Consider the following 72,089-nt stretch of genomic DNA (forward strand, 5'->3'; position numbering starts at 1 on the left):
GATGGCTGCTGGCCATCTCTACAAGAACTACAGTGGGTCTGTATCTTTGATGACCCACCAATACCATTATTTCTGGAAGGACTACAGTGGGTCTATACCTTTGCTGACTCACCAGTACCATTATTTCTATAAGAAATGCAGTGGGTCTGCACCTCTGGTGGCCCACCAATACCACAATCTCTACCAGGACTACAGTGGGTCTGCTCTGTGATGGCCTACCTACCAATAGTCTTCAAAACTTTGAATGACTCTGTTGTGGGTTTGCTCTGTTGTGGCCCATTACCTGTCTGCATGTCGAGAGTCAGCACTGTCTTTCCGTTGGAAGGACAACACTACTTCTTCAAGACTGCATGGAAATCCACTACTTCCGTGTGTATTTTCTTTTACTGCTCAGACTTTGAGAAAAACACTGCAATTTTACTGTGATGAATGATCAGGACTGTCTTTATGGACTGTGAGAAAATTTTAGCTTTTGACCAACATTGTATCAATAAGTGTGTGCATTTGATTTCTTTGTTATTGTAGTTACGAAAATTTTTTTCGAATCTGTCCAGTGCCCAAAATAATTTGCAAAATTTTTTGTGTGGAGCATGGGGGCTATGTAAGTAGGCTGTTTAGGTTTTTATATTGGTAACGCCACGTAGCGCTCTGATGAAAATCACTGGCTGTGCTGTGTGCAGTCAGTGGCTGGTTGGCATTGTAATACTCGCCATTGTAGTGTTGGGCAGCTGAATGTGAACAGCACGTAGCGTTGCGCAGTTGAAGGTGAGCCGCCAGCAGTGGTGGATGTGGGGAAAGAAATGGCGGAGTTTTTAAATTTGTAAGACTGGATGTCATGAACTGCTACATATATTATGACTTTTGATGATATTAAGGTAAATACATTGTTTGTTCTCTATTAAAATCTTTCATTTGCTAATTATCCCTATCAGTAGTTAGTGCCTTCCGTAGTTTGAATCTTTTATTTAACTGGCAGTAGTGGCGCTCGCTGTATTGCAGTAGTTCGACTAACCAAGATTTTTGTGAGGTAAGCGATTTGTGAAACGTATAGGTTAATGTTAGTCAGGGCCATTTTTTTGTAGGGATTTTTGAAAGTCAGATTGCGTTGCGCTAAAAAATATTGTGTGTCAGTTTAAGTACAGTCATGTATAATTTTTCTAAGGGGACGTTTCAAGTGAAACAAAAATTAATTTTTTACCAAACAGTTTCTATAAAATCCTTTTTTTTCACACTTCAATCTAGACACTATCACGAATGATGATGATGATGGAATGATGAGGACAACCAAATACTCAGTCCCCAGGCAGAGAAAATCCCCAACCCGACTGAGAATCGAACCCAGTACCCCATGATTCAGAGGTAGCAACGCTAGCCACATTATATATATATATATATCATTTTGTTCTATACTGTTCATTGAATTTGTTCGTGGTGGACGTCCGATGACACTCGTTCAGGTTGTTCGTTGATCCATTCACTCAGTTTTTTTATTACAGAGGGTAGCTAAACCCTCTGACCGAACACGCTGAGCTACCATGCCGGTCCATTAGATCACGAGCTTCAGACAAAATCGTTTGAGAAAAATAGCAGGGCGTGCACCTCGATTCTGTCATCGCCGACCGGCCGAAAGATGGCGAACACTTGTCGGCTTCCCCTTCCCAACAAACGATTGGACGATAATTGGTCACTGCGCATCGACTACCGTATGCTGCACAGACTTCGCAGTAAACCGTTTTGATTCCGGAAAAAATGACGATAGGTACAAACGGCTCTGAGCACTATGGGACTTAACATCTGAGGTCCTCAACCCCTAGAACTTAGAACTACTTAAACCTAACTAACCTAAGGACATCACACACATTCATGCCCGAGGCAGGATTCGAACCTGCGACCGTAGCGGTCGCGCGGTTCCAGACTAGCGCCTAGAACCGCTCGGCCATTTCAATAGGTGTTTCTCCTTCTGCTGGCAGGAACTGAATTACAGCTAGTGGCTCGCTCTTGGAGGGATTTCTCACCGACGTCTTTCCTGTATGGAGACTACCATATGAATTTACGTTGTACTGTGTTTTTGCGATGCTCACACCCTTTGTGGTTATCTATACATCCTTATCCTCTCAAGTGACGTCAAAATGACGCGTGCAAGTCATTTGTGCGCAAGTGTCGACTGCAGTTGAATTTTGTGGTCGAATCAAATAACCCGTGTGTGTCACAGGACGTTTTTGAAATGAGTGTCTCAATGTGAATGTAGTGAGAAGAAAATGCGGTTCGTTGTATCTAGTGTACGGCTGCACACACACTGTAGCAAAGAAATGGAAATGTGTTTATAGATTGCGAACCAGGGAATAAGTCAAGTGGTGTCTCATGTTATTGCGCTTTACCTGTTTCTTGACCCGTTTTGATTAGTCTGTTTATCCCTTTGAGGACATTTTATGTAGCATAACATACACTTTACGAACACAGAATTATACGTACTTTGTACACCTAAATAATAAATGCAGTACTACCTTTCAGAAACCATTATACGGAAACGTAAAAAAGTGTAAATATTGTCACAGCCAATGAAAAATTACAATTTGTGGTCCACTACACAGCCCATATACGGAAAGAAATACACTTAACTTTTATGAATAAGGCTGTTCTTCTTGCTTGCTGGGGAACATACGATTTCAGTGTGGTGGTAAGTAGATAATATTGCCTTTGTAAGAGCTGATGCTTGTGTCAACATGTAGATATGTTTTATAGTTTATACCTGAGAGGATACTTTTTGCAATTTTCTCATTTCATTACGAAACTACTTTTTCTGAATCTTTTGTTATACATTTCAGTGATTGTTGTTTGGTTGCATGCAGGACCCCTTTTCATTTTGTATATCGATGATTTCTGTATTGTACAGATGAATTTCAGTCATGCAAAAATGGGTTTTAAAGACATGAAAAAAAAAAAACTCTCGAGGGCACCATAAAGTCCCTTAAAAACTGTTTTCTTTCTGAGTTCATTCTACTACAGTCAAATCAGTGAGAATTCTTGCCTGTTACACCTGAATAATCAAACACAATGTCCCCACACAAACAACACATGCAGCAGGCATAAAAAGAATGGGTAAATAATTTGACAGAATGAGCAACACGGAAATTTGCAAATGTACAGAGAGCTCTTTCTCAGCAAGAAAATAAATGGTGAATGAAAAAAACTTGTACCTATGTAAACTCCACAGTTGAATAAAGTATTTCATTTTGTGTATGAATCTAGTTCATGTGAACTTTCTTCTCATATGGCTGTAACTGTTTAGTCCTTGAAAATTGTAAATTTTTAGCAAAAAAACAGAACACTATGCAGCTGTTCTTGTTATACTCTTAAGTTCTTTAAGTAATTGTTGTAACCTTTCTGAACTTTCTCTTCACCCTTTATTACCACGACATAGTCCGCCTGCTTAGCTGGGTGGTAATGTGTTTGCCCACCATGCAACGGACCAGGTTCGATTCTCAGCTGTGTTGGAGATTTTTCTCCGCTGCTGGACTTGGTGTTGTCCCCTCCTCATCATGCTCTCATCATCACCACCAATGTGCAAGTCGCTAAATGTGGTGTCACCCGGTGGCCAAACTTCCCCAGATGGGGTTTCCCAGCCAACAATGACTCACGATCATTTCATTTCATTTATCGCGACATACTTGTAAAATTTGCACTACATAATGCTGATGGCCCAAACACACTGAATCTATAGACTAATTATTGTGTCAGGAGTGTTGATGAAGAGCAGTCCATTTTCTCCAGGAAAACACTTGTTTTTCTCCTTCTAGATGTACTGGGTGATCAAAATGGCAGTATAAATTTGAAAACTTATTAAACCACGGAATAATGTAGATAGAGAGGTAAAAATGGACACACAAGCTTGGAATGACATGGGGTTTTATTAGGAAAAAAAACAAAGTATTGCTAGACGCGTGAAAGATCTCTTGCGCGCGTCGTTTGGTGATGATCGTGTGCTCAGTCGCCACTTTCGTCATGCTTGGTCTTTCAGGTCCCCAGACTGGTGCGATTGTTGGCTTTGGGGTTACCTGAAGTCGCAAGTGTATCGTGATCGACCGACATTTCTAGGGATGCTGAAAGACAACATCTGACGCCAATGCCTCACCATAACTCCGGACGTGCTTTACAGAGATGTTCACAACATTATTCCTCGACTACAGCTATTGTTGAGGAATGATGGACATATTGAGCATTTTCTGCAAAGAACACCATCTTTGCTTTGTCTTACTTTGTTATGCTAATTATTGGTTTAAATGGCTCTGAGCACTATGCGACTTAACTTCTGAGGTCGTCAGTCGCCTAGAACTTAGAACTAATTAAACCTAACTAAGGACATCACACACATCCATACCCGAGGCAGAATTCGAACCTGCGACCGTAGCGGTCACGCGATTCCAGACTGAAGCGCCTAGAACCGCACGACCACACCGGCCGGTAATTATTGCTATTCTGATCAGATGAAGCGCCATCTGTCGGACGTTTTTTGAACGTTTGTATTTTTTGGTTCTAATAAAAAAAAACCATGTCATTCCAAGCGTGTGTGTCAATTTGTACCTCTCTATCTACATTATTCCTTGATTTATTCAGTTTTCAAATTTATACTGACTGTTTGATCACCCAGTATATGTAATATTACTGCTAACATATGTGATATTCTGTAAATAATGATAAAATAAGATATGCTACTGTGTGACAGAAGATGACCAAATGTAAACAGCTACAGACTCTGACCTGTTTTTTTATTAATTGTGATTAGGGAGCCTCACTAGTGTTTACCTTACACATGATGGTGGAAGCAAATTGCTTGTTCTGCTATCATCTGAAGGGCTTATTTCAATAGTGGTACAAGTCCAGAGTCCTGAAGTTAAGTGAGCGCTGAAAAATCTGCAGTTGATATACCAGAAATATTCAAGTATATATACATTTAACTTTAGGACTCTGTGTCTCAGAATGAACGAAAATGGACTTGTACCACGATTGAAATAAGCCCTTCATCTGTAAGATAAGGGCAGTCTTTCTCATTGATGAGATAAACTGTGTGTAATTTAACTGTTTTCGTTGACGCCATAATAGATAAATATTCTGTTTTGAAAATTCCAGTAATGCTAAACAATAAAATCCATCAGAGGATGCTAAACGTTACCTCAGCTAACAGTGTGGATGTGTGGACATTTCAGTTGCTGAGACAAGTGCTTAAAGAGAACATAGTGGGTGTATAATGTAGATTTTATCAGTGTATCACTAAAATTTATATGTAAAATATTGTCAGGCTAGAATAACTCATATGCAATTGCTTAATGAATGCTGCTTTTGTATGAGGTCTTTCAGTTCACTATTTAATCTTCAAATTTTGTCTAACAAACTGTCTTGTCTTACAGACAAATGTCATAATACACGCCAAAGCAATTTATATACTGTTGAAGCAGCTGCACTTGATGAAGGTGATATTGATTGAATTTGTATACCGACATTTTTATATTGCCATCCCTTTGCAAGATCAGTTATAGAAACCAGAGGAAGGACTTTTAATAATTATATCCTGTGTAAGAAAAAGACTATATGTGGAACAACTTTCCTTGGAACCAGCATACTGTATCAAAGCATTCGTTTCCCCTCTACAATCCCTCCCTCCCTCTGTTTCACTCCCTTCTAGGGTACTGCATTCCTTTCACATTCTTACACATAACTGCATTTCATTTGTGTGCAAATTTTAGACAACATTTTAGTCTGCATTTTGTACTTCCTACATTCAGAAGTGCCTATCCACTAATGCTATAAATGTATGTTTGTCTTCCTTTAACCCATATTCTAAGGTAAGTCTTATCGTCAGTACTGCCTCACATGTTTCTACATTTTTCTAAATCCCAAAGTGAGTTTTTCTGAGTTCAATCAGCCTCTACAATTTTTCCATTCTTCTGTATTTAATTCATGTCAGTATTTTGCAACTACCAATTGTCAAATTGATATTTCTGTATTATTGACAACTTTCAGTTTCTGATTATTTTATAATAGGAATTAATACATGATTCTTTAAGAATGATGGTATTTCACCTGCTGGGACTTGGGCAATGCGACACCCCACACGTTCAGAATTTCTGCAGAGTGGCTTCATTCTTATGAGTTTAACCACTTCCGCTGGCCACCAAACTGCCCAGACTTGAAAGTTATTGAGCATATCTGCGATGCCTTGCAATGTGCTGTTCAGAAGAGATCTCCGCCCCCTCATACTCTTATGGATTTATGAACATCCCTGCAGGAGTCATGGTGTCAGTTCCCTCCAATTCTACTTCACACATTAGTGGAGTCCATGCCACGCCGTGTAGGGGCATGTCTGCGTGTCTCGGGGGTCCTACACGATATTAGGCAACTGTGCCAATTTCTTTGGCTCTTCAGTGTACGTCTACTAAACTGTAATAGTTGTAACCTCTTCATACATAGGGTCTGTAGTATTACATGTGGTGATAAAAGATGGAGAGAAGTTCCCCCACAACGGAAAGGTTTAGGCGCAAATAGAAAGGTTGGTTAACCGCGAGTTACTGCGCCAAGTCTTGGTGTGACAGATCACTGTGGCCAGTCGTTGAAGCGTGAACATCTAAAGTGCTCAGTGAGTCTAAAACTGCTGGAAGGGTTAAAAATACCTCAGATGAAAATGATTACCAGCAACATCGTCAGGGCATTTACTGGTTTGCACTAAAATGTATAAAAACGACGCCAAGAAGGCATCAACAGCCACGTCTGCATCGTGCTGCATCGCTTCATTACACCACAGAACACCATCTCCACATTCGCATTCCGGTAAAGTAAGTTTTGTACTTTTATACATGAGACAGTATTTGCTGGAATTTCCCTATTATACGTGTTAAAGTGCTATTGTGTGCCTCAAACTTCGATTAATCCTAAGTCACAAACCTTGTTGGGCCTCTATTCCAAATCGATGAATACTCCAAGCTTGAAAACAAAGTGAAAGTGTTGAGATGAATAACTGGGACCATATAGAGGACTGTTAAAAATCTCTGAGCAAGTGGTTTTGGATTTTAGAGTGGGATTTTGTTTAAAGTGCGCCATGTAGTAGTTAGAGATTACTGTTTCACTAAGCATTAACAGAATACATGCTTAAAAGTCTATATAAAAAGATAAATTTAAAGAATGATTAAAATCATTTCTTTAAATATAAAAGTTTTGAGTAGTGAGAGTGAGTACTAAATTGAATACAGGTCATAACAACTTAAAGGCCTACATTAAGTGTATATGTGTTGTTCTTGCTTCTGTTTGTCAAAGAAAATGATTAAACAGATCAGTTTAAGGGTCCCTATATGCTACAATCTGGGTATCATTAAACTATCAGTGGATGTTTATTAAATGTCTGAGTATTTTTGTCTGCAGTTAAAAGGTTGCTCTGAAAATACCTGTTCTGTATCATAACAGATTCAGGTCCCCACGTGCAATGCAGAGACTCATCAATACGCAGTGAGTATAACTAGCAGTTAAAATAGATGTTTGATAATTATTTCAAAAGTACTCTTTAACATAAGTAGTTTCAGCCGGTCGGCGATGACAGAATCGAGGTGCACGCCCAGCAATCTTTCTCAAAAGATTTTACAGAAACTATTCTGTAAAAAATAATCATTTTTGCTTAATATAGCTTTATATGTCAGGTACATGATGATGTACCCATCATTTAGTTGAGGGCAATAATTATTGTGATATTTACCTGGGAAAATTCGAAAAAGTTTTCAAAGAAAAATAGGAGTCCTTATGATTCTGTGCTGATGCACGTTCCATAATATGCTGCTGCCAATGAAATTTAGCTAACCTATTGAATTTTTATTTAGACTTGGGTAGAGGTCTCTCTCTGTTACCAATATGGAGAAAATTGATCTGATGTATGAAACTCTTTTGTGGCCGAGGCACGCCAGTGATAAAGACAGAGTGGAATATCCACAACATTCCTCATATTTCAGAAACAGTCTGAGATATCGGAATGAGATTTTGGCAAATGACACCAGGAGAGTGTTTTGCCATATCGTTATTATGCAAAACTTCATTATCTATCGTTTTATTCCACCAACTTCAAACTTTTTCAATGAAAGAATATAACTTTTTAGGGGCATCGAAAGCTGGCGAAACAAGAATTGTCATGGGTTTTGAAACAACATAAGCGAAGACATTACACATTACTAGTAGAGCAATATGGGTGCCACCCCACACTCCATTCTTGCCAAATTTATCCAAGATGGCGGCGATAGATGTGGCAACACCGCAATGCTGTCCTGGTGGGAAGTTCAGGTATTGACGGGAAGATGGGTCAATTGGGCTACATCCACTAACCGAATCCCTCCCCTCCCCCTCCCCTCCCCTCCCTTCCCCAACCCCCAGAAAATGGTGGGAAGTTAAATTCCAGCAGGACAATGCAACACACCATGGCTACCTTCACTAACTTAAGAAAATAGCGGGAAAATGGGTCACTTTAGCTACCTCCACTTCCGACCGTCACCCTAGGAATTGGTGGCGAAAGAACTCAGCCTGTGCTGGTTAGGATGGACATCAGTCTTCATTTTGTATGCAGTGTTTATTTAAACAATTTGAGGCAGTGACTTATTCCAGTGTGTCCACCATGACATCTGGAGTCCAACTTTATTTATTTTGGAACAGCTTATTCAGGGACGGATTTCACATAGTTTATTTATCACACTGATAGTAAACACGTGCTCTGACATGCTTGGGGTCGCAATTTACAGCCTACAGAACTGCAAACTACTCGTAAATCACCAAAATAATGCAGTACACTGATGTACAGACACACAAACAATTCGTAAATGGTCAAAATAATGCGTGCATAATGCTCTGCGAACATGCTTGCTAATCGTGAACTGTCGAAATCATGCATTGCACAATGCACAATGCTTAAACAGCCGAAAATAATACAGTGCACAAACACTCATTGCATATAAAAAGTGCTTTCAAACTATCGTCAACTGCGTCATTGCACAAATTGGTCCCCTAGAGAACTCCAAGGCACGCACTCCGGGCGGCATGCTAACGCTGGTCTCATATGCGAGACACCATCACATCTAAAAGTTCTCGACATTATACTGATATCACATGGCTATGTAAAATAAGAGCTAAGTCGACCACTCGGAAATTGTATAGCGTCCCAGAAATAGTTAATGGTCGCTATTGTAGGAGTTTTCGTAATGTCTCAGCTTGTTTGCATGGAAATTCTTGTCCTAACAGAATCTGTTTATGAAAACAGCGCAGAATAAGTCCGAATGCATTCCTCCTGATGGTCCTAATGTGGCACCCTGTCCATCATGTGTTACCCTTCCTGGAAATCGTTAAGTCCTGCTCTCAACAAAGATCTCTGAAATGCAAACGTTCTCACCGCTATGTAGAGGGTCCTACTTCCCGGCACAAAGGATGTCTTGTGAATGAATGGAGCATTATTTTTGGCACTTTCTGCCTTTTCTTTTCTTCCTGCAGGCGAGACATTCAGCGGCAAAAAACTATTTTGTACAGATGACGATATTGTAGTGACAATTAAACCCTGCAAAGTCGCCTACCATTCATCAAATATGTAAAGACTCTTACTCAGTTACACTGCTCTGCCACTGAGGATGGGAGCTTGAATATTACAGCATGAAACTGATCTCCAGCCTGGCAATATATCATTGTGTAGCATGTCGATGTAGCAAACATACAATTCGTATCCTACGCCATACGGAATCACCCCTTTTACATCATTTGTATAGCTATTGACCGCCAGGCAATCGTACATCTACTGCGAAACACAGACAGCATTAGCACATGCACCATAGATATACTCCACATTGCAATAGATATTTTTCATAAGGTCGGACCAGAGCGCTCTCAGTGGACCTAAGTCACTCTCAGAACTCTTCTACAAAATCAGGGTTGGCACAAAGGCGTTAATGTTTCTGGCTCCAATCTGCTTGCTTGCTTTTCTACACGCCTCTCCAGACATGTCTTCCACCTGTCTTTCACCTGCTTGATGCACACACCACAATCGATATTCCCTCAACTAAATAAAGGTGCGAACTGTGTAGAAGCAGTCAATTGTACAATTTACATGGGGAGGAATAATGATTTAGCACAAACACACGTCCATATTGAACCTTCTCAAATTTTCACGTGATCACGAAAGCTGCCCAACACATTTAAAGTATTAGTTAGCTATTCGGCCGTCTAGAGGACGACACGGTTAAGTCAGCTACATTCCTGCATCCCAACAGGCGTCTCCACTCGGATGCGTCCTACTGTTAGCCAGAAATGTGAATCATTCCCACCACAGGGCCGGGCGGAGTGGCCGTGCGGTTCTAGGCGCTACAGTCTGGAACCAAGCGACTGCTACGGTTGCAGGTTCGAATCCTGCCTCAGGCATGGATGTGTGTGATGTCCTTAGGTTAGTTAGGTTTAAGTAGTTCTAGGCGACTGATGACCTCAGAAGTTAAGTCGCATAGTGCTCAGAGCCATTTGAACCAGCCCACCACAGGCCACCACCGGTGCGCCATGCACCCTATAGACCGAATCGTCCTCTGTTCCTCTGTTATCAGAGGGCATCCATCTCATGTGTGATGAAACGTGACCATCTTTCAGGGTAGGTTGGTCAAAAACAGTGTGAGGGGGTCTTTCAGTCTCTGATTTTATCCTAAGACCGTGGGAATGCTCTGTGACTCCCATCCACATAGAGATAGATTTGTTTCGACACATTCCTCCAAACGAACGAAGATTTGTGTGTTGTACTCCATTCGCTTGGTATACCTTGGGTATAAAATCGAGACTCCAGTTTCATAACTAAGATAATTCTAAGTTAGCGATAGGTGTTTGTGAAACACTGCAATCCCCATATATATATCTGCTTGACAGTTGTCCTGTTTACAGAGTTAGTGGTGGCATGACGTGTAATTTCACATGTTGGACACCGCTGCTGTTCGTTTATCTGTTTCCTTGTAAGAGGTATTCTCTGTTACTAACGATCATTTTATACAGGACTGATGCAAACATAGTGTAGTGTTGGCAGGAGAGCCAACTCCGTGTTACTAGCGGAGGCCGAAATGCACGCGTTTTAGCTCACGCAGGCTGGCGTGAGGAGGGAAGAACTATACTGACGTGAGGTCTGGAACATGACAAGGAATTAGAATTCAGAAAGCGGGCGTAGCTAGTTTAATACTTAACTTTAACCCATTAATGAAGAACGTCGCTCTTGACGGTACATAATTCACAATATTATCTGCTCAGAATAGTAACTGAATATGGCGCCTTGCTAGGTCGTAGCAAATGACGTAGCTGAAGGCTATGCTAAATTGTCGTCTCGGCAAATGAGGGCGTATGTAGTCAGTGAATCATCGCTAGCAAAGTCGGCTGTACAACTGGGGCGAGTGCTAGGGAGTCTCTCTAGACTAGACCTGCCGTGTGGTGGCGCTCTGTCTGCACTCTATAGTGGCGACACGCGGGTCCGACGTATACTAACGGACCGCGGCCGATTTAAAGGCTACCACCTAGCAAGTGAGGTGTCTGGCGGTGATACCACACATAGTATAATTTCTGAACTATGATCGGATGTGAACGTTATACATCTCTGGAAAGCTACATTGTGCACATATCAAACATAATCGACATTTTAAGGAAGTAGTTTCTTCATTTTACATTTTGTTATCATAGTTTATCGTAGAGAAACTTGCAGGCAAGATGTATGTCATGCACTGGAACTATATCTCGTACATTGGAGCCCGCATCTCGTGGTCGTGCGGTAGCGTTCTCGCTTCCCACGCCCGGGTTCCCGGGTTCGATTCCCGGCGGGGTCAGGGATTTTCTCTGCCTCGTGATGGCTGGGTGTTGTGTGATGTCCTTAGGTTAGTTAGGTTTAAGTAGTTCTAAGTTCTAGGGGACTGATGACCATAGATGTTAAGTCCCATAGTGCTCAGAGCCATTTGAACCATTTGAACCAATCGTACATTGGAATGTTAACAGCGCTGCATTCCACATGACTGGTAGATCGGAAACTGAAGCAATCTAAAATTATAGTATGTTTCAAGTGCAGAACCGTGTAGCCTTAGGAGTGCGTGTGTTTATGTTGCCTCTTACCAACACCCTCCTGGTACTGATCCCAGACACTGGAACAATACTTTAAAATTGATAGCGCAGTTGTTGTTGTTGTTGTTGTTGAGGTCTTCAGTCCTGAGACTGGTTTGATGCAGCTCTCCATGCTACTCTATCCTGTGCAAGCGTTTTCATCTCCCAGTACCTACTGCAACCTACATCCTTCTGAACCTGCTTAGTGTATTCATCTCTTGGTCTCCCTCTACGATTTTTACCCTCCACGCTGCCCTCCAATACTAAATTGGTGATCCCTTGATGCCTCAGAACATGTCCTGCCAACCGATCCCTTCTTCTGGTCAAGTTGTGCCACAAACTTCTCTTCTCCCCAATCCTATTCAATACTTCCTCATTAGTTATGTGATCTACCCATCTAATCTTCAGCATTCTTCTGTAGCACCACATTTCGAAAGCTTCTATTCTCTTCTTGTCCAAACTATTTATCGTCCATGTTTCACTTCCATACATGGCTACACTCCATACAAATACTTTCAGCAAAGACTTCCTGACACTTAAATCTATACTCGATGTTAACAAATTTCTCTTCTTCAGAAATGCTTTCCTTGCCATTGCCAGTCTACATTTTATATCCTCTCTACTTCGACCATCATCAGTTATTTTGCTCCCCAAATAGGAAAACTCCTTTACTACTTTTAAGTGTCTCATTTCCTAATCTAATTCCCTCAGCATCAGCCGACTTAATTAGACTACATTCCATTATCCTTGTTTTGCTTTTGTTGATGTTCATCTTATATCCTCCTTTCAAGACACTGTCCATTCCATTCAACTGCTCTTCCAAGTCCTTTGCTGTCTCTGACAGAATTACAATGTCATTGGCGAACCTCAAAGTTTTTATTTCTTCTCCATGAATTTTAATACCTACTCCGAATTTTTCTTTTGTTTCCTTTACTGCTTGCTCAATATACAGATTGAACAACATCGGGGAGAGGCTACAACCCCGTCTCACTCCCTTCCCAACCACTGCTTCCCTTTCATGTCCCTCGACTCTTGTAATTGCTATCTGGTTTCTGTACAAATTGTAAATAGCCTTTCGCTCCCTGTATTTTACCCCTGCCACCTTTAGAATTTGAAAGAGATTATTCCAGTCAACATTGTCAAAAGCTTTCTCTAAGTCTACAAATGCTAGAAACGTAGGTTTGGCTTTCCTTAATCTTCCTTCTAAGATAAGTCGTAAGGTCAGTATTGCCTCACGTGTTCCAGTGTTTCTACGGAATCCAAACTGATCTTCCCCGAGGTTGGCTTCTACTAGTTTTTCCATTCGTCTGTAAAGAATTCGTGATAGTATTTTGCAGCTGTGACTTATTAAACTGATAGTTCGGTAATTTTCACATCTGTCAACACCTGCTTTCTTTGGGATTGGAATTATTATATTCTTCTTGAAGTCTGAGGGTATTTCGCCTGTTTCATACATCTTGCTCACCAGGTGGTAGAGTTTTGTCAGGACTGGCTCTCCCACGGCCGTCAGTAGTTCCAATGGAATGATGTTTACTCTGGGGGCCTTGTTTCGACTCAGGTCTTTCAGTGCTCTGTCAAACTCTTCACGCAGTATCATATCTCCCATTTCATCTTCATCTACATCCTCTTCCATTTCCATAATATTGTCCTCAAGTACATCGCCCTTGTATAGACCCTCTATATACTCCTTCCACCTTTCTGCTTTCCCTTCTTTGCTTAGAACTGGGTTTCCATCTGAGCTCTTGATATTCATACAAGTCGTTCCCCTATCTCCAAAGGTCTCTTTAATTTTCTTGTAGGCAGTATTTATCTTACCCCTAGTGAGATAGTCCTCTACATCCTTACATTTGTCCTCTAGCCATCCCTGCTTAGCCATTTTGCACTTCCTGTCGATCTCATTTTTGAGACGTTTGTATTCCTTTTTGCCTGTTTCACTTACTGCATTTTTATATTTTCTCCTTTCATCAATTAAATTCTATATTTCTTCTGTTACCCAAGGATTTCTACTGTCAATTGCTCCCTTATGCTCTCCCTGAATCTCTGTACAACCTCTGGTTCTTTTAGTTTATCCAGGTCCCATCTCCTTAAATTCCCACTTTTTTGCAGTTTCTTCAGTTTTAATCTATAGGTCATAACCAATAGATTGTGGTCAGAGTCCACAACTGCACCTGGAAATGTGTTACAATTTAAAACCTGGTTCCTAAATCTCTGTCTTACCATTATATAATCTATCTGATACCTTTTAGTATCTCCAGGGTTCTTCCGTGTATACAACCTTCTTTCATGATTCTTAAACCAAGTGTTAGCTATGATTATGTTGTGCTCTGTGCAAAATTCTACCAGGCGGCTTCCTCTTTCATTTCTTAGCCCCAATCCATATTCACCTACTACGTTTCCTTCCCTCCCTTTTCCTACACTCGAATTCCAGTCACCCATGACTATTAAATTTTCGTCTCCCTTCACAATCTGAATAATTTCTTTTATTTCATCATACATTTCTTCAATTTCTTCGTCATCTGCAGAGCTAGTTGGCATATAAACTTGTACTACTGTAGTAGGTGTGGGCTTCGTATCTATCTTGGCCACAATAATGCGTTCACTATGCTGTTTGTAGTAGCTTACTCGCATTCCTATTTTCCTATTCATTATTAAACCTACTCCTGCGTTACCCCTATTTGATTTTGTGTTTATAACCCTGTAGTCACCTGACCAGAAGTCTTGTTCCTCCTGCCACCGAACTTCACTAATTCCCACTATATCTAACTTTAACCTATCCATTTCCCTTTTTAAATTTTCTAACCTACCTGCCCGATTAAGGGATCTGACATTCCACGCTCCGATCCATAGAAGCCAGTTTTCTTTCTCCTGATAACGACGTCCTCCTGAGTACTCCCAGCCCGGAGATCCGAATGGGGGACTAATTTACCTCCGGAATATTTTACCCAAGAGGACGCCATCATCATTTAATCATACAGTAAAGCTGCATGCCCTCGGGAAAAATTACGGCTGTAGTTTCCCCTTGCTTTCAGCCGTTTGCAGTACCAGCACAGCAAGGCCGTTTTGGTTATTGTTACAAGGCCAGATCAGTCAATCATCCAGACTGTTGCCCTTGCAACTACTGAAAAGGCTGCTGCCCCTCTTCAGGAACCACACGTTTGTCTGGCCTCTCAAGAGATACTCCTCCATTGTGGTTGCACCTACGGTACGGCTATCTGTATCGCTGAGGCACGTAAGCCTCCCCACCAACGGCAAGGTCCATGGTTCATGGGGGGGATAGCGTAGTTGATTTACGTAAAATGCTGGAGCTCCATCATGCATAAACATCATCTGTTTCTTGTTCTTCTTAACTGCCTGTTGTTACATCACAACACTTTCGAATCTGTTACTATAGATCGATAAGAAATGGTAACCTCCTCGACATGGGTGCATTTTGAGAAATCTTGTGTACTTGGATGGGCGAGTGCTCGGCAAGCTCCGTTCATTCAAGAGATGCAGAATGTAGCAGTCTACTTCTGGTCGGTTGCAGTTTGAATCGGTAATGGTGCTGCAGTGTGGGTTGGTCAAAGACAGTATGAGGGGGTCTTTCAGACTCTAATTTTATCCTAAGACTGTGGGAATGCTCTGTGACTCCCATCCGCATAGAGACAGATCGTAAACTAAGCACTATGCTAGAGGTGCTAGAAATATGTAGAGCACTGTCTGGTATACTTTGATGATGTATGTGTTCGAGAATTAACAATGAATCGACGTACTGCACAGTCATCTATCTACATTCGCAATGATACTCGCAAAGTAGAGAAGGGATGGTTTAGTTATGATAGTGAAACTGGGAAGCATACTGTCTCATCATTGGTCAGTGTTGAAATTACTGTTAAATTGCTAAAATTATTCGCACTATCAACTGTGATGCTTATTATGTTAGTACATCGACGATGTCTTTTCCATCCCATCTGTCCACTGATCCGCTGTTGGTTACCACATAATGATTGACTGACATCGCTTGTTTGAGTTGGAGAAAAAGTTTTGGTGGAGGGGCAACACCTTCTGGGGATGGCTAGCACCAAAACAGTTATCATGCACATGACAGCAATATGAGGAATCAGTCGAAACGGAACGCAGAGCCATCAGCTATTCCGTCACTGTGAAGGATGAGTTTAAACGAAGAGGTCGTCAATCACCTTTGGACAGCAGTTCAGAAACTCCCTACAACTCCACCAGTCTCTACCAGTTTCCTTATGTTGTAACTGTCCTTCATTTAAAATCATCCATTGTGTGTGGTCTGTTATGGTAGCAGCAGTAACAACATGACTTATACCATGCAACGTTTAGTTTTCTGTGAGAAGGAATGGATCAGAACATGTTAATGTCAGTTCAGAACCTGACACAAACCTTGAAATTGTGGTGAAAAAACACTAAATTGATGGCAATATAGAAAGCGTGTTACAGCAGAAAAAAAACAATGTTTCAAACAATGAGAAGGGGTCACAGGGACTGTCTCTTGTGACTTACAATATAGGATCGTTACATGTGCTCAATGCTGGCACGTAGGCAGCATTTGTTTTCGATAAATGGGAGGAGAGATATGACGTAAAAATCTTATCGAGTTCTCTGTCGGATGAAGTTAGTGGAGCTTTTTATAGTTCGTAATTTTTCCCTGTTGGATGGTATAGAATAACGATGATAGAATGTTGAGGTGATAGGCGTGAATGGGCCCAGAGGGATGCAGAACTATAGTACCTGTATGTAGTTTGGAGAAGCACCACAATACAGTAGCAAAGTACTTACTACTTTCTGTTGCAGGAGCAGGCTTTGTTTGGCGCTGACCTTACACGTCATGCATAGTTGGCGGAGTTACGACAACATGTTTCCATATCCATCGAATGTTCAGTAGCAGTAACTCAGTTTCTACATGGGTTGCAGAAGGTGGTAGATATAGTTATCTCCGACTTGTACTGAGTTCCGACTTACATTGGAACGATCAAATGCACAAAGCTTTAGGGGTGGTAGTGCAGAGTCTGAGAGGCAGTTGCAAGATGCATAGGGACTACCTAAAACCACGTTGGAATTTTACTGTAGCAGATAGGTTCGAGAAAGGTTACTCATTTCCAGATATGAGAGTGCGAGAAATATGATTCACCACTGGCTGTAATCATTATAGGACTTCTCCATCAGATACAACACAAGTATGTGGTTGAATGGAAAGACTCGATTCCAAATCGCAGACAGCGTTTCTAGCCGATAGCGTAACACTAGAGATCTGAAAAGCTAGTGTACATTCCTCACAACCTCAATCAGCACACCATCTACTGTTTGTGATCCTTCTCAATCAGCAATCGCCTATAACCCACTCGATATATCACCGAACCTCTGGCATGGCATCGAGACAGAATGCATAACAAATACTGGAGAAATCTCTAGCGGCGGCGTCATGAGGGAGTTGCAAATACTGGTTTCATACCAGGATCCTTAGCCAAATCACTTTCTAAATTCGGTAATTTTATTACGAGGTTGCACTGTCGGCGACGTGTAACCGCACTGTTGGTCTGATACTATACACTCCGCAGATCACTGTCTATATCCAGAGTCACGGTATTTGTCTGGAAAAAACCACTTCATTCGGAGGTAATGCAATACCTCGATTTATAAAGCCAGTATAGCTTTTAACATGGATACTTGTATGCTCCTCTAGAACCAAGACCGCCTGTGACAGTAACATACAGTAGTTGTTACCATCTGGTTTTTTAACATCTGTCGGTTTGTAAGACGATTACACCTCTCTCTCTAAGGCACAGTGGTACCACTCGCAAGAAAAACTTACGAGATCTGTCCACCCATCGTTGATTTTCGGTTAGTATTATTTCGTATCGCCAGCAAACAGTTATTGACGAAGTTTTGTACTCAGTAGTAGGGGATGCGTGATAGGTTCACCTTGAGTATCAGGCTTATAAAGTATGTGTTTGTGTTCCGACATGCGCAAAGGAAATGACTATGTCCAGTCGTAATGAAGGCATGGATTTGATGTGGAATACTGTGATAGCAAAGGTAAGAGTACGTCAAGTCATAAGAATTGTACAGATACATACATTTCCAGAGCCATAGCCGTCAGCAGAGTGTATTTCCGATACTTCATTCATTGTCGAATGTCATTCAACTGAGACTGCACTTGTAACATTTAATTGTAAGTATAGCGATCAAATATATATGTGACTGTTTTCCTAGGACAATTTTGTCTAGTGGTCTGTGGCGCGCCGGCAGTGGCCTGTGGTGGGAATGATTCACATTTCCGGCTAACGGTAGGAGCTGTCCTAATGGAGAGGCCTGTTGGGGAACAGGAATGTAGCTGACTTAACTATATCGTCCTTTAGACGGCCGAATAGCGAACTAATACTTAGCGTGTGTTGGACAGCTTTTGTGATCATGTGGAAATTTGAGAAGATTCAATACGAATGTGTGTTTGTGCTGAACCATTATTCCCTCCCCTGTAAATTATGCGGTTGACTGCTTCTGCACATCGGTATTTGTGAGTGGCAATTTCTTCTATTTTTTCAAGTTTTCATGTAAACGTCTTTGCAGATGGGATAATTTTTAGTTACTCAGTGGTTTACAGTAATCTCCGTCTAGCTAACGTTTCGGGTTTCTAGAGAAAAAATTTCCAGTCTAAACTTTCAGAATTCTGTTGCGTAAGCAATACTGTTATGTAAGCGATATTGCTATGTGCTTGATATCGAGAAGCATCGCGAAAATGGATGATATTCTGGCAAGCCATGCAAAATTATATATGCTCTTGTAATCCCAGAGTCTGGAGATGGGTGTAGAAAAGCAAGCAAGCAAGCAGGTTGGGACCAGAAACATTAACACCTTTGTGCTGCCCAAAATTTGTAGAACAGTTCTGAGAGTTACTTTGGTCCACTGTGGGCAGCACTCTGGTCATGTGTTGGGAGTGGATGACCACCCAACCTCGCAGGAAATATCTAGTGCAGCTAGGAGTATATGTACTAACGTTGTCTGTCTTTCGTGGTATATGTACAAGTGTCTAACGGTCGATAGCTATACAAATGATGTAAAAGGGGCGATTTTGTATGGCATAGGATACGAATTGTATGTTAACTATATCGACACGGTACACGGTGATGTACTGCAGTGTTGGAGATCGGTTTCATGCTCTAATATTCTATCTCCCATCCTTAGTGGCAGAGCAGTGAAATTGAGTAAGGGTCTTTCCATATTTGAAGAATGGTAGGCGACTTTGGATGGTTCAATTGTCAGTGCAGTATCGTGATCTGTACAAAACATTGTTTTGCCGCTGAATGTCTCGCCTGCAGAAAGTAAAGAAAAGGCGGACAGTGCTTTCACACCAGCAGCATCAGTAATTCAGCAGGTAAATTCAATAAGAGCCAATCATAATGCTCCATTCATTCACAAGACATCCTTTGTGCTAGGAAGTAGGAGCCTCTACATAGCAGTGAGAATGTTTGCATTTCAGAGATGTTTGTTGAAAGCAGGACTTAACAATTTCCAGGAAGGGGAACATGTGATGGACGGGGTGCCACAGTAAGACCATCAGGAGGAATGCATTTGGCGTTATTCTGCGCTCTTTTCGTAAACGGGTTCTGTTAGGACTATAATTTCCATGTGGACAAGCTAAGAGATCATGAAAGCTGCTACAAAAGCGACCATTAATTATTTATGGGGCACTATACAATTTCCAAAGGTTTGACTTGGCTCTTATTTTACAGAACCATGTGACATCAGTATAACATTGAGCACCTCTTCGATGCGTTTGCAATGGTGTGTAGCTATACGAGCATTTCATGGCGATGCATCAGCCACACTTGGCTGGTAAATGCCTGCAGCTCACATGTCCTGTCAGGATCACAAGGAACAATGCAGCCTGTGCTATTCTGGGAACCACTGGAACAGGTTTCTATAGCGCGACCTGTGATTCCAGTCTCCACAGGTACAGGGATATCGCGCCAACAATGGTAAACATGTGCTTGCGGTGTAGACTTCTCGCATATGGAACTGGCTGAGCATGCCGCCGGCTGGGGTGGTCGAGCGGGTCTAGGTGCTATAGTCTGGAACCGTGTGACCACTATGGTCACAGGTTCGAATCCTGCCTCGGGTATGGATTTGTGTGATGTCCTTAGGTTAGTTAGGTTTAAGTAGTTCTAAGTTCTGGGGGACTGATGACCTCAGTAGTCCCATAGTGCTCAGAGCCATTTGAACCATTTTTCTGAGCGTGCCGCTTGGTGTGTGCAGCTTGGAGTTCTGTAGGGGAGCATTTTGTGCATACGTTGCGGTTGACAATAGATTGAAAGCGTTTTTTATGTGCAATGAGTGTTTGTGCACTGCATTATTTTCGGCTGTTTAAGCGTACTCTGCGTGTTTGCATAGCGTGACACAGGCATTATCTTTTGACAATGTATGAGTTGTTTTTGTGTCTGTTACATTGTTGTGAAGAGGTTTGCAGGCTGTGCAATGCATGATTTCGACAGTTTACAATTAGCAAGCGTGTTAGCAGAGCATTATAATGTATTATTTTGACAATTTACGAGTTCAAATGGTTCAAATGGCTCTGAGCTCTATGGGACTTAACTTCTGAGGTCATCAGTCACCTAGAACTTAGAACTACTTAAACCTAACTAACCTAAGGACATCACACACATCCATGCGCGAGACAGGATTCGAACCTGCGACCGTAGTGGTTGCGCGGTTCCAGACTGTAGCGCCTAGAACCACTCGGCCACTTTGGCTGGCATTTAAGAGTTTCTTGCATGTCTGTACATCAGTGTACTACATTATTTCGGTGATTTACGAGTATTTTGCAGTTCTGTAGGCTGTGAATTGCGACCCCCAGCACGTCAGAGTGCATGTTTTTTACCTGTGTAATAAATTAACTACGAGAAATCCATCCCTAAATAAATTGTTCCAAAATAAATAAGAGTACGTTCCTTCCTCTCTCCAGCAGCCCAGCACAGCCTGAGTCCATTTCCCACCATTCTGCCTCTAGACTGCCATGGGATGAAAGTGCACTTGGTAGCAGTACTGTGCACATCAGTTGGACTGTGAACCTCATGGTGAACACACTAGATTGAAGTACTGTTTCAAATTGTTTAAATAAAGACTGAAAATATTTATTCCATTCTATCCACCAGCCCAGCACCGACTGAGTCCTTTTCCCGCCATTTTCCCCCAGACTGCCATCTTGGATTACGTAACAGGAGGGACAACAGCACCCTCTGGTGGCAGTACTGTGTACTAGGTCAGTTGGACTCTGGACCTTATGGTGGACACACTCGATGGAGCTACTGCCTCAAATTGTTTAAATAAACACTGCATGCAAAATAAAGACTTACCTCCATCTTATCCAGCAGCCCAGCATTGGCTGAGTCCTTTCCCAGTCAATTCCTAGGAAGAGGTGGTGGTTGGATGAGTTAGGTTAGTGGAGGTAGCCCAAGTGACCCATCTTCCCGCCATTTTCTTATAGTTAGTGAAGGTAGCCATGGTGTGTTGCATTGTCCTGCTGGAATTTAACTTCCCACCATATTCTGGGGATTGGGGAGGTGAGGGCAGGGGATTGGGATAGTGGATGTAGCCCAATTGACCCATCTTTCCATCACAATTTGAACTTCAAACCACAAAATCATTGCGACATTGCCGTATCTATCGCCGCGATCTCGCATCCGCCATCTTGAATAAATTTGACAACAATGCAATCTGGGGCCATACAGAGGTGTCCCTGCTACTGACGTCACGGATTAGCGATACATACTTATGCAGATGGCGGTAGTCTCGTGTACACAAGGTATGAAACGGCAGTGCCTCGGTGGAACTGTCATTTGTATTCAGGCGATTCATGTGAAAAGGTGATTACGGTCGCACGACGGGAATTAACAGACAGTGGTAGTTGAAGCTAGATACATGGGACATTCCATTTCGGAAATCGTTATAGACTTCAATATTCTGAAATCCACAGTGTAATAAGTGGGCTAAGAATACTAAATTTCAGGCATTACCTCTTATCATGGACAACACAGTGGACGACTGCCCTCACTTAACGATCGAGAGCAGCATCTTTTGTGTGTAGTTATCAATGTAACAGACAAGGAAAAAAATGTTTAAATGTGTGTGAATTCCTAAGAGACCAAACTGCTGAAGTCATCGGTCCCTAGACTTACACACTACTTAAACTAACTTAAACTAACTTATGCTAAGAACAACACACAAACATCTGTACCCGAGGGAGAACTCGAACCTCTGGCGGGAGGGCCGCGCAATCGGTGACATGGCACCTGTAACGGCGCGGCTAGCAGACAAGCAACACCACGTGAAACAGCTGCAGAAATGAGTGTAGGACGTACGACGAACGTATCTGTTCGGACAGTGAGGTGAAATCTGGCGTTAATGGTCTGTGGCAGCAGACGACCGACGCGAGCGCCTCTGCTAACAGCACGACGTCGTCTGCAGCGCCTCTGTTTGGCTCGTGACCATACTGTTTGGAACCTAGACGACTGGAAAAGCGCGGCTTGGTCAGATGAGTCCCGATTTGCCATAGTAAGAGCTGATGGCGGGGCGCGGACTTCACAAACCCATAGACCCAAGTTGTCAATAAGGCATTGTGCATGCTGGTGTTGACTCCATAATGGTGTGGACTGTGTTAATGGGGAATCGACTGGTTGCTCTGGACAATTCGAGCGAATGATCTGGCCACCCATATCGCCCGACATGAATCCCATCGAACATTTATGGGGTATAATGGAAAGGTCAGTTCGTGCACAAAATCCTGCACCAGCAACAATTTCAGAATTATGGGCGGCTGCAGAGGCAGCATGGCTCAATCCAGAATGAGATTTTCACTCTACAGCGGAGTGTGCGCTCATATGAAACTTCCTGGCAGATTAAAACTGTGTGCCGGACCGACACTCGAACTCGGGACCTTTGCCTTTCGCAGGCAAGTGCTCTACCAACTGAGCTACCCAAGCACGACTCACGTCCGGTACCCACAGCTTTACTTCTGCCAGTATCTCGTCTCCTACCTTCCAAACATTACAGAAGCTCTTCTGCGAACCAAGCAGAACTAGCACTCCTGAAAGAAAGGATATAGCGGAGACATGGCTTAGCCACAGCCTGGGGGATGTTTCCAGAATGAGATTTTCACTCTGCAGCGGAGTGTGCGCTGATATGAAACTTCTGCAAGGTTCGCAGGAGAGCTTCTGTAAAGTTTGGAAGGTAGGAGACGAGGTACTGGCAGAAGTAAAGCTGTGAGTACCGGGCGTGAGTCGTGCTTCGGTAGCTCAGTTGGTAGAGCACTTGCCCGCGAACGGCAAAGGTCCCGAGTTCGATTCTCGGTCTCGCACACAGTTTTAATCTCCCAGTAAGTTTCAGCATGGCTAAATATTTCTGCGGGGGACTTCCAGAGACTTATTGAGTCTATGACACTACGCCGGCAATAGGAGGTGCGATACGATATTAGGTGGTATCCCATGACTTTTGTCACCTCAGTTTACAGTATGCTTTGAAGTACACTCCACTCCACAATAAATGCTTCACAAAGTGCAGACCTTCAGAAATCGGCTGCAGCAGTGCAATAACAATGAGGGACATGACTTGCAATATTTGTTGTTTAAAACCTTAGGAAACTAATCTCCAGTTGTACCGCTGATGCCAAAATAGGATTTTGTCCTAGCATGCTTTGTTTTTTTAAATTAACTCACAAAGTTAGGGATGGTCCCTTGCCTTCCTTCCCTCTCCCCCCCCCCCCCCACCTCCTGTGCAGTAAAAATGCTTCTTGTATACGAGGGGGGACCCAAAATAAACCGGACTCCGAGGGCGCTGCCAGTCGTAGACGTAGTGCAGGGTTCTCACGCTAGACCTTCATGAAACAGCTGTGCAGACGGCGTCAGTGTATAGCTGAACGTGCAAGTGTGATATTGTGTTTCTCTGCTGTTGGCGGGTTACCTCTGCGAAGTCGTTATGGCAACTTTAAAAGAACAAAGAGTGTGTGTGCAATTTTGTTTCCTGCTTAAAAAAACTGCAACGGAGACACACCAAGTGCTTCAGGAAGCTTTCCAGGAGGACGCTATGAGCCGCACACAGGTTTTCGAGTGGTTTGGGCGCTTTAAACGTGGTGAGGTGTGTGTTGAAGACGCCCTTCAACATCGCGAAATGAGGAGAACATTGAAAAGGTCCGCCAAAAGATCAACGAGGATCGTCGCCAAACGATCGACCAAATTTCAGCAGAGACAGGAATCAGTTGGAGCTCGTACCAGCGGATTTTGAGTCAGGATTTGCACATGAGACGTGTTGCTGCTAAATTTGTTCCGCGCCTTCTCAGACAGGAGCAAAAAACAATCCGCATGAATGTGTGTCAGGACTTGAAAACAGAGACTGCATGTGATCCAAACTTCATGAACCAAGTCATTACAGGGGATGAGAGAGTTGGTATTACGGGTATGACCCAGAAACCAAGCAAGCGTCAAGCCAGTGGAGGACTCCCAACTCACCCAGACCAAAAAAAGCAAGGCAAGTGAGGTTAAATGTGAATACGATGATCATTGTCTTTTTTGACATTCGTGGAATTGTGCATCGGGAATCCGTAACCCCTGGCCAGACTGTAAACCAGCACTTTTACTTGGATGTTTTAAGGCGTCTGCGAGAGGATGTGAGGAGGAAACGCCCAGAACTTTGGCGATCAGGTGACTGGTTTCTGCATCACGACAACGCTCCAGCACACACGGCCTTACGAGTGACCCACTATTTGGCATCTCAGAGGCGGTCTGTCGTTCCCCACGCTCTGTATTCGCCGGGCCTAGCTTCGTGCAACTTTTTCCTATTTCCACGAATGACAAAAACGCTAAAAGGGGAGTGTTATGACGATGTGGAGGCGGTAAAAACAGCTTCGCAAAGGGCACTGGACAATATCAAACTTGAAGAGTTCCAAACATGCTTCCCACAGTGGCAAAAGAGACTTGACAAGTGCATCGCATATAATGGAGAGTATTTTGAAGGTGACTGAAGTAATTTAGTAAAAAGTTTTATCAATAAATTTTTTATGACAACAATCCGGTTTCTTTTGGGTCCCCCCTCGTATCGTAAGCAGTGAGGAATGGTTGGCCCACTCTCAGGAGCGCCCAGCTCTGTGCCCGAGAACCTGACCAGAAACTCGGCACCGGGCGCTACTGCTGTCCACCAGGCCCGTCTCCGACCGCTCTCTGTGCTCGCCACTATGACACAAAACACAGCATCGAACTGTTCAACAGCGAATGTAATAGTTTACAACAATTTCCGAGACAATGGGGTCGACACAATTTTGTATTTGGACAGTGCAGAGCTGCGCCTATGTTTCCGACGCGGAGATGACGGAATTGATCCAGTCGCGGTAGTAGCCGATGGCCATGAAGAATATGTTCTTGGCCTTCTGGGCACACAGGCGCGTAGTCTGATGCTCGGACGACTTGGGCGACTTGAACGTCTTGTACGCTATCAGCCCCGCCAGCTTCCTGTCAACACAAGACAAGCACACAAACATTCTTAAAAATGGTTCAAATGGCTCTGAGCACTATGCGACATAACTTCTGAGGTCATCAGTCGCCTAGAACTTAAAACTACTTAAAACTAACTAACCTAAGGACATCACACACATCCATGCCCGAGGCAGGATTCGAACCTGCGACCGTAGCGGTCGCTCGGCTCCAGACTGTAGCGCCAAGAACCGCACGGCCACTCCGGCCGGCCAAACATTCTTACACTCTGCTATAACAAGTTCGCACTGAAGTTCGTGTCTGTAGAATTCAGTGTTTGGTTTCATTACGATAACTACAAGAACTGACTACTGTATTCCACTGTTGTTGATTTCAAAACCGTACCAATAAATTTTGAAAAGAAAACAGTACAAAATCACAAAACCAGCTGACGAGTTTTTATATTTAATGCAGTTGAGACATTCACTGCACAGAGAGTGAAAGTAAAATAAAGTAAGCAGATTTGTTTGGGCGGCCGTATTCCACAGTAGCTGTTAAACGGGGTGTTTCACAGCTCATGTTACACACTTCTAGAGGTGGTAGGGGGGACTTAGTAGATCAGGTTTTACAAAAGAACGCACGTTAGGAGACGTCATCAAATGACGCTATAGTGCGCGAAAGTTATACACTACTGGCTATTAAAATTGTTACACCACGAAGATGACTTGCTACAGAGGCGAAATTTAACAGACAGGAAGAAGATGCTGTTATATGCAAATGATTAGCTTTTCAGAGCATTCACACAAGGTTGGCGCCGGTGGCGACACCTACAACGTGCTGACATGAGGAAAGTTTCGAACCGATTTCTCATACACAAACAGCAGTTGACCGGCGTTGCCTGGCGAAACGTTGTTGTGATGCCTCGTGTAAGGAGGAGAAATGCGTACCATCACGTTTCCGACTTTGATAAAGGTCAGATTGTAGGCTATCGCGATTGCGGTTTATCGTATCGCGACATTGCTGCTCGCGTTGGTCGAGATCCGATGACTATCAGCAGAATATGGAATCGGTGGGTTCAGGAGGGCAATACGGAACGCCGTGCTGGATCCCAACGGCCTCTCGAGATGACAGGCATCTTATCCGCATGGCTGTAACGGATCGTGCAGCCACGTCTCGATCCCTGAGTCAAAGATGTGGACGTTTGCAAGACAACAACCATATGCACGAACAGTTCGACGACGTTTGCAGCAGCATGGACCGGATTCCATGGCTGCGGTTACCCTTGACGCTGCATCACAGACTGGAGCGCCTCCGATGGTGTACTCAACGACGAACCTAGGTGCACGAATGGCAAAACGTCATTTTTTAGGATGAATCCAGTTTCTGTTTACAGCAGCATGAAGGTCGCATCCGTGTTTGGCGACATCGCGGTGAACGCACATTGGAAGCGTGTATTCGTCATCGCCATACTGGCGTATCACCCGGCGTGATGGTATGGGGTGCCACTGGTTACACATCTCGGCCACCTCTTGTTCGCATTGACGGCACTTTGAACATTTCAGATGTGTTACGACCCGTGGCTCCACCCTTCATTCGATCCCTGCGAGACCCTACATTTCAGTAGGATAATACACGACCGCATGTAGCAGGTCCTGTACGAGCCTTTCTGGATACAGAAAATGTTCGACTGCTTCCCTGGCCAGCACATTCTGCAGATCTCTCACCAATTGAAAACGTCTGGTCAATGGTAGCCGAGCAACTGGCTCGTAACAATACGCCAGTCACTACTCTTGATGAACTGTGGTATCGTGTTGAAGCTGCATGGGCAGCTGTACCTGTACACGCCATCCAAGCTCTGTTTGACTCAATGCCCAGGCGTGTCAAGGCCATTATTACGGCTAGAAGTGGTTGTTCTGGGTGCTGATTTCTCAGGATCTATGCACCCATATTGCGTGAAAATGTAATCACATGTCAGTTCTAGTATAATATATTTGTCCAATGAATACCCGTTTATCGTCTGCATTTCTTCTTGGTGTAGCAATTTTAATGGCCAGTAGTGTAGTTAGCTTTCTTGTCGGACGGGGAGCAGTTAGTATTCGAAATGCACTAGTAGTTACTTCATCATTCTCTCTCTCTCGCTCTCTCTCTACCCAAACACAACATATGACATGTGGAAAAGAAATGTAGGATTCAACATTTATAGATAGCAACGAAAATAAAAACAAGTAGCTGCTAAGTCCAGGACTTAATAAAAATATTGTTGTTGAAAGAAGTAACTAAATGCATCTGGAGCATAATTTATGATGTGCACTTACTGAAAACAACTCAAATACACTGAAGCGTCAAAGAAATTGGTATAGGCATGCATATTAAACTACAGAGATAGGTCTATGTAAACAGGCAGAATAAGGCGCTGCGGTCGGCGACGCCTATATAAGACAACAAGTGTTTGGCGCTGTTGCTACATCGGTTACTGCTGTTACAAAGGCAGGTTATCAAGATTTAAGCGAGTTTGAACGTGGTGTTATAGTCGGCGGACGAGCCATGGGACACAGCATCTCCGAGACAGCGATGAAGTGGGGATTTTCCCGTATGACCATTTCACTAGTGTACCGTGAATTATCAGGAATCCGGTGAAACATCAGATCTCCGACATGGCTACAGCCGGAAAAGTACCTGCAAGAACGAGACCAACGATGGCTGAAGAGAATCGTTCAACGAGACAGAAGTGCATCACTTCTGCAAATTGCTGCAGATTTCAATGCTGGGCCATCAACAAATGTCAGCGTGGGAACCGTTCAACGAAACATGATCTATATGGGTTTTCGGAGCCGAAGGTCTACTCGTGTACCATTGACGACTGCACGACACGTAGTTTTACGCCTCGCCTGGGCCCGCCAACACTGACATTGGACTGTTGATGACTGGAGAATGTTGTCTGGTCGGACGAGTCTCGTTTCAAATTATATCGAGTGGATGGACGCGTACGGGTATGGAGACAACCTGATGAATCCATGGCCCCCGCCTGTCACCAGGGGACTGTTCAAGCTGGTGGAGGCTCTGAAGTGGTGTGTGGCGGGTGCAGTTGGAGTGATATGGGACCCCTGATACGTCTAGATACGACTCTGACAGGTGACACGTATATAAGCATCCTGTCCGATCACTTGCAGCTATTCATGTCTATTACGCATTCCGACGGACGTGGGCAATTCCAGCAGGACAATGCGACACCACACATGTCCACAACTGCTAGAGAGTGGCTCCAGGGACACTCTTCTGAGTTTAAACACTTCCGCTGGCCACCGAACTCCCCAGACATGAATATTATTGAGCATATCTGGGATGCCTTGGAACGTGCTGTTCAGAAGAGATCTCCACCCCCTCGTATTGTTACGGATTTAAGGACAGCCCTGCAGGATTCATGGTGTCAGTTCCCTCCAGAACTACTTCGGCATTAGTCGAGTCCATGCCACTGCGTGTTGTGGCACTTTTGCGTGCTCTCGGGGGGGCCTACACGATATTAGACAGATGTACCAGTTTCTCTGCCTCTTCAATTTATAAGAATGGTTGTAAGACAAAAGCATTACCTATTGTTTCATTGACTGATTAGTTTATGACTTAAAAAAACACCCAGAAAACAAAATATGATTGATATTTCACTATTTTCAAAATAAAAAGTGTTCAAAGAAAGTTCTTTTTCATTCTGATGCTTAGTTAGGTGCTAAAGTGGGGTAATGTCTAAGATCTGGTTCCACTTGTGGTTAATGGTGTAAGAAAGGTTTGGAAACATTGGCCTTGGAGATTCAACCCTATCGTACAAGGAAACCACACAGTAATACTATTTTTGATTTTTTGTATTTATTACATGAAGTTCATGGCTAAAATATCGATATTCAAAAGTTGTTTTATGCAACTCTCAAAAATTCTCGAGAAAATCGTCTGTGGAGTGTTCTGATCGCCTTTAATGTTTAAAAACTAATGACATGTTTTCGATGGGACGCATGGCTACGTGGTAGAACGCTCGCCTACAATGTGGGACGCCGGGTTCGATACTCGATCGATGCAAACTTCTAAACAATGGTGCTTGTTCCACGAGCATAAGCTACGAGAGGGTACGAAAAAGAAACCGAAATAAATTTGTAGTTGGCATAGCTTTTGTAATACCGCTTTTTGCCACAAGGAACGCAGAGAGCGAACATTCCAGAGTCAGTAAGCTGGGTGCTTTTGCTGAAGGTCAGACCAGTTTCAGCAGAGTTTATACTGACAATTGTTTTGTTTGATTGTCGTTTTTGCAATGGCTGACTTTCGCGAACAGCGTGCGGCGGTGAAATTCTGCTTTTTGCTCAGAGAAAGTGGAGCTGAAACTCTTGTAACGTTAAAAACGGCGTACAACGACGATGCTACAGGCAAAACTCAAGTTTTTGAGTGGTTTCGCCGTTTCAGAAATGGTGAAATATCAGTTGATGGGAAACCGCATTCTGGTCGTCCTTTTAAGGCGGAACACGTGAAAATGTTGAAAACATTCATGCAATCATCAAGTAAGATCGATGACGATCCATTGAAGAAACTGTGGAGCTGTCGGTACTTTGAGTTCATGGCAACTACACTATGTGATCAAAAGTGTCCAGACACCCCCAAAAACATACGTTTTTCATATTAAGTGCATTGTGTTGCCACCTACTGCATGTATTCCATATCAGCGACCTCAGTAGTCATTAGACTCGTGAGAGAGCAGAATGGGGCGCTCCACGCAACTCACGGACTTAGAACGTGGTCAGGTGATTGGGTGTCACTTGTGTCATACGTCTGTAAGCGAGATTTCCAAATTTCTAAACATTCCTAGGTCCACTGTTTCCGGTATGACAGTGAAGTGGTAACGTGAAGGGGCACGTACAGCACAAAAGCGTACAGGTCGACCTCGTCTGTTAACTGACAGACCGTCGACAGATGAAGACGGTTGTAATGTGTAATAGGCAGACATATATCCAGACCATCACACAGGAATTCCAAACTGCATCAGGATCCACTGCAAGTACTATGACAGTTAGGCGAGAGGTGAGAAAACTTGGATTTCATGGTCGAGCGGCTGCTCATAAGTCACACATCACGCCGGCAAATGCCAAACGTCGCCTCGCTTGGTGTAAGGAGCGTAAACATTGGAAGATTGAACAGTGGAAAACGTTATGTGGAGTACACAATGTGGCAATCCGATGGCGGGGTGTGGGTATGGCGAACGCTCGGTGAACCTCATCTGCCAGCGTGTGTAGTGCCAACAGAAAAATTCGGAGGCGGTGGTATTATGGTGTGGTCGTGTTTTCATGGAGGGGGCTTGCACCCCTTGTTGTTTTGCGTGGTACTATCGCAGCACAGGCCTACATTGATGTTTTAAGCACCTTCTTGCTTCGCATTGTTGAAGAGCAATTCAGGGATGGCGATTGCATCTTTCAACACGATCGAGCACCTGTTCATAATGCACGGCCTGTGACGGAGTGGTTACACGGAATAACATCCCTGTATTGGACCAGCCTGCACAAAGTCCTGACCTGAATCCCATAGAAAACCTTTGGGATGTTTTGGAATGCCGACTTCGTGCCAGGCCTCACCGATCGACATCGATACCTCTCCTCAGTGCAGCACTCCGTGAGGATGGGCTGCCATTCCCAAAGAAACCCTCCAGCACCTGATTGAACGTATGTCTGCGAGAGTGGAATTTATCATCAAGGCTAAGAGTGGGCCAACACCATATTGAAGTGGAGGGCGCCACGAACTTGTAAGTAATTTTCAGCCAGATGTCCGGAGACTTTTGATCACATAGTGTAGTTGTGGCAGAAGATTTGGGAATGAAAATAGTGACTGCCAAATTATTTCCGCGACTGCTGACAGCTAAACAAAAACAAGGTCGCGTAGAAGTCGCATGTCTCGAAATGATCCAAACTTTCTTTTCAAAAATTATCACTGGTGACGAAACTATGCTTACGATCCTAAATCAAGGTAACAATCAAGCCAGTGGAAAATTTCAAGTTCGCCTCGCCCCAAGACAACTCGTCAATTGAAATGAAACTTTAAAACAATAATGATTTGTTTGTTTGGATGTGAGAGGACTCATCCATTCAGAGTTTGTTCCTCGGAGTCAGAGAGTTAACCAGGCTTTCTACTGGGAAGCTTTGAAAAGATTGCACAACAGTGTGCGGCGGAAGCTGACTGTTATGTGGCAAGTCGGGTGATTCGTTTTCCCATCATGACAATGCCCCTGCTCACACACCACTGTCTGTGTGACAAATTTCTTGACCAATAACAGTATGACTCTTGTTCCTCACCCCCCACACACAGCCGACCCTGCACCGAGCGATTATTTTTCTAGTCTGTAGAAAAGAGACATGAAAGGAATGCGTTTTGCAGATGTTGCTGAGGTGAACGAAAAAAAAACGATGGATGTATTGTCAAGCGTCACAAAAGACGAACCTAAAAAATGTTTTGAAAAATGGAATAAAAGGTTAGACAAGTGTATTAGTGCAAGTGGAGACTAGTTTGAAGTGCTGAAAATGAGAATAAATAAGTTAATTAATAAGTTAGGTTTCTTTCAGCTACCCCGTGGTACATAAAGATGAAAAAATATAATTTATGATGTCTTGGTTACATTTAAACAGAAGTTTTGTTAACAGTCTTCTACAAAAGATCAGTAATTAAGAAATTATATTTGCAATGAAAACTGTTTTTTGTGTGCAATATGTTATGAGAAATTCGAAGACGAGCATTTTTCATAAAATTGACGATTATGTAAGTTAGTATATGTTTGATGAATGTCATATTTAAGTGATATAGGCATTAGAACTGAACGAAAAAATCGAAAAACATATGACCAAAAGAAGAGTTGAACCAGCGCACCAGACATTGCGAGTCTCGAGAGTTACAGATTTTCTTCCATCTTTACGTATTGCACACTTCATAGAAATGCTTGTAGAACACGCACATTTGTTTAAAAATTTGCGTCAGCATCAAATCGAACCTAGGATCCCAAATGGAAAGTGACCATTCTACCACAGCACCATACAGCCTGTTGAAAAATCGAACTTATTTTAGGGTATTAAAGGCACAAACGATTTGGGGTTACTGACAGACAATGACATCACGGCAATAAAACCGATAAAAGTTCTAAATGAATACGCTGAAAAATGCTGGCTTAGATTTTTCTTTTAAAAATTACTTAATCTATACTAAAACATGCTGAAATTAAACCCAAAGTACGACCAAATCAGGAAGGATCACGTCAATAGCGTCGAATATGCTTAGAGAATTTCCCTAAGCACGTCCGACGTTACCTGAATGACATCATTCCAAGACGTTGGATTGGAAGAAGAGGAGAGGAAGATGAATTTCATTGCCCGTAGCCTCCCAGGTCTCCAGAAATCACAGCTCGTGACTTTTATCCGTGATGTTACGTAAAAGACTAAGTTTTTATCCCCCCTATGCCTGTCACTTTTGAGACTCTGCGACGTCGCATTGTTGAAGCTGTGAATTCGATAACGAGTGACCAGCTGCTTCGTGTGTGGCAGGATATGACCGACCGTTTTGATATTTGTCACGGAACACGTGGTGCTCACATTGAATGCATAAAAATTTGAGCTTTGCTTTTTCCATGAACACTGGAATTATGTTTCTGTCTTTTGTAATCTGTAAGTAATGAATGTCTGAAATCTGTTCCTTCTTTTTGAATAGCCCTGTATTTCGCTCAGAATGGCTGAACTATGATGAATTAAATTCCCCCACTGTTGTGAAAACGATGCCATTACCATCTAGCGCTAAGTGACGGAATTCCTTGGAACGTACAAGCGGCAACCTCCCAGTAACGGTAGCTCGCGCTGGACTAGCACTGTAGTCGGGCGGGTTTACGCTTATCTTCTGAACCTTTGCTACTGTGTCAGCATAGTTTCCCTTTCGAGATGCAATGAATTCCTAGGCTGTCAACCACTGCTCTCGTAACTTATGTAACTTCTCTCGTCAGCTGTATTCCTAATATTTTTGACAGTCATAATTCGCCTTGACACTTTGTTCCCTTACCATCTGCGCCCGTCCTGTCTGCCTCTATCCCACCCTCACCTACCTTGGCCTCACCATTGACCGTCATCTCACCTGGATCCCTCATATCCGCTCTATCCAATCCAAAGCCCACAACCAACTCCAACTCCTCAAACTCCTCTCTGGCTGGACATGGGGGTTGAACCCCTCTACCATCCTCCACACCTACAAATCTTTAATCCATTCCTTCCTCTGTTGTGCCAGTCCCGCCTGAATATCCGTCCCCCCCAGATTCTATAAGTCCCTCCAGATACTCGAGCACCATGCACTCCACCTCGCCTTCCGCATATGCCTCCTGTCCCCCACGCGGATCCTTTACGACCTGATTCCTTTCCCCAACCTGCTCCTATTCCTCAAACATATCCACATACTCTACACCTCCCGCCGCCTTGATCCCCCTCGTACCCTGGTTGCTCCTCTCCTCTCCAACCCTTGCCCTCTGCCGTGCCTTCGCTGTTGTGTCCCCCATACCCTCCATCTCTACACCCTTCATCTCCTTTCCCAAGATGGCTTCCATCAACTGCCCCTCCCAGATGATGCCTTCTCTCCCTCCATTTATGCCTCCTATCAACTCTGATCCTCATCTACCCCTCATTTCCTCTGTCCTTTCAAAAAAATGGCTCTGAGCACTATGGGACTCAACTTCTGAGGTCGTAAGTCCCCTAGAACTTAGAACTACTTAAACCTAACGAACCTAAGGACATCACACACATCCATGGCCGGGGCGGATTCGAACCTGCGACCGTAGCATCTGTCCTTTCCCCGGGCTCCCTCTTCCTTCCCTTCCATCGTGTTTTTTCCCCGCCTACCCTCTGTCTGCCTCCCTTCTCTCCCCCGAGTCCTTTTGCATTCTCCTCCTCTGCCTTTCCCCACTCCCTCTCGTGTCTGCCCTGTTCCCCCCTTCTGAGTCCTCTCCATCCATCGGTTCCCTCCCCCCCCTTTCGTTTTTACTCTCCTTGCCACCCTTTTTTCCCCCTCATCTGTCCAGGTCTCCCCCCATCCGCCCTTGCCTGTGGTGTGTCATCTTCGTGCTGACTTCTTAGTGCAGTGTTTCCAGTGATTGTTAAGTGTTGTGTGTCTCTTCCGTAGTGTTGCGAATGTGATTTTTATATCTCTTACGAACAGAAACCAGACTGTCGCCTAGTTTTTTTAATTGCCTGTCTACTATTTGCCCTGTCTGCTTCCTGTGCATTTTATTATCATTGCCCACCTTTTGTTTTATGTTTTAACTTTCCACAATTTTCCGCTGTTTTACAATTTACGTCACCGTTTTATCGCCTGCTTTTATTGTTTCTTATCTTCCTATGTTTTAAAAATTAAAAAGGCGGGTGCTTCAGTGCTATCCATCCGAGTTTTGTGATCACTCCCATGGTGTTTTGACTGACATGTGGCCGTGCATTATCGTGCAACAGCAAAACATCCTGCTTTTGCCGGTGCGGTCGAACACGACTCAGTCGAGCTTGACGTTTCTTCAGTGTCGTCACATATGCATCAGAATTTATGGTGGTTCCACTTGGCATGATGTCCACAAGCAAGAGCCTTCAAAATCGGGAAACACCGTAGCCATAACTTTTCCAACAGAAGGTGTGGTTCGAATATATTTTTTTTTTTTTTTTTTGTTTGTTTGGTGAATTTGCATGATGCCACTCCATTGATTGCTCTTCGTCTCTGGTGAAAAATTCTTCCAAGAAATTCATTTCTACCACTCTCATACTGTTCCAAAAGTTCGCTGCATACCGTTTTTCTTGTTTCTTTGTGAGCCACTGCCAACATCCTGGGAACCTACCTGGCACAAACCTTTTCTAACGCCAACACTTTCAGTATTCTGCAAACACTTCCTTCCCCTATCCCAACGTAGCGTGACAATTCGTTCACTGTGATGCGTCTGTCAGCAGTCATCAATTCGTTAACTCTCTGCACATTGTCTGGAGTGTGAGCAGTACGAGGCCCGCCGCTGCGAGGACAATCCTCAATATTTCCGTGCCCGCTTTCATCACGTAACCTGCTTGCCCACCGACTAACTGTACTGCGATCGACAGGCGCATCTCCATACACCTTTCTCAACTTCTTGTGGATGTTTCCCACTGTCTCGTTTTCACAGCACAGGAATTCTATGACAGCACTTTGCTTCCGACGAACGTCAAGTGTAGCAGCCATCTTGAAGACATGCTGTGACGGCGCCACTCACGGGAACAGGTTGAACTAAGTTTGAAAACAAGCGGGAATGATGTATCTACACACTGTATAACTTTCACACACGCAGAATGAAAACTGTATTTTTACAAAAATAGTGTGCATTTCTTTTGAAGTAACTCTTGTATAATATGTACTAGAAATGACACAACTTCCCAGGGGCAAAATACGATGATCTCATATGTCCATATGAGGTTTCCAAAGCAGTTTCCACGTGGATACTGCTGGAAGTTTCATTGCTGTAGGTCTGTTAGTTATTGTTCAATGCTGTACTGAGTAGAACGTTGTGTCGCAAACTTTGCGAATTTCGAGATGGCAGAGTTAGAGGAGCAACGTGTCTGCATTACATCTTGCGTAAAACTCAGGAAAACATTTACAGAGACACACCAAATGATGGAGGCTACAGTGATGAGTGCTTAAGCCATACTCGGTGTTACGAATGGTTCACGCTGTTTAAAAATGCTCGGACGGAAGTTAAAGATGACGCTCATTCAGGACGCCCTTCGAGATCTACAGAGGACGCTCATGTCAGAAACGTCAACGAAATTGCGCGTGCCAAACGGAGAGTGACTGTCCCAGAGATTGCTGAAGAATGCAACGTTTCGGTTGGATTATGTCACGAAATCCTGACATGGAATGCATTGCGTTGCCCACGGCTCATTAGTCAAGACCAGAAAGACCTTCACCTCGCGATCTGTGGAGAGCTTTTGGATCGCGCAAGTGAGAATGAGATGTTCCTTATGAGAATAGTAAATGGCTATGAGACGTTGGTCTACGGTTATGGTGCCGAGACCAAGATTCAATCTTCACAGCGGGTCGTAAACGGATCTCCAAGACCAAAAAGGTCTCGTCGGGGCAAATGTCAAAGTCATGCTGATAATTTTTTTGACTTTGAAGGAATAGTTCATCACAAATTCATGCCACAGGGTCAAACTGTTAATCGATGGTACTGTCGGGACATGTTGCGACGCCTGCGAGGAAATGTGAGAAGGAAACGGCTTGAAATATGGCGCGACAGTTCATGGCTATTGCATCACGATAACGCACCCGACAATTCATCACTACTGATGCGTGACCATTGGACAAGAAACGAAATCTCTGTGCAGCCTCATCCTTCGTACTCTCCAAATCTGGCCCCTGTGGACTTTTATTTCAAAAATTGAAAACCCTGTTGAAAGGATCTGAAAATGATAGACGAGATAAAACAAAATTTTCAGACGGCGCTTGGCGCAATCCAGCAAGAGGCGTACCAAGAATGGTTCCGGAAGTGGAAACCGTTGGGAGCGGTGTATCAGCTGTGGAGGAAAGTATTTCGAAGGAGACCATGCACAATAAGTACACTACTGGCCATTAAAATTGCTACACCACGAAGATGACGTGCTACAGACGCGAAATTTAACCGACAGGAAGATGATGCTGTGATATGCAAATGATTAGCTTTTCAGAGCATTCACACAAGGCTGGCGCCGGTGGCGACACCTACAACGTGCTGACATGAGGAAAGTTTCGAAGCGATTTCTCATACACAAACAGCAGTTGACCGGCGTTGCCTGGAGAAACGTTGTTGTCATGCCTCGTGTAAGGAGGAGAAATGCGTACCATCACGTTTCCGACTTTGATAAAGGTCGGACTGTAGGCTATCGCGATTGCGGTTTATCGTATCGCGACATTGCTGCTCGCGCTGATCGAGATCCAATGACTGTTAGCAGAATATGGAATCGGTGGGTTCAGGAGGGTAATACGGAACGCCGTGCTGGATCCCAACGGCCTCGTATCACTAGCAGTCGAGATGACAGGCATCTTATCGGCATGGCTGTAACGGATCGTGCAGCCACATCCCTGAGTCCACAGATGGGGACGTTTGCGAGACAACAACCATCTGCACGAACAGTTCGACGACGTTTGCAGCAGCATGGACTATCAGCTCGGTGACCGTGGCTGTGGTTATCCTTGACGCCGCATCACAGACAGGAGCGCCTGCGATGGTGTACTCAACGACGAATCTGGGTGCACGAATGGCAAAACGTCATTTTTTCGGGTGAATTCAGTTTCTGTTTACAACATCATGATGGTCGCATCCGTGTTTGGCGACATCGCGGTGAACGCACATTGGAAGCGTGTATTCGTCATCGCCATACTGGCTTATCACCTGGCGTGAGGGTATGGGGTGCCATTGGTTACACGTCTCGGTCACCTCTTTTTCGCATTGATGGCACTTTAAACAGTGGATGTTACATTTCAGACGTGTTACGTCCCCTGGCTCTACCCTTAATTCGATCCCTGCTAAACCCTACATTTCAGCAGAATAATGCACTACAGCATGTTGCAGGTCCTGTACGGGCCTTTCTGGGTACAGAAAATATTCGACTGCTGCCCTGGACAGCACATTCTCCAGATCTCTCACCAATTGAAAACGTCTGGTTATAGGTGGCCGAACAACTGGCTCGTCACAATACGCCAGTCACTACTCTTGATGAACCGTGGTATCGTGTTGAAGCTGCATGGGCAGCTGTACCTGTGCACGCCATCCAAGCTCTGTTTGACCCAATGCCCACGTGTATCAAAGCCGTTATTACGGCCAGAGGTGGTTGTTCTTGGTACTGATTTCTCAGGATCTATGCACCCAAACTGCGTGAAAATGGAATGACATTTCAGTTCTAGTATAATATATTTGTCCAATGAATACCCGTTTATCATCTGCATTTCTTCTTCGTGTAGCAATTTTAATGGCCAGTAGTGGACTTTCGTAGGAACCCCGCCTTTATATTGATTTCCATTACTGTGTGTTGTTACATTGTACCATAGGATACTGAAACTAAGACAACCCTTCTGCTGGATATAGATGGTCTCTAGCCCAATGGGTATCCAATACACTAGATCCTACCTTTCTATCACCAATAGAACCTGAGGATGTGTCCTGAAAAATTCCGTTTTTATGCGCGGAGTTTTTGGATAATTAGGTAGCGCATGTACCGATAAGTATCAAAATTCCCGAAAGGTTTGGAAAAATCAGAAACATCTCGGACACAAGGACGAGTGTGAGTTGGAGTCCTGGAATAATAAGAAACAACAAAGAAAGAAGAGGGGCTGAAGTTGTGAGGCGACCCCGTTGGTCGAGACGGAGACGGCCGAGCTGGAAGTGAGACGTACCCCTCGTTGTCCATGACGGCGCCGCCCATGTCGCCCCAGCACATGGCGTACGTCGTGTTGGTGCCGCAGAGCGCGTTCTGACCCAGGCGGTAGGTGGGCACCTCCTGGCTGCACATCTCGCCGCACTCCAGCGTCACACTCGCGCTGCCCAGCACGTGCGCAAAGTCCCCTTCGAACGTCTCGCCGAAGCCCATCATGATGCCCACCCTGGGCTCGTCCCACCTGCCACAAAACAAACCCATCATCGTCGCTGGGCCCGTTCCACGTGTCACAAACCGAATCCTCGCTCACCTCACTACAACGTTGCACCCACACCTTCTGGGGGCACGCCGAGCCTAAAATTCACCTATGAACGAGGACAGTATTCGATACTGTAATGAATTTTGCCACTTCAGAGCTTTCGTACCTCAACTGAAACGTTCAATCCCGTATAAAGTTCGGCCTGACTAAATATGTACTTAATGGGGGTAGGACGTCAAACGGGCCGACTTGGAACAGGAGAGGCACCACAGGACATTTTAATTTCCACTGTCTGTACTTTTACAAGTAAATTCATAAAACTTTGTCAGCATGAGCAGGAAGGATTCAGGATTCACACTCGTAGCAGCGGAAGTTCAAAAGCCTAACAAAATTTTTTATTTTACATGTGAAATTTCATCATTTTTTCACTTACTATCGGCTGCATTTGTTGCTATAGGTACACTTTTCTTCATAAGTAAGAGATACTGTTCGATGAATTTTGCACAGCATACAAACCATACTTACAGGTGTACGAAACTCTAGAATCTATTTAATTTATGAAAAAATGAATGAGCTGTTACGTTTTAAACTTTATGTTTAGAAAAAATCAAATTTTGTAGTTAATTATCTCAATTTGTACCACAGTTTTTAATAGATTTGGAAAATTCTAGAGTTTCACACACCTGTAACTATGGTTTGTATGCTGTGTAAAATGCATCAAAGAATCTCTTACTTGTGAAGAAAAATGTACCTATAGCAACAAATGCAGCCAACAGTAAGTGAAAAAATGATGAAATTTCACACGTAAAAAAAATTATTTTGTTACGTTTTTGCACTTCCACAGCTATGAGTGTGAATCCTGAATCCCTCCTGGTCATGCTGACAAAGCTTTATGATTTTATTTGTAAAAGTATAGTCAGTGGAAATTAAAATGTCCTGTGGTGCCTCTCCTGCTCCAAGTCGGCCCGTTTGACGTCTTAACCCCCTTAAATTATATACAGGGTGAAAAGTATTTAAACCGACAAACTCTGGGAGGTTGTAGGGGACATAAAAACAAATATTTTTCCCTAATGTCATTTTTTCCTATGAGGATTATTTAAACCGGTGGAGGCCGTACTCCGCTGTTCAGTTGTAGGCAACTGCTGTCGACCAGTGTAGTAGTGCATTGTCTCCGTTTACTAATGGAGCGATACACCTGGAGTACAGATATGGTTCGTGCGTACTACGTAGCGCACCATAACGGACGAGCTGCACAGCGGGTTTATCAACAATAATATCCTAATCGCCGCATCCGGCATCATAAGACCTTTGCTGCTGTGTACCAACGTCTGCGTGAGACCGGGTCATTTAGCAGATCACCTGGACAGGGACGCCGTCGCACGGTAAGAACGCTGAAAGTTGAGGAAGCTGTCTTGCAGCATATGGAGCGGCATCTTTCAATCAGCACTCGTGCAATTGCACGTAACATGGGAACGAATCAGACGAATGTAAGAACAGTCCTTCGAGAGCAATTGTTACGTCCATTTCCCTTACAGCGTGTCCACAACTTGGAACCAGTTGATTATCCACCCAGAGCACAGTTTTCGCAGTGGTACCTGGAACAGTGTGAAATGCATCCTACATTTCCATCCTCTGTGTTGTTTACCGAGGAAGCAATGTTCGGGCGTGATGAAGTCTTCAACATGCACAATTCGCATGTTTGGAGTGAGGATAACCCACATGTCACAGTTACTAGCGCTCATCAAGTGTGCTTCTACGTTAATGTGCGGGTCGGTGTTGTTGGGGACTGTTTAATTGGGCAGGAACTATTGGAATCTTCTCGCTAGAGCATTGCCAGAATTGCTGGAAAACGTCCCGCTCCCTACCAGACAATGCATATGGTTCCAAAATGACGGGGCGCCGGCACATTTCAGTCATCGTGCACGTCGATTCCTGGACCTACGGTTCCCGGAAACGTGGATTGGCAGAAGCAAAGTGTTTGTTGGATTAATTAATTTGCCGCCAGAGAAATCTTCCTCTGCCGGCTTAAATACTCCTCATAGGAAAAAATGACATTAGGGGAAAATATTTGTTTTGATGTCCCCTACAACCTCCCAGAGCTTGTCGGTTTAAATACTTTTCACCCTGTGTATGCCACATCTAAATATAATATTGCATACGTATATTTGATCATCAAAACACTATTTTTCTGACAATATAATTTTATTTTTCATATCGATTCATTTAGCAACATTGATCTTGAACCATGAAAATTAGTAATCACAACTGTTAACTAAAATAAGTCAATAACTACTTTACGGTGAAACTAACGTTATTATGCTTTATCATGCAATCAGAATTTCTGGTTTCATTTTTAATATTTCTAATTTTATTATCGATAATTGAATAGACAATTATACAAAGACCGGAAGCTGATAGTTCTTACAGTGTCGAAATTTACAAACTTCATTATTAATTATTAGGCGCATAAACCTTTACATAAATATTTCCTGAAAACATTATGTAAATTATACCTCAAAAGTAATTTCAATTAAGACAATCATAATAAAATCATTTGAACTACATCCTCTTCTAGAAGGCTCTGAGCACTATGGGACTTAACTTCTAAGGTCATCAGTCCCCTAGAACTTAAAACTATTTAAACCTAACTAACCTAAGGACATCACACACATCCATGCCCGAGGCAGGATTCGAACCTGCGACCGTAGAGCGGTCGCGCGGTTCCAGACTGTAGTGCCTAGAACCGCTCGGCCACCCCGGCCGGCTCTTCTAGAAACATCTGGAAGCTATGTATGTAATATTTATAAAAATTTTAGGCGCCAAAAGTGCCACAATAGTTTCAGATTGTTCAAAATGTTCAAATTGTGTGAATTCCTAAGGGACTAAACTGCTGGGGTCATCGGTCCCTAGACTTACACACTACTTAAACTAACTTATGCTAAGAACAACACACCCACCCATGCTCGAGGTAGGACTCGAACCTCCGGCGGGAGGAGCCCCGCAATCCGGGACATGGCGCCTCAAACCGAGCGGCCACTCCGCGCGGCTCAGATTGGTTAATGTAGCTATCAAGTTCCTTAAGTTGTGTTGAAATGTTGCACGAGGCATTTACTTTACAAGTGGTGGTGTAGAAAATATCAAGAAGTTATGAATAAATACTGTTGATGTCAAAAAGCAAAAATATTCCAGCGTCATATATTGAAACAAAAAAACTTTGGACTTACTAATTGGAAAGCATAAACAGGAACCGACACTCTAGGCAAGGAGACAGCCATACCACGAATAACGAAATTATCTGCTACTACACTACTGGCTATTAAAATTGCTACACCACGAAGATGACGTGTTACAGATGCGAAATTAAACCGACAGGGAGAAGATGCTGTGATATGCAAATGATTAGCTTTTCAGAGCATTCACACAAGGTTGGCGCGGTGGCGACACCTACAACGAGCTGACATGAGGAAAGTTTCCAACCGATTTCTCATACACAAACAGCAGTTGTCCGGCGTTGCCTGGTGAAACGTAGTTGTGATGCCTCGTGTAAGGAGGAGAAATGCGAACCATCATGATTCCGACTTTGAATAAGGTCGGGTTGTAGCCTATCGCGACTGCGGTTTATCGTATCGCGACATTGCTGCTCGCGTTGGTCAAAATCCAATGACTGTTAGCAGAATATGGAATCGGTGGATTCAGGAGGGTAATACGGAACTCCGTGCTGGATCCCAACGGCCTCGTATCACTAGCAGTCGAGATGACAGGCATCTTATCCTCATGGCTGTAACGGATCGTGCAGCCACATCTCGATCCCTGAGTCAACAGATGGGGACGTTTGCAAGACAACAACCATCTGCACGAACAGCTCGACGACGTTTGCAGCAGCACGGCCTATCAGCTCGGAGACCATGGCTGCGGTTACCCTTGAAGCTGCATCACAGACAGGAGCGCCTTCGATGGTGTTTTCAACGACGAACCTGGGTGCACGAATGGCACAACGTCATTTTTCCGGATGAATCCAGGTTCTGTTTACAGCATCAGGATGGTCGCATCCGTGTTTGGCGACATCGCGGTGAACGCGCATTGGAAGTGCGTATTCGTCATCGCCATACTGGCGTATCACCCGGCGTGATAGAATGGGGTGCCATTGGTTGCACGTCTCGGTCACCTCTTGTTCGCATTGACGTTGCATTTCAGATGGGTTACGACCCGTGGCTCGACCCTTCACTCGATCCCTGCAAAACCCTACATTTCAGCAGGATAATGCACGACCGCATGTTGCAGGTCCTGTATGGGCCTTTCTGGATACAGAAAATGTTCGACTGCTGTCTTGGCCAGCACATTCTCCAGATCTCTCACCAACTGAAAACATCTGGTCAATGGTGGCCTAGCAACTGGCTCGTCACAATACGCCAGTCACTACTCTTGATGAACTGTGGTATCGTGTTGAAGCTGCATGGGCAGCTGTACCTGTACCCACCATCCAAGCTCTGTTTGACTCAATGCCCAGGCGTATGAAGGCCGTTATTACGGTCAGAGGTGGTTGTTCTGGGTACTGATTTCTCAGGATCGATGCACCCAAATTGCGTGAAAATGTAATCACATGTCAGTTGTAGTATAATATCTTTGTCCAATGAATACCCGTTTATCATCTGCATTTCTTCTTGGTGGAGCATTTTTAATGACCAGTAGTTTCTGCAGTTATGAAATTACGGAGGCTGACTTATTCCACCGTCTACAAACTCTAGAGACTGATTGATGTGAGGATACGGAACATGTCCGAAAATGCATGGTTTCCACGCTAGAGACCATTTATTCAGTCATACACTGTTACAAAGACTGTGGTCTAATACACGCTGTACATGCAGCCACATTCACATTGTGTGCTGAAAATGGTTTCCATGTGCCTCAACGCTTGCGTCGTAGCGTGTTCTGTCTCACACGTTCACATCGGCCAGGCTGCATCCAGTGTCAAACGCAGCATGAATACGCTGCTGCAATTTCTGAACATCTGGAATGGGATCTGCATGCACGATACTTATGAGATGGCCTTATAACCAGAAATCGCACAGGTTGCGATCCGGTGAACGAGCAGGCCCCTTCGTCCAATCCATCGACCAGGGAAGACACGACTGAGATGTGTCCTGACGTTAATGGTGAAGCGGGCTGGAGCACCGTCATGTAGGAGCCACATAACCCTTCGTATCATCGATGGTTACTTCTTCCACCTGTGGAGGCAAAGTCACCCGTTAGGAACGCCGATAGTTCCGGTCTGTTAGGCGATGAGGAAGGAAGACTGGTCCCAATAAACGGTCGCCAATTATCCCAGCCCACACGTTCCTGCTGCACCGATGCTGATGATTCCCAGTCACCATACTATGGTGATTCTGATTACTATCCCCCAGATGACTGTTATGAAAGTTGAAGATACCACTCCGCATAAAGGTGGCCTCATCTGTGAATAGGATGGACGACACAAATCCCCGGATCTTGGTTGCCTGATGAAGAAACCAATGACAATACTGAACTCGATGTGGAAATTCTGTCGTTACTAAGCCCTGCACACGCCATAAGTGATACGGGTAGCTACAATTGTCACGGAGAATGTTCCACACGGTCGTATGGCTTACCCTGTACTGGGAGGCTAACTGCCTTGTACTGACATGGCTGTCGCCTTCCACAGCGTTAATCACATTTTCCTCCAAGTCTGGTCTCTCAACATTTGGCGTACGTCCTTCATAATTTCCTGCTCTCTGAACCGACCTTGTCTCTAACAAAGGGCTTAACACTGTTGCAAACACTAAATGCAGTTATTGTTGTCGACGGGGATAGGTCTCCTAATATAACCTTGCTACCCGCCTCCTGTTGCCATTTGCCTCTCCATAAGTAAACACCATGTCGGCAAGCTCTCGATTCGAATACAGAACCATTGTGTACAAAGCTGTATCACATCCAATGCAGAGTGAGTCAGCAAGAGAAGTGAATCGGAGACAACATTACCAATTACCAATCGGATGTACGCGAAAGAACTTGCCCCCCTTCTAACAGCCGTGTACCGCAAGTCTCAAGAGGAACGGAAGGTTCCAAATGATTGGAAAAGAGCACAGGTAGTCCCAGTCTTCAAGAAGGGTCGTCGAGCAGATGCGCAAAACTATAGGCCTATACGAGGTGCATTCAAATTCTAAGGACTCCGATTTTTTTTCTAATTAACTACTTACCCGAAATCGATGAAACTGGCGTTACTTCTCGACGTAATCGCCATGCAGACGTACACATTTTTCACAACGTTGACGCCATGATTCCATGGCAGCGGCGAAGGCTTCTTTAGGAGTCTGTTTTGACCACTGGAAAATCGCTGAGGCAATAGCAGCACGGCTGGTGAATGCGCGGCCACGGAGAGTGTCTTTCATTGTTGGAAAAAGCCAAAAGTCACTAGGAGCCAGGTCAGGTGAGTAGGGAGCATGAGGAATCACTTCAAAGTTGTTATCACGAAGAAACTGTTGCGTAACGTTAGCTCGATGTGTGGGTACGTTGTCTTGGTGAAACAGCACACGCGCAGCCCTTCCCGGACGTTTTTGTTGCAGTGCAGGAAGGAATTTGTTCTTCAAAACATTTTCGTAGGATGCACCTGTTACCGTAGTGCCCTTTGGAACGCAATGGGTAAGGATTACGCCCTCGCTGTCCCAGAACATGGACACCATCATTTTTTCAGCACTGGCGGTTACCCGAAATTTTTTTGGTGGCGGTGAATCTGTGTGCTTCCATTGAGCTGACTGGCGCTTTGTTTCTGGATTGAATAATGGCATCCACGTCTCATCCATTGTCACAACAGACGAAAAGAAAGTCCCATTCGTGCTGTCGTCGCGCGTCAACATTGCTTGGCAACATGCCACACGGGCAGCCCTGTGGTCGTCCGTCAGCATTCGTGGCACCCACCTGGATGACACTTTTCGCATTTTCAGGTCGTCATGCAGGATTGTCTGCACAGAACCCACAGAAATGGCAACTCTGGAGGCGGTCTGTTCAGCAGTCATTCGGCGATCCCCCAAAACAATTCTCTCCACTTTCTCGATCATGTCGTCAGACCGGCTTGTGCGAGCCCGAGGTTGTTTCGGTTTGTTGTCACACGATGTTCTGCCTTCATTAAACTGTGGCACCAACGAACGCACTTTCGACACATACATAACTCCATCACCACATGTCTCCTTCAACTGTCGATGAATTTCAGTTGGTTTTACACCACGCAAATTCAGAAAACGAATGATTCCACGCTGTTCAATTAAGGAAAACGTCGCCATTTTAAGTATTTAAAACAGTTCTCATTCTCGCGGCTGGCGGTAAAATTCCATCTGACGTACGGTGCTCCCATCTCTGGGACGTATTGACAATGAACGCAGCCTCATTTTAAAACAATGCGCATGTTTCTACCTCTTTCCAGTCCGGAGAAAAAAAATCGGAGACCTTAGAACTTGAATGCACCTCGTATCTCTGACATCGATCTGTTGTAGAATTTTAGAATATGTTTTTTGCTCGCGTATCATGTCATTTCCGGAAACCCAGAATCTACTCTGTAGGAATCAACATGGGTTCCGGAAACATCGATCGTGTGAGACCCAACTCGCTTTATTTGTTCATGAGACCCAGAAAATATTAGATACAGGCTCCCAGGTACATGCCATTTTCCTTGACTTCCGGAAGGCGTTCCATACAGTTCCGCACTGTCGCCTGATAAACAAAGTAAGGGCCTACGGAATATCAGACCAGCTGCGTGGCTGGATTGAAGAGTTTTTAGCAAACAGAACACAGAATGTTGTTCTCAATGGAGAGACGTCTACAGACGTTAAAGACGACAGACATAAAGAAAATCTTCTTTGTGAAATAAAATATATAACGTTGAAATTGAGAAGAAAAATCAAGTGTAACTGATTATTACATAAACGACCTTGTGGATGACATCGGAAGTTCACTGAAGCTTTTTGCAGATGATGCTGTAGTGTATCGAGAGATTGTATCAATGGAAAATTGTACTGAAATGCAGGAGGATCTGCAGCGAATCGACGCATGGTGTAGGGAATGGCAATTGAATCTCAATGTAGACAAGTGTAATGTGCTGCGAATACATAGAAAGATAGATCCCTTATCATTTAGCTACAAAATAGCAGGTCAGCAACTGGAAGCAGTTAATTCCATAAATTATCTGGGAGTACGCATTACGAGTGATTTAAAATAGAATGATCATATAAAGTTGATCGTCGGTAAAGCAGATGCCAGACTGAGATTCATTGGAAGAATGCTAAGGAAATGCAATCCGAAAACAAAGGAAGTAGGTTACAGTACGCTTGTTCGCCCACTGCTTGAATGCTGCTCAGCAGTGTGGGATCCGTACCAGATAGAGTTGATAGAAGAGATAGAGAAGATCAAACGGAGAGCAGTGCGCTTCGTTACAGGATCATTTAGTAATCGCGAAAGCGTTACGGTGATGATAGATAAACTTCAGTGGAAGACTCTGCAGGAGGGACGCTCAGTAGCTCGGTACGGGCTTTTGTTAAAGTTTCGAGCACATACCTTCACCGAAGAGTGAAGCAGTATATTGCTCCCTCCTACGTATATCTCGCGAAGAGACCATGAGGATAAAATCAGAGAGATTAGAGCCCACACAGAAGCATACCGACAATCCTTCTTTCCACGCACAATTCGAGATTGGAATAGAAGGGAGAATCGATAGAGGCACTCAGGGTACCCTCCGCCACACACCGTCAGGTGGCTTGCGGAGTATGGATATAGATGTAAAGATGTAGATTTATTAATGTAAATATTGAACTAATTGTTTAACATCCGTGTATGGATGAATGTGGTGACGAAAGAGAGAGTATGAGTTTGTGAGTCTTGCGGTTTTGTTTTTATCCTTTGTCAAGATTGGCTTGATGATTAATAATATAAACCCAAAAATGGGGAAAATTGTGTGATTTAACAGATTAATCTATCCTGGAACGTACATCATAATGTTGAAGTAAGTACAGTACTTTTCGTTTAGTTTCATTTAATGTAATATATTCCCGAACGTGGATGAAGCGGAACTTAAATTTCATAGTTCGAAGGAAAGAAAATGGCTCAAATGGATCTGAGCACTATGGGACTTAACATCTCTGGCCATCAGTCCCAAAGGAAAGAAAAAAATTAACAACATTTAACATTTTTATTGTATTGAACATACAAATTGTTGATGCGTAAAACCATCCACAGACCGGCCGGCACACCGGACGTCGACACTAATCCGCAACAACGGTCCTAGTGGAAAAGCCCGGGCACTCCAAAATCCAAAAAAGCGTGAAGACGAAGAGCAAAGCGAAGAGCATGACCATCGTTTCCTTTGATACCAAGGGAATTGTGCACAAAGAATTCGTCCCACCAAACCAAACAGTGAATTCCGCGTACTACTGTGGCGTTTTGCGACGGCTCCGTGAAAACGTGCAGCGGCCACGGTCCGAATTTTGGCGTCGAGGGAACTGGCTGCTGCATCACGACAACGCTCCCTGTCACGCGTCTTTGCTCACCGGGACCTTTTTGGCAAAAAAAAAAACAAAAAAAAAAACATGGCGGTTGTACCCTACCCACCGTACTCGCCAGATTTGGCACCTTGCGACTTCGCGCTATTCCCAAAACTGAAACTCAGGTTGAAAGGCTGTCGGTTCGACACTCTAGAGAGGATTCCAGAAGCATTGCTGGCGGTGATAAACACCCTCAAAGAACATGACTTCAGAAAACGTTTGACCAATGGCAGAAGCGCTGGGACCGGTGTGTACGTGCAGATGGGAACTACTTCGAGGGTGATGGTGACCGTTAGTCCAAAGGTAAGGTTTTCAACAGATGGCAGCACCAGTCCCGAAAATTTGGAATAGCACCTCGTAATTTTAGACGTTAGTATGGTGGTGAAGGAAACAAAAGAAAAGTTCGGAGTAGGTATTAAAATCCATGGAAAAGAAATAAAAACTTTGAGGTTCGCCGATGACATTGTAATTCTGTCAGAGACAGCAAAGGACTTGGAAGAGCAGTTGAACAAAATGGACAGTGTCTTGAAAGGAGGGTATAAGATGAACATCAACGAAAGCAAAACGAGGATAATGAAATGTAGTCGAATTAAGTCGGGTGATGCTGAGGGAATTAGATTAGGAAATGAGGCACTTAAAAGTAGTAAAGGAGTTTTCCTATTTGGGGAGCAAAATAACTGATGATGGTCGAAGTAGAGAGGATATAAAATGTAGACTGGCAATGGCAAGGAAAGCGTTTCTGAAGGAGAAAAATTTGTTAACATCGAGTATAGATTTAAATGTAAGGAAGTCGTTTCTGAAATTATTTGTATGGAGTGTGGCCATGTATGGAAGTGAAACGTGGACGATAAATAGTTTAGACAAGAAGAGAATAGAAGCTTTCGAAATGTCGTGCTACAGAAGAATGCTGAAGATTAGATGGGTAGATTACATAACTAATGAGGAGGTATTGAATAGAATTGGGGAGAAGAGCAGTTTGTGACACAACTTGACTAGAAGAAGGGATCGGTTGGTAGGACATGTTCTGAGACATCGAGGGATCACAAATTTAGTATTGGAGGGCGGCGTGGAGGGTAAAAATCGTAGAGGGAGACCAAGAGATGAATACACTAAGCAGATTCAGAAGGATGTAGGCTGCAGTAGGTACTGGGAGATGAAGAAGCTTGCACAGGTTAGAGTAGCATGGAGAGCTGCATGAAACCAGTCTCAGGACTGAAGACCACAACAACAACAATGGTGGTGAACCACCTACAGCAAAAACTATACGTCATTGGCTAAAGTCTTTCAACGAAACCGGTAGTGTTTTAAAAACAAAATCACCAGGTAGACGGAGAACTTCCGAAGATGTTGAACAGATCCGTGTTTCGGTGCTCAGAGCCAAAAGAAGTCATTGGCCAGATTTAGTTAACAATTAGGAGTGCCTAAAGGTTCTGTGTATGATGCTGTGCGTAAAAGACTTAAGTTGTGCCTCTACAAATTCAACTGTTACATGAAATAAAAGCTACTGATAAACTCGAAAGGTATGAGTTTGCTGTAGACTTTCTACACAGAACTGGTGATTATATAAATTTTTTGAAAAAGATTATCTTTTCTGATGCTACATTTCATGTTAGTGCAACAGTTAATCGTCATAACCGCAGAATTTGGAGGGTAGAGCATCCACACGAAGTTATTCAGCATAAACGTGACTCTCCCAGAGTTAATGTCTTGTGAAATTTGATGGAAGACCGAGTGACTGGTCCTTTCATTTTTGTAGAAAAAACAATAAACGGGGACGTTTACTGTGACATATTGACAGAGTACGTCTTTCCCCAAATGGACGATACTGAGGCGGCAAAGAGGTTTGTGTTTTTCCAACAAGATGGCGCCACACCTCATTACAGTAATCATGTGCGTGCAGCTCTTGACACTCGCTTTCCGGGAAGGTGGATAGGCAGTGCTGGCCCAATACCTTGGCCATCAAGAAATCCTGATATACCCCTACTGGACTTTCTCTTTTGGAGCCACATAAAAAATGTTGTGTACTGTGAAAACATCAGAGGCATCACTCATTTACGGGAAAGAATCGTCGCATCGTTTGGGACAGTTACGCCTGAAATGTTGGTGAATACGTGGCGAGAAGTGGAATATCGTCTCGACGTGTGCAGAGCAACAAATGGATCCCACGATGATGTCTACTGCCATTAAACAAAACTTGAAGGAATTCTCTTTCATGATATGTACTCATTGATGTAATTTATCATTAATTTCGCCATTAAATTTGTACTTAAAACAAGGGAGTTCTTTTTCAAACACCCTCTATTGTAATGGAGCATGTTACAAATAAATAAACAGAAAAATGAAACACTGTTATGCGGCCTGGCTGTAAACTGTACTAGAGATGGGTAGTTCGCGAACGAACGGGTGCAAAGGAACGGTTCACCAAGATGAACCAAAGGACCGGGGAACGAATTCCAAGGAACGATCGGTTCATAGTTCACTTCGGTCGCGACGGTCTACTTATAGTTCCCAGGAACGAGGAACGATCAGTCCATAGTTCACTTCGGTCGCGGCGGTCTACTTATAGTTCCCGGGAACGAGGAACGATCGGTTCATAGTTCACTAGTTCACTTCGGTCGCGGCGGTCACTTCGGCAGTTCTCGTTCCAGCCTCGGTCGTGTGCTCGTCTCAGTCTCGGTCTCCCCCGGCCGCACTCGTCGTTCTTCGCATGACCACCTGTCTCAGTTCCACTGCCGACTGCTCCTAGTTAGTTCAGTATCCAATTGTTCGTTTCGTTTACTGCGCTCGCCTATTTTACATGTGTTCCAAACTGTTCTTGCACTTGGTTCTGGCTATTCAGCGTCCACGACCGGTAATCAAAAAGTACTTTACAGTTACGTAAATTACATAAAAATTAAGTTGTATGTAATAGGTACGTCTTTTCAGGTAACAAAAGGGCATATCAGCTCACTTCATTATATCGATGAACAGCAGAAGACATACTTAAACAAGGCAAGTTTTTTTTATTATTCTTATATTTTTTGGTTTCATCGACTTGATTTAGCAGCTAACTTTCAATAATTTGCTTAATTTTTAGTGTAAGAAAATTCATATTAAACGATTTTCGTGTATCTCTCATACACAAAACATTACATTTAGGAAGGCTCTCATTATTTTTAAGATTGGTTGCTTCCAATTTGCATTACCTGCTAGTTTGGTTTCTTTGAAAAAAAAAAAAAGTGGGTTGTGGGTATTTTGGCTCAGTAGGAAAAGCGGTGCCTCTCCATTTGAAAAGACATAGATCGCCCTAAAATCATATTTACTTATTATCTCAAAAACATTTGTTCAGAACGAGCTTTCAAACCAAAAACTTTATTACTGCGAACTTAATATTATTATTATTGCTGCATTAACGTTAATAATGCAACATAAAAACCTAATTTTTACTAAGCGTGTGACGCAAGTATGAGAAAACCACATTTTATTTTATGCTTCCATGAAGTCTCTACTTCGCCTACGAACTCAGAGACAACGTGAAGTATATATAGGGTGTAAACGATTATTGTTTACAACGAAGCATAGCTATGTAGTGGTAGTGGAAACGAAGAATTTTATACAAGACACTTGTGGTCTATTAAGTTGGGAAACAGCCACCAACAAGATTACAAGACTACATGAGCTATAGCCCATGCGCGTCGCGTGAGATTTTCATGTTCCCTTCTCCAGCTCTCTACACATCGTCATCTATTGTTTCGCAATTGTTGCTTGCATTACCTTGTTGTTTCTTCACTGCCTAATTATTACATGTTTGTTTGTTTGTTGTATCTGCTCGCAACGGGCAACACATCGTCCGTAATTGGCTAGCAGTCGGTACTCGGGGCCGGTTTTCCGTGCGCCACCCTATATTATTTCCCTGCGATCGGCCACACAAGGCTACGGTTGGCTAAACGACAGGCTCTGCAGAATCACAGAAATTACTTGTAAAAGTGTGTAAGAATTCTGTAACGAATAAAAACTCTATACATCAGGGGGGAGGCAAGTGCCGCCTCTTGGTGCCCTCCATCCCTCAGTCACCTACACTACTAGTTTTCAGTGTTTCATAAGAACCATGTACCAAGCACAAATGAACGGTGAACGAGTAAAAATGAACGGTTCCCAAAAAAGAACGATCAGCAGTGAACTAGTTCCCAAGGATGAACGAGTTTGCCCATGTCCAAACTGTACGTACTTGGTGACCGAGGTGAGTGCGGCGTGGTTGATGTTGGCATTCGGCTCGCACTTCCTCGACAGCTTGCCGATCGCCACGTCGTGGTCCAGGTGGCGGTCGGAACCACTGTAGACGCGGATGTCGCTGACCACCGCCACCACCACCTCCGGCTGCCGCACGTCCGCCATCGTCTGGTACTTGGTGCCGCCCAGGAAGGCCATACCTGTGTAACGCCAGTAGTGCCCTCACAAATGCCAGAATAGCAGAGTATTAACTATCGCAACACAGATCAACTCAAACACAAGCTGTTTCCAGTCGACATCTGACTCATGACCACACCAGCAATAAAAACAAAATTAGTGAAACGATCCAAAATGGTTCAAATGGCTCTAAGCACTATGGGACTTAACATCTGAGGTCATCAGTCCCCTAGACTTAGAACTACTTAAACCTAAGGACATCACACACATCCATGCCCAAGGCAGGATTCGAACCTGCGACTGTAGCAGCAGCGCAGTTCCGGACTGAGGCGCCTAGAACCGCTCGGCCACGGCGGCCGACCGTGAAAGGGTCCAGGATTTTTGGTAGGCATGGCAGAACACTTTAATTACGATGGAGATGCACTCACAAAAGTAGAAGCAGATTCCGGTAAGTCCCAGGGAAGTGTACTGGGACCCTTGCTGTTCATGTCGTTTATTAAAGATATTGGCGAGAATATTAATGTAAACCTCAGAATTTTTGCAGATGATGCAGTTGTCTACAATGAAGTACTGGCACAACATACTTTTCTCAGTACTTCCCATTATACTGGGTGATCAAGAAGTCAGTATAAATTTGAAAACTTAATAAAACACGAAATAATGTGGATAGAGAAGTAAAAATTGGCACACGTGCTTGGAATGACATGGGGTTTTATTACGAAAAAAAAAAACAAAGTATTGCTAGACGCGTGAAAGATCTCTTGCGCGCGTCGTTTGGTGATGATGGTGTGCTCAGCCGCCACTTTCGTCATGCTTGGCCTCCCAGGTCCTCAGACCTCAGTCCGTGCGATTATTGGTTTTGGGGTTACCTGAAGTCGCAAGTGTATCGTGATCGACCGACATCTCTAGGGACGCTGAAAGACAACATCCGACACCAATGCCTCACCATCACTCCGGACATGCTTTACAGTGCTGTTCACAACATTATTCCTCGACTACAGCTATTGTTGAGGAATGATGGTGGACATATTGAGCATTTCCTGTAAAAAACATCATCTTTGCTTTGTCTTACTTTGTTATGCTAATTATTGCTATTGTGATCAGATGAAGCGCCATCTGTCGGAAATTTTTGAACTTTTGTATTTTTTTAGTTCTAATAAAACCTCATGTCATTCCAAGCTTGTGTGTCAATTTTCACCTCTCTATCTACATTATTCCGTGATTTATTCAGTTTTCACATTTGTACTGACTTGTTGATCACCTGCTACCTTTTCTTCAGTCCATACTGCTCCATAAAACTAACTTAAGAAACTTTAATCAAAGTTTTAAGGCTTACGAGGGGAGGTCCTGATTATGTTAATACAGATTTACTTCAAACTTTGTAATCCTTTAGTAGACTATTAAAACAACGCAATGTGTCGAATAGACTGCCAGAGACAGGGCACCTCGTGTTCCTGCTGCTAATAAGGCGAGTACCCCATTCGTTTGTTATATATTTTTACGAGCTTCTAACGGGAGCGACTTATTTACAGATACCTATGTAGTTACTAGATTATTTTTGTTGTTTCTTGTGTGTTCGAGTGCTTACTAGGCACAAGCTTTTATTTTAACAACAGCGTAATGTACAATACTGCCATTGTTATCGCCCTTGTATTGTATAGGCTTTTGTTTGTTTTAGTTAGTGTAGGTCAGAGTCGTTTGGACCATTAGTGAGAGAGCACTTCGAATTCCTGCTGCTAATAAGTCGAGTACACCTTTCGTTTGTTACATATTTTTATGAGCTTCAAATAGCAGCGACTGCAGTAATGGATAGGAACTGTGATTGCTGTGTACAGATGCCAGCTGAGTTGGCGACCCTTCGCTCACAGCTCCAGGCCGTGTTGACTTCTGTCATACAGCTTGAGGCTGCTGGCAAGGAGCATCACTGTGGGGGTTCGGACGTCGAGCAAGTCACACATGTCCCCCGATCAGTCCACTGCTGTGGCTGTTCCAGGTACTGCCTGCACTGAGGTTGACCCCTCACCTGTGGTCGAGTGTTAGATCATTCCAAAGTCTGGCAGGCAGCAAAAAACTTTCTGAGGAGCCAATTGTAGGGCCTCCCCAGTTCGTTTGACGAACAGGTTTCGGGCGTTATCTGTGGCTGACGATGTCTCTGAGCTGGATGCAGTCGTCCACCCTACTCTAGAGGAAGCTTTTCGGCCCACAAGGTCTGGGCATTCACAGAGGGTGGGTTTGCTGGTAGTTGGGAGCTCCAACGCTAGGCGCGTAATGGGGCCCCTTAGGAACATGGCTGCCAAGGAGGGGAAGGAAGCCAGTGTGCACTCCGTGTGCATTCTGGGGGGAGGCATTCTGGGTGTGGAAAGGCTGCTTCTGGATGCCGCGAAGAGTATGGGGTGCAGCCAACTGCAGGTGGTGGCTCCTTTCAGTACCAATGACGTGTGTCGCTTTGGATCAGAGGAGATTCTCTCTGGTTTTGGGTGGCTAGTGGAAATGGTAAAGACTGACAGTCTTGCTTGCGAGGTTAAGGCGGATCTCACCATCTGCAGCACTGTCGATAGAACCGACTGTGGTCCTTTGGTGCTCAGCCGAGTGGAGGGTCTGAATCAGAGGCTCAGGCTGTTCTGTGAGCGTGTAGGCTGCAGAGTCCTTGACTTGCGCCATCGGGTGGTGGGTTTCCAGGTTCCTCTTAATAGGTCAGGACTCCACTACATACAGGAAGCGGTTACACGGGTAGCGGGAGCTGTGTGGAAAGAACTGGGTGGGTAAAACACAGTTAGGTAGTTACACCAACAATTAGTACTGTAGTTGTAAATTGTCGCATCTGTGTTGGGAAGAACCAGAGCTCCAAGCGCTAATAGAAAGCACTGATGCTCAAACAGTTATAGGTACGGAAAGCTGGCTAAAGCCGGAAAAGAGTTCAGCAGAAATTTTTTCAAGCGACCTAACAGTGTTCAGAAATGATAGATTAAATACAGTTGGTGGTGGAGTATTTATTACTGTCAGAAGTAGTTCACCTCGTAGTGAAATTCAAGTAGATAGTTCCTGCGAGCCGCGCGGGATTAGCCGAACGGTCTCGGGCGCTGCAGTCATGGGCTGTGCGGCTGGTCCCAGTGGAGGTACGAGTCCTCCCTCAGTCATGGGTGTGTGTGTTTAATTTATGTTAAGTAGTGTGTAAGCTTAGGGACTGATGACCTTAGCAGTTAAGTCCCATAAGATTAAAAAAAAAAAGAAAAAAGAAAGAAAGTTCCTGCGAAATAGTATGGGTAGAGGTTATACTTTACAATCGGACTAAACTATTATTTATTGCCCCCCCCCCCCCCTCCCGACTCAGGAAATATAGTTGCTGAACAGCGTTTAAAGCCGGCGGCAGGCAAAAAACGTCATCCGAAATTGTACTTAATGCTTTTTCAGAAAATTATTTTGAACAGTTAGTTCATGAACCCACTCAAAGCGTAACTGGAATCGAGAGCATACTTGACCTCTTACCAACAAATAATCCTGGACAAATAGAGAGTATCATGACGAATACAGAGATCAGCGACCACAAGGCAATTGCTGCTAGGCAAAACCATCAAAAAGGAACACAAAGTACATCTATTTAAAAAAAAAAAGCTGATAAAAATCCTCTTAACGCCTTTATACGGTAAGAGACAGTCGCCACTCCTTCCGATATGATCATGCAAGCGCAGAAAAGATGTGTAATGATTTCAGAGAGATAGTATCGACAGCAGTTGAGAGATATATACCACATAAATTAAAAAGTGATGGTACTGATCCCCCATGGTACACAAAACGGGTCAGATCGCTGTTGCAGAAGCAGCGAAAAAGCATGCCAAATTTAAAAGAACGCAAAATCCCCAAGACTGGCAAAGTTTTACGGAAGTTCTAAATGTATGGTGTTCTTCAGTGCGAGATGCTTTCAATAATTTCTACAACGAAACTCTCTCAAAATCTGACAGAAAACCCAAAGAGATTCTGGTCGTACGTAAAGCACGCCACTGGCAAAAGGCAATCATACCTTCACTGCGCGATAACAACGGTGCAGCCGCTGATGACAGTGCCACTAAAGCAGATTTATTAACACGGTTTTCCGAAATTCCTTCACCAAAGAAGGTAAAGTAAATATTCCTGGGATTCCAATCAAGGACAATTGCCAAGATGAGAAACATAGAAGTAGATATCCTCGGTGTCGCAAAACAGCTTAAATCACTTAATAAAGGTAAGGCCTCTGGTCCAGATTGTATACCAGTCAGGTATACAATAGCTCCATGTTTAGCAATTATACAGTTACATAACAGCTCGCTCACATAAAGATCCGTACCGAAAGGCTGGAAAATTGCTCAAGTCACACCAATACCCAAAAAGGGAAGTATGAGTAATCCCTTGAATTACAGGCCCATATCACTAACGTCGATTTGCAGTAAGGTTTTGGAACATATACTGTATTCGAACATTATGAGGTACCTCGAAGAAGCCGGCAGGGGTGGCTGAGCGGTTCTAGGCGCTACAGTCTGGAACCGCGCGACCGCTACGGTCGCAGGTTCGAATCCTGCCTCGGGCATGGATGTGTGTGATGCCCTTAGGTTAGTTAGGTTTAAGTAGTTCTAAGTTCTAGGGGACTGATGACCTCAGACGTTAAGTCCCATAGTGCTCAGAGCCATTTGAACCATTTGAACCTCGAAGAAAACGATTTATTGACACAGTCAGCACAGATTCAGAAAATATCATTCTTACGAAACACAACTAGCTCTTTATACTCATGAAGTAATGAGTGCTATCGACAGGGGATGTCAAATTTATTCCATATTTTTAGATTTCCAGAAGGCTTTCGACTCCGCTCATTACAAGCGTCTTCTAACCAAATTGTGTGCCTATGGAGTATCGCCTCAGTTGTGCGACTGGATTCGTGATTTCCTGTCAGAAAGGTCACAGTTCGTGGTAACAGCCGAAAAGTCATTGAGTAAAACAGGCCGGCCGGAGTGGCCGAGCGGTTCTAGGCGCTACAGTCTGGAACCGCGCGACCGCTGAGGTAGCAGGTTCGAATCCTGCCTCGGGCATGGATATGTGTGATGTCCTAAGGTTAGTTAGGTTTAAGTAGTTCTAAGTTCTAGGGGACTGATGACCTTAGAAGTTAAGTCTAATAGTGCTCAGAGCCATTTTTGAGTAAAACAGAAGTGGTATCCGGTGTTCCCCACGGAAGTGTTGCAGGCCCTCTATTGTTCCTGATGTGTACTAACAATATAGCAGACAATCTTAGTAGCCGTCTTAGATAGTTTGCAGATGATGCTGTCATTTACCGTCTTGTAAAGTCATCAGATGACCAAAACGAATTGCAAAATGATTTAGATAGATACCTGTATGGTGAGAAAAGTGGCAATTGACATTGACTAAAGAAAAAGTGAGAAGTTATTCACATGAGTACTAAAAGTAATCCACTAAATTTCGATTACGTGATAAGTCACACAAATCTGAAGGCTTTAAATTCCACTAAATACTTAGGGATTATAATTATAAATAACCTAAATTGGAACGATCATATAGATAATGTTGCGGGTAGAGAACACTTAGAGACTGCTTACACCACGCTTGTCCTCCCTATTCTGGAGCATTGCTATGCGGTGTGGAATCCGCATCAGGTGGGACTGACAGATGACATCAAAAAAGTACAAAGAAGGGCGGCTCGTTTCGTATTATCGCGAAATAGGCGAGATAGTACCACAGACATGATACGTGAATTGGAGTGGCAATCATTAAAACAAAGGCGTTTTTCGTTGCGACGGGATCTTCTCCTTCGATTGCCAAAACATTCTGTTGGCACCCACCCACATAGCGACATATGATCATCACGATAAAATAAGAGAAATCAGGGCTCGCACAGAAAAAATTTAAGCCCTCGTTTTTCCCGCGCACCGTTCGAGGGTGGAACGGTAGAGAGACAGCTTGAAAGTTGTTGATTGAACCCTCAGCCAGGCTTCTTTATTGTGAATAGCAGAGAAATCATGTAGATATAGATGCAGATGAATGTGCAAGTAGTAAGGTGTTCTACTCTGGCAATTCCGAGAAATTTGCAAGAGAAAATTTACGCGTCTGTTACGTAACTGATCTGTGTGTGAAGGGGCCGGCCGTAAGACGTCGTCGTGGTCAAGCGGTCAGCGTTCGTGCGTAGCAAGAAGCTCGTGGACCAGGCAACAGGGCGGATACTGCGAAGATTTATTACTTTTAATCTACATTTTTTTCATCAGTGGTGACATTATTTAATTCATATGACGCTTGAGAGGTGATATAATGAAAAAAAACCATGTGTATTTGCATGAAGTATTTCCGAGAAGTTTCCGTTTCCGTTTTCCATGTCTGTGTGATAAATACCAACCTGAAATGTGTGATGTCCAGAGCACATCCGACGAGTATTTGTACATTACTCTTGTGGTCTGGAACATTGTGACGTACTATATTACCGTCATTCGCATCATTATTTGTCGAGGTTTGACTTGGGCTTTCCAAACCTATCCCTCGTTCTTGAAAATTTAATAGTCAAATAACGTACGAAATTCACTACAACTTCATGGTAAAGCTCGTCTCATATAAATCAAGTGGCGAAAAAAATATATATTAAAAATTAGTGCTGGCGGGACTTGAACCACCTTATTGCAACGCATGAACGCTAACCGTTTGACTACAACGACTTCTTCCAGGTAGCATTTTCGCACAGATACATCACTTACAGAATAGATGGGTAAAACTCCTCTTGCGATTTTCTCTGAGTTGCCAGAGTAGTGCAGCTTACGACTTGCATATTATTTTGTTTTAATGCCTACTAAAGGTGTACAAAATTTGAAGTAAATCCGTGATCCCCTTGTTGGGTAAGTTATACGTACCCTGGACAAAAGTTGATATCATACTTAGTACTGACATTATTTATTTATTGATAGTCCGCAGCTCGTGGTCGTGCGGTAGCCTTCTCGCTTCCCGCGCCCGGTTTCCCGGATTCGATTCCCGGCGGGGTCAGGGATTTTCTCTGCCTCGTGATGACTGGGTGTTGTGTGATGTCCTTAGGTTAGTTAGGTTTAAGTAGTTCTAAGTTCTAGGGGAATGATGACCATGGCTGTTAAGTCCCATAGGGCCCAGAGCCATTTAAACCATTTGAATTTATTGATAAAATTAAATTGTAAGGTATTCATCAAATAAACCACGACAATGATAGACAAACACTAACACGAACACCTTGTATCTCATATTGTAGTTGTTAAGCCAAGTTTATTTGGTATTAATTTTAGATACAATTCCAGGTTCTCATCAATAAGACGATTTCTCAATTTACTCTTCACACGGTTCATGTTCGAACATGATTGTTTACACGAACATGTAGACCCAAATAAGGAAAGAAGGCAAAAGCTATTTTTTTTCCACTGATCAATCAGTCAGGAATACTGCTGCAGGTGTTCAAAATCAATATACCTTCCTTCCCTTACCGAGCTAGGGGGCGCAATGGCTAGCACACTGGACTCGCATTTGGGAGGACGACGGTTCAATCCCGCGTCCGGGCCATCCTTATTTAGGTTTTCCGTGATTTCTCTAAATAGCTCCAGGCAAATGCCGGGATGATTCCTTTGAAAGGGCACGGCCGACTTCCCTAATCCGATGAGACCGATGAGCTCTCTGTCTTTTCTCCTTCCCCAAACAACAAAACCCCCAAACCCTTCCTTCTCTGGTCATCCCAAGTAGACGACCTATGCTGTGAATGAAGTCCACATATGTTTCTCGCGGTATATATATCAGCACTAAGACGATCAGATTTCAGGCCTCTCGCGATTGAATCTTCGTGGCCCCTCAATGCGTAGAACGGCAGCGGGTGTATGGGAAACCGCTGCCGCTGGGGAAGAGAAGCGCTTCGGACAGAGGCAACTGCGGGGCTGCAGATTTCAACTACAGCTGAAGTCTTTCACGCAAGGATATGCACTCAGAAGTAATACATTATAGAGCATGGACGAAAGATACGACACGCACTGACATTTTATCTTTATGGAATCGTATGTAGCCGACCGCATGTGGTACTTTCTGCAAGAGCCACACTCAAGGGTCCAAACAGCCGCATGTGGCTCACAAACCGCGGTTTGCCACCACTGCTATAGGCTAATATCAAATTAGACGTCTACAAAGAATATTTACTATCAAAAACAGTCTTTACCACAAATTATTTATTCCGGTGACCTGTTTTTACCACAACTGTGGTCATCTTCAGACCAAAGAGCAAGAACCTCCTTCAGGTGATTTGATCACAAACTATTTACTCCGGTGACTGGTTTCGACCACAACTGTGGTCATCTTCAGACCAATGAGCAAGAACCTCCTTCTGGTGATTTGATCACAAATTATTATCTTCAGACCAATGAGCAAGAACCTCCTTCTGGCGATTTGATCAAAAATGATTTATTCCAGTGACCTGTTCGACCACAACTGTGATATCTTCAGATCAATGAGCAAGAACCTCCTTCTGGTGATTTGATCACAAACTATTTATTCCGGTGACTGATTTCAACCACAACTGTGGTCATCTTCAGACCAATGAGCAAGAACCTCCTTCTGGTGATTTGATCACAAATTATTTATTCCGGGGACCTGTTTCGACCAAAACTGTGGTCATCTTCAGACCAATGAGCAAGAACCTCCTTCTGGTGATTTGATCACAAATTATTTATCCCGGTGACTGGTTTCGACCACAACTTTGGTCATCTTCAGACCAATGAGCAAGAACCTCCTTCTGGTGATTTGATCACAAATTATTTATTCCGGTGACTGGTTTCGACCACAACTGTGGTCGTCTTCAGACCATGAGCAAGAACCTCCTTCTGGTGATTTTATCACAAATTATTATCTTCAGACCAATGAGCAAGAAACTCCTTCTGGCGATTTGATCACAAATTATTTATTCCAGTGACCGGTTTCGACCACAACTGTGGTCATCTTCAGACCAATGAGCAAGAACCTCCTTCTGGTGGTTTGATCACAAATTATTTATTCCGGTGACTGGTTTCGACCACAACTGTGGTCATCTTCAGACCATGAGCAAGAACCTCCTTCTGGTGATTTTATCACAATTTATTATCTTCAGACCAATGAGCAAGAACCTCCTTCTGGCGATTTGATCACAAATTATTTATTCCGGTGACCTGTTTCGACCACAACTGTCATCATCTTCAGACCAATGAGCAAATCTCCAGAAAGAGGATCTTGCTCATTGGTCTGAAGATGACCACAGTTCTGGTCAAAACCGTTCACAAGAATAAATAATTTTTGATCAAGACTGTTTTTGATAGTAAATATTAGTAATAACATTGATCACTGTTGCTCCCACATTGTATTCAAAAGTAATTAAATCTACAAAGAAGACTAGCATGCGTAGTGACAGGCGTGTCTGACTGAGCATCACACCAATGCTGGAAAATCTGGATTGGTCGACAGTTGAATGTAAACACAAACACATATAAATTTCCAAGAACAAGTATTAATTGAGGAATCTAGGGTTTTGCAACGTTATTATAAATGACTGAAGTGATTTCATAAACTCACTGTAGCTACATCAATTGACATATTGTCACAAAACTCAACACTCAGAGATTTGTACTATTGCAGCCACAAATCAGATTTCGGCCGCTAGAGCGGAGCAGTGAGCATAATTGCGAAAAGCGGCTCGAAAGTGTATGTTGTGTTCGAAATGAATTCGTATCAGTCTGCCGTAACAGTGCAACGACACTTGAAAACGAAGTTCAACAAAGATCCACCAATTGCCAACTCCTTTCCACGATGGTACACGCAGTATAAGGCCTCGGGATGTCTCTACAAGGGGAAATCAACAGGTCAGTTTGCAACGGGTGCAAAAACGGCTGACCGCGTGTCTGCGAGTTTCTTACGTAACCGACAGAAGTCGAAGAATAGAGCAAGCAGAGACCTGAACGTACCGCGACTATTTGGAAGATCTTAAGGAAACGACTGAGGCTCAAGCCCTACCGCTGGCAATTGCTGGAAGTCCTGACTCCAGATGCCAAAATCAGACGCTGTGCATTTCCGGCACAGTTGCAGCAGCTTATGGAGGAGGTTTATGGAGGAGAAACCCATTGGGACGTCCTCGTTCGCATGGTTGTCAGTTGACCGGAATTCCATCTTCCGTGCAGAATACGATCGTACGGACATCTGGTTGACAGTGTCTACGATTATATCCTGGATTAGACACAGGACGGGGAAATAGCGGTTTGTTGCTTTAATTTTGGACGCCAGTGTAATTTACAGCAAAAGTTACAGTAATCAGTAGAGCTGCTACTGACAACAGCTCTATAGACAGCTCTAGGCAGCTGTGTAAATACATGCGGCTAAACTATAAGCTTAACGAATAAAAACGAACTGAGGACTCATGAATGTAAAACTAACCGTATTGGCACGTTGGTAAAGTGTACACAACCCGTTTGGCGTCAGTGAAAAATGCACTATATTGTGTAAAGTAACCTACAGTTCCGAAGAAAAGTGTTTCGAAACAAGTTTAATAAATTACAGTTCTCGTTTTATTTTCAATTAATGTTTTGCAAGTACTCGCGGGGATCCTGAAATCAACTGCAACTGCTGCTAAACGTAGCAGTTCATTTTCCATAGCAGAGCTTCGCGATACGGTGACGTTCGTAACACTGATTGCAATTGCTTGGCAAATCACTGACGTGTGGGGTGTCGAGGCGGGCAACCAATGTGACGGAAAGTCATCGAGTAGAACAGAAGTAATATTTGGCATTCCCCAACGAAGTGTTATAGGCCCTCTGCTGTTCCCGATCAACACAAACGATTTAGGACAATCTGAGTAGCACTCTTCGATTTCTGCAGGTGCTGTTGTCAATTATCGTCTTATAAAGTCACAGATGACAAAAAAATTGCAAAACGATATCGACAAGATATCTGTATGGCGTGAAAAGTGACAATTGACTCTAAATAACGAAAAGTGTGGGGTCATCTCATCCACATGAGTACCAAAAGGAATCCGTTAAATTTCGATTACACGGCAAATCACACGAATCTAAAAGCTGTAAATTCAACTAAATACTTCGGAATTACAGTCACAAGTAACTCAAATTGGAGTGATCACAAAAAGGTTGTTTCACAATACATGTTAAACACTTCTAGAGGTTAAACAAGGGACTTAATAGGTCAGGTTATACAAAGGAACCCACCCATGTTCGGCAACGTTATCCAACGACGCTACAGAGCGCCTGTGGCAACTATTTATTCACAACTGATACAAAAGAGTTACACATGTTTGACCCTGTTTCCTTCAAAGAAGTCATCAGTGTTGTGTAGAAGCCATTGCCAGCGATGCGGAAGCCGTAGTAGGGGAGAGCGGGGAAATACTGTGCACGTAAGCCATTTTTCAAATATTTCGTATTTTTCGAACTCAATTGAAATGCTGAACACCTTTTTTTTGGGCAAGAAATCAATGCCCTACACGTTTATGGCTTCATAACTGCTATATTAAATCGATTTATGTTCCTACAGCCGTTTTACAAAGTGTTACGTTACACGGTATTACCCCGAGGCAATACATCTTATGATACAGCATAGCACATAAACTGACAAAAACTCTGTGAAAATAAATCAAATTAGGAAATTCGAAATTCAGAATTTATTTAGAATTGAAAAACTTAAATTTTACAACTTATTAAAGTTTCTAAAGACAGAAAATCCTTTTACTGGTAAAACAAAATTATTGGATTATGGTGTCAACTTGTCTCTGAACACATTTATCCCCTGTTTTAATGGCAGTAGTCGCAAATATAGTTTTCAGCTGTGTCACGTGCACTACACTCTGAATGAGCCCATCCACTGCAAATCACACATCGAAACCACAACTCCCTGTTTTTCTCAAACTCTCCGCAAAGCAAGCAAACAGAGTCGTCGCCCCTAAAAGTTCCATTCTTGCTCGTAGGCCTAACACTAGTTTCTCCAAAAGGGTCAACATCATCCACCTCATCGTCACTACAAAGTTTGTGCAATGGTAGGTCCAAATCATCATCCAATGAAGAATCAAAAGAAAAATTCTGTTGACATTTCTTTGTTTCAAATTTTTGAGGTCTTATATTTGAAGCAAACTTTATGAACTTGCTTTTTCCCTTAGGCTTTAGCACTGATTTTCTTTCTCTATTTATTAATTTTGCTTTTTTGCTCTCTGCGGCTTTTCTTCCAAATATATAGTTCCTGAAAATACCAAAAGAAATTACCATATGGGGCAATACCGTTCACTACGGGGCACGACAACATGACTCGCCATTGTAAATTCTAACCTAACAATAACGAAATTTAACGTCTAACATTTGATGTTTAAAAGAAGATCAAGAAATGCGTAATTAAATAGAGCTACTTTAAATATTGTTGCTATTAACATATTTCGCTCACCTCTAGACTTACGATCTTCAGATTTTATAAGAAAACAGTCGAAATCAGTTGAAATCGATTGTCGAAGACGTCTGCGCTGTTGAACGATATCTGTATCTGTTTATAGTTACTTCCGCTATGTGGCAGCACCGTGCAGCGCTCTTTGCGCTCTCTGGGAAACTGGATAAAGCGGTGCACGGTATTACCCCGCTGTACGGCATTGCCCCGCTCTCCCCTAAACCGTTAGCAGAGCCTGTTCTGTTGATGGTGTGAATAACCTCGTATATATAAGAGGGCCACTCCAAAAGAATGCACACTTTTTCTGTAAAAATACAGTTCTCATTCTGCATGTGTGAAAGTTTTACACTGTGTAGATACATCCTACCCGCTAGTTTTCAAACTTAGTTCAACCTGGTCCCGTCAGTGGCGCCGTCACAGCATGTCTTCAAGATGGCTGCTACACTTGATGTTCGTCAGAAGCAATGTGCTGTCATAGAATTCCTGTGCTGTGAAAACGAGACAGTGGGAAACATCCACAAGAGGTTGAAAAAGGTGTATGGAGATGCTGCTGTCGATCGCAGTACAGTTAGTCAATGGGCAAGCAGGTTACGTGATGAAAGCGGGCACGGCAATATTGAGGATTGTCCTCGCAGCGGCAGGCCTCCAGACAGTGTGCAGAGAGTTAACGAATTGGTGACTGCTGACAGATGCATCTCAGTGAACGAATTGTCACGCTATGTTGGGATAGGGGAAGGAAGTGTTTGCAGAATGCTGGAAGTGTTGGCGTTAGAAAAGGTTTGTGCCAGGTGGGTTCCCAGGATGTTGACAATGACTCACAAAGAAACAAGAAAAACGGTATGCAGCAAACTTTTGGAACAGTACGAAAATGGTGGAGATGAATTTCTTGGAAGAATTGCGACAGGTGAAAACATGGCTCCATCATTTTTCACCAGAGACGAAGAGGCAATCAATGGAGTGGCATCATGCAAATTCACCCAAGGAAAAAAAAAATTCAAAACTACACCTTCTGCTGTAAAAGTTATGGCTACAGTGTTTTTTGATTCCGAAGGACTCTTGCTTGTGGACATCATGCCAAGTGGAACCACCATAAACTCTGATCCATATGTGGCGACGCTGAAGAAACTTCAAGCTCGACTGAGTCGTGTTCGACCACATCGGCAAAAGCAGCATGTTTTGCTGTTGCACGACAATGCACGGCCACATGTCAGTCAAAAAACCGTGGAAGCGATCAATAACTCGGATGGACAGCACTAAACACCCGCCTTACAGTCCTGACTTGGCTCCATGTGACTATCATCTCTTTGGGAAACCGAAAGGCTCTCTTTGTGGAACAAGGTTTGAAGATGATGACTCCCTTGTGCACGCTGCCAAACAGCGGGTCCAACAGGTTGGTCCAGAATGTTATCGTGTGGGTATACAGGCGCTGGTTCCAAGACGGCATAAGGCAGTTGAGAGGGATGGAAACTATGTGGAGAAATGAAAATATTGTTCCTAAAGGATGTATCCACACACTGTAAAACTTTCAAACATGTAGAATAAAAGATGGATTTAAAAAAAATTGGAGTGACCCTATATATATATATATATATATATATATATATATATATATATATATATATATATATACAAGGTGATTCCATGATGATGTTACAAACTTTCTAGGGTGATTGAGAAGCATAAAGGTATCAATTTGTGGTAAGTGTCCCTGTACCAGAAACGAACAAGTCGAAATTTACATACGAAAACCGTTCTGATGCCTCTGACAGTGGAGGCAACTTTCAGAGGGGTAGTATGGAGCAAAACAATAAAATAGTCCAGTACACATGGGCTTTAGAACGCATACCTTAAAAGCTATAAGCACTTGTTCAATACAGATGTGTTCCACAGCAGCGAAGTCGAACAAGTGCTCATAGCTCTTCGGGTATGTAATTTAGAGCCCATGTTTACTGGACATTTATTCCTTATTCTAAAAGTATTTCGATTAAAACAGGAACGAAATAACACCAGAATTATCAAGATAACTTAGTTTGATGTTCGGCTTTTCTCACAACAGTACAGCATAATTTCTTAATTCAAGGGAAAATTGAGTCGCACAAGAAGGTGGTTCCACGCCTTTATTTGCCCATTTTCTTGTAATTAAATAAAATTAGTAGTTAATGCCAAATTTGGTTGCACCGGTACATTAAGTTAAGTTCTAGTTTAAAATTTTTATCACATTCTTCCTATTTCAGTCATTTAAGGAAATTTCAAAAATTCGGGACAAGAAAGAAGAAACTGTGCAAATGTGTTGTCCCAATCAGAATTAAAGGCACTGAGGACAAAGAACGAAAACTGAGGGCTGCCTCCAGGAAATGATGTCTGGTCACCTTAGTTTAATGACTAAAAGTATAATAGGAGACCTGCATTGTTGGGCAGTTGAATATTGGTGGTGGTTGACGGGCAGGGGATATCAGGGAGACAGACGGTAGTAAAAAAGAAGATGCCTAATTTTCAGTTAACGCCTAGGACGGCAAAACACCTGGCAACCGCCATGGTAGCAATGCAGCGTTTGTATTTGTTTACATGAGGCTTATTCCCAAGGGCACCTCACACGAGAGACGGATCGAAGCGATCCATCGCATGGGTGACCAGGCGCTTCGTAGATTGCACGTGCGTGGGCAAATCGCAGCGATCGGTAGCATGGAAATCCCAGACAATCTGATGGATCGCAATATAGCTGTCTGACTGTTTAGCAGCGGTGTGTGGCAGTACGACCCGTTTCTCTGTTTATTAAGCGTGGTTGTGCAGTTTTGTTTCGTCTGGCTCTGCCCACGTTGAGTAAGAAATATACGTTAGAATTTACAGCTATCGAGGGAGCACGAACTACCCTGGGAAGCGAAAGCCGGAGCTGCCATATAAATTAAGAAGTAATGCAAAAAACACCCTCCGATTTTGCAACTACCAGCACTCTGAAGCTTGTACCACAGAAGTAGAATTGATGGGAAGTTCATGGTAACAGTCACGATACAGTAGGCTCCATATTACGATTTTGAGTTATTTATGATATAATTATATGCATAATTAAAGGCTTTAACTTCATACATATCTACTGCAACGTTTAGAGGGCGTTTTAGATGTTCAGGACAAATCTATTATACAGTTTTACCCAAGTTTCTTGTCATTTCATAATATTTTAGCAAGAGTTACGGTAATCAGTAGTAATACTAAACATCTCCACAGACACAGCGAGTAAACTGTGTAAATACCTGCAGATACACTATAAGACTAATGAATTAAAAGGAGCTGAGCACTAATAAATGTAAAAATAACTCTATTGGCGTACTAGCAAGATGTACAAAACCCGTTTGGTTTCAGTTAAAAAATTTGATATGTTGTGTAAAGTAACTTAGAATTTTGAGGCTGAAAACATAGTCCAAGTATGCTGTATTCTTTTTATTATCTGTGTGATCGGCCAATTTCAACCTTGGATCGCCGGCCAGCGTGGCCGAGCGGTTCTAGGCGCTTCAGTCTGGAACCGCGCGACCGCTACAGTCGCAGGTTAGAATCCTGTCTCGGGCATGGATGTGTGTGATGTCCTTAGGTTAGTTAGGTTTAAGTAGTTCTAAGTTCTAAGGGACTGATGAGCTCAGATGTTAAGTCCCGTTGTGCTCAGAGCCATTTGAACCATTTGAACCTTGGATCATTTTCAGGCATGTATCTTAAGGTTCATCTCTGAGATGACATCTTTCCGTTTGTGTCGGCTAATTGTTTGTGTGACACATACGCACAGAAATAGCACGTATAGCTGTCCACATGTACCAGCGATGTATTACAATGTAAAATGAAGCTGGAAGCTCACGGTACTAACTTGAAAATAACCTAAGGTTGAAACTGGCCGATCGCACAGACCCACAGGCCCACTCGGACCACGTTTTCATTCTCAAAACACGTTGAGGCTATGGAGCCCTACAAGCATAAAATTAATATAACCTACAGTATGTTAGCGGCAAGACACAATCAATGCCTTCTCTGTGCGATAACAATGGAGATACTATCGAAGACAGATTTAATAAACACAGCCTTCCGAAATGCCTTCACAAAAGAAGTCGAAGTAAATATTCCAGAATTCGAATCGAGAACAGCTGCCAACATGTGTAACGTAGAAGTAAATATCCTCGGAGTAGTGAAGCAACTCCAATCACTTAATAAAACCAAGTCTTCTGCTCCAGACTGTATACCAATTAGGTTCCTTTCGGAGTATGCTGATGCATTAGCTCCATACTTAACAATCATATACAACCGTTCGCTCGACGAAAGATCCGTACCCAATGACTGGAAGTTGCACAGGTCACACCAATATTCAAGAAAGGTAGTGGGAGTAATCCACTAAATTACAGGCCTATATCGTTAACGTCGATATGCAGCAGGATTTTAGAACATATATTGTGTTCGAACGTAATGAATTACCTCGAAGGAAACGGTCTATTGACACACAGTCAACATGGGTATAGAAAACATCGTTCCTGTGAAACACAACTAGCTCTTTATTCACATGAAGTGCTGAGTGCTATTGACAAGGGATTTAAGATCGATTCCGTTTTCCTGGATTTCCGGAAAGCGGCTCGTAGTAAAATTGCGTGCTTATGGAATATCGTCTCAGTTAAGTGATTGGATTTGCGATTTCCTGTCAGAGAGGTCACCATTCGCAGTAATTGACGGAAAGTCATCGAGTAAAACAGAAGTGATTTCAGGCGTTCCCCAAGGTAGTGTTATAGGCCCTTTGCTGTTCCTTGTCTATATAAACGATTTGGGAGAGACTCTGAGCAGCCGTCTTCGGTTGTTTGCAGATGACGCTGTCGTTTATCGACTAATAAAGTCATCAGAAGATCAAAACAAACTGCAAAACGATTTAGAAAAAATATCTGAGTGGTGCGAAATGTGGCAGTTGACCCTAAATAACGAAAAGTGTGAGGCCATCCACATGAGTGCTAAAAGGAACTCGTTAAACTTGGGTTACACGATAAATCAGTCTAATCTTAAAGACGTAAATTCAACTAAATACCTAGGTATTACAATTACGAACGACTTAAATTGGAAAGAACACACAGAAAATGTTGTGGGGAAGCTAACCAAAGGCTGCGTTTTATTGGCAGGACACTTAAAAAATTTAACAGACCTACTAAGGAGACTGCCTACACTACGCTTGTCCGTCCTCTTTTAGAATACTGCTGCGCGATGTGGAATCCTTACCAGCTAGGACTGACGGAGTACATCGAAAAAGTTCAAATAAAGGCAGCACGTTTTGTATTACCGCGAAGTATGAGAGAGAATGTCACAGAAATGATACAGGATTTGGTCTGGAAATCATTAAAAGAAAGGCGTTTTTCGTTGCGACATAATCTTCTTACGAAATTCCAATCACCAACATTCTCCTCCGAATGCGAAAATATTTTGTTGACACTGACCTACATAGGACGGAACGATCACCACGATAAAATAAGGGAAATCAGAGCTCGTACGGAAAGATATAGGTGTTCATTCTTTCTGCGCGCTATACAAGATTGGAATAATAGAGAATTGAGAAGGTGGTTCGATGAACCCTCTGCCAGGCACTTAAATGTGATTTGCAGAGTATCCATGTAGATGTAGATGTAGAGTTTCCAAGAAAAGCGTTTCAAAATAAGTGCAATTAATTATAACTCTCATTCATTTTGAATTTATGTTTTGCAAATATTCGTACAGATACGGAATTCAACTGCAACTGCCGTTAAACATAGCAGTTCATTTTCCATAGCAGACACAGTGACGTTCATAATACTGACTGAAATCGCTCAGCACATCGCTCGTATGTGGGGTTTCGTGCCGAGCGACCGATTGTAAGGGATATCGCATTCGACAGATCGCCGCGATTGTCGCTCGCATGTGGTGCCCTTTATGACGAACAAAGCATAGTTTGCATGCGATTTCGCATTCGACGGAATCCTTAAGTAAATGTGGTTCAAAATACGCACTAACGAGTGACGCCGCAGCAGTTACCGGCATTACGTCGCCGACCAAGCAAGAGTTGCGTTGATCTGGGGAAGGAGACCAAAGTGCCAAGTCATCGATCTCATCGGATTAGAAAAGGTTGGGGAGGGAAGTCGGCCGTGCACTTTCAAAGGAACCATCCCGGCATTTGCCTGAAGTGATTTAGGGAAATCACGGAAAACCTAAATCAGGATGGCCGTCCTCCCGAATGCGAGTCCAGTGACCAAGCACGGGATTACTGAAGAATGAGAGACGACACGTCGGCTTTTTTTACCAAAGACATCGGAAGTTACCAGAGATGGCGCATTGAGCAGATTTAAGAGCAAAGACGAATGTTGATAAACAAAGGAATGCAGGACAAAGAAAATATATGGTAGACATATATCATTACATTCATCTTTCGAACATAATATTAAGTATATCGCTTCTTTCAGTCGTAGTATCCTATTCGTCAGTTGACCTATATAGCTCAAATGAAGAATGGGATATT

General features: G+C 43.4%; 1 protein-coding gene across 1 annotated transcript; it reads right to left on the reverse strand.

The window, feature by feature from the left end:
- Nucleotides 1–25,453: 25,453 nt before the first annotated feature.
- Nucleotides 25,454–53,188, reverse strand: LOC124716793 (enteropeptidase-like). The gene is made up of 3 exons (XM_047243342.1): nucleotides 52,989–53,188; nucleotides 38,997–39,218; nucleotides 25,454–25,616 (listed from the first exon to the last, which is right to left on the reverse strand). The coding sequence occupies exons 1-3, from the start codon at nucleotides 53,186–53,188 to the stop codon at nucleotides 25,454–25,456; spliced, it is 585 nt and encodes a 194-aa protein (XP_047099298.1).
- Nucleotides 53,189–72,089: the final 18,901 nt, after the last annotated feature.

Source organism: Schistocerca piceifrons, chromosome 9 (genome assembly GCF_021461385.2).
Source record: "Schistocerca piceifrons isolate TAMUIC-IGC-003096 chromosome 9, iqSchPice1.1, whole genome shotgun sequence".
NCBI lineage: Eukaryota > Metazoa > Arthropoda > Insecta > Orthoptera > Acrididae > Schistocerca > Schistocerca piceifrons.

Coding starts and splice junctions, on each gene's coding strand:
- LOC124716793 (XM_047243342.1), bottom strand. CDS start 53,188: ATGGCCTTCCTGGGCGGCACCAAGTACCAGACGATGGCGGACGTGCGG. Junction 39,219..52,988: donor GCACTCACCTCGGTCACCAA/GTACGTACAGTT, acceptor GTTTTGTGGCAG/GTGGGACGAGCCCAGGGTGG. Junction 25,617..38,996: donor GCCGTCATGGACAACGAGGG/GTACGTCTCACT, acceptor TTGTGTTGACAG/GAAGCTGGCGGGGCTGATAG.